The 61,774-nt window shown below is 42.5% G+C and overlaps 2 protein-coding genes across 3 annotated transcripts; one reads left to right on the top strand and one right to left on the bottom strand.

Moving 5' to 3' along the window:
* The first annotated feature begins 1,406 nt into the window (after positions 1-1,406).
* Positions 1,407-12,095, top strand: LOC118564591 (AMME syndrome candidate gene 1 protein homolog). Its single transcript, XM_036143370.1, has 5 exons — positions 1,407-1,552; positions 3,563-3,653; positions 3,757-3,853; positions 11,410-11,435; positions 12,070-12,095. Exons 1-5 carry the CDS (start codon positions 1,466-1,468, stop codon positions 12,078-12,080), a joined length of 312 nt encoding a protein of 103 aa, XP_035999263.1. The 5' UTR covers positions 1,407-1,465; the 3' UTR covers positions 12,081-12,095.
* Positions 12,096-17,253: 5,158 nt separating this feature from the next.
* LOC105932192 (transmembrane protein 164) lies at positions 17,254-40,607 on the bottom strand. 2 transcript variants are annotated; one of them, XM_036143368.1, is made up of 7 exons: positions 40,310-40,607; positions 39,779-40,156; positions 27,987-28,036; positions 22,778-22,844; positions 21,298-21,376; positions 20,282-20,382; positions 17,254-19,384 (listed from the first exon to the last, which is right to left on the bottom strand). In XM_036143368.1, the coding sequence occupies exons 2-7, from the start codon at positions 40,139-40,141 to the stop codon at positions 19,178-19,180; spliced, it is 867 nt and encodes a 288-aa protein (XP_035999261.1). In that variant the 5' UTR covers positions 40,142-40,156; positions 40,310-40,607; the 3' UTR covers positions 17,254-19,177. The 2 variants fall into 2 exon arrangements, with proteins under 2 accessions (XP_035999261.1, XP_012726685.1); XM_012871231.3 differs by having other exon boundaries at positions 39,779-40,607.
* Between the last annotated feature and the right edge of the window lie 21,167 nt (positions 40,608-61,774).

The following is a 61,774-nucleotide window of genomic DNA, read 5'->3' as shown; positions in this document are numbered from 1 at the left end:
GCCGTTCTGCGGAGCCGCACCGCCGAAACGCAGTTAGCGGCGGCCATCTTCAGCACAGTGGATCCTCTGGCAGATGGCGTGGAGCCCCACAGAGACCCCGATCTCAGCTGGAGGAAGTCAGCCTGCCAGTGGATCCACAGAAACCTGAAACCAGCCCATTTAAAGCTAATCAGTCTGTATAGCATTAGCTTTGAATAGGTTCATTCTGTTAAAATGTAGAGGAAAAAACAACAACCCCGAGGTAGGGCTGGGCGGTTAAATCCAATTGTTTGTTTTTTCTCCTCCCTCCTTTTGTTTCAACACAAAGCAAATAAATGGATTTTAAAAACTTGCTTTATGTCAGTATTCATTCTGGGAGTTGACCTGAATTCAAAGTGCAGCTAAAACGCAAGCTGTTGAAACAGGTTTGTGAAACAAGATGGCCGCTCCTGCCCTTTGTAAAGAATGAAAATATGACAAAACGTTGCTGCTAGTGGTTTTACACAACTTCAGTTCATTGAAAAAAAAAAAAAGTAAATGAAAGTGCCTCATATTATGGTAAAAATATATTTGCCTAACCATAAATTTAGCATTGCTGCTAATCTCTTCACGAGGCCCAGCGAGTGTATTGGCAGAACAAAATCCAGATTTTTTATTTATTTTTTTCTTCTAAAAATGAAATCTTAATAAGTTGTAAATTCGAATCAGTCGATTTAATCCATTATCGCCCTTGACCTGCAGTCTTTCACACGCGAAGTCTTCGGACTGTTTCTCTAGTAGCTGGACTCTGGTGATGTTGGGATTAGCGGTCACATGGCTGACTGCGGGTCCCCTCTGCAGACCTGCTGTAGTTCACGCCGCTCCAGAAATCCACACCAGCCGGGATCCGAATGCCGATAATATGGGGAGAAAAGAAAACCACGCAGGCCTTGAATCGTTGATGTCTCTAACCCTTTCCAGGCAGACTCGTGGCGAGCCAGCCCTCCCCACCATGCCCTTCTGTGATCGCGGCGAATCAGTGGAAAACCAGCGAGTAGCAACTGGCTCTCGCTGGTGATCGTCTGAGGTTTCAGGGTTTTTAACATGAACTCAAAATATAATTCAACCTTCCTTTAGTCCCGTTGGACCGCCAGGTCCTCCTAAAACAACCCGCGGCAAAGCCGGAGTCCCCCGAGCAGTTTAATCTGGCAGGAAATAGAGGAAGCCTCTTTTAAAAAGCTGCACTTTATTCCGTTTTAAGCATGTGAAGCACTTTGTTGTCAGTAAATGCCTCCAGGATGTTTATTTTTCTGTCAACCTTTCAAAGGGGCGAGCGCTTTGCGTTGCGTGGTCTGACCTCCTCCTTTTGTTCCCGTCAGCAAGAGTCCGCGAAACAATTAAAAAGCCTCTGAAACGCTGCATTTTTCCTTCCCCGCGCTCCTCTAAGCTCGCTCACCGTTTGTGGTTTCATGTCTGCAGTGCCCTTAAAGACAGTCGCTTCCCCCCTATGACAAGGGATGAGCTGCCTCGCCTCTTCTGCTCAGTGTCTCTTCTCACCAACTTTGAAGACGTCGGTGATTACCTTGACTGGGAGGTGGGTGGTTCGCAAAGCCATTGGTTCACATTTCTTGGGAGCTTTTTCTGAAGCTGCCTTGCTAATTGCTTGAGGTTATTCTGTGGGTAAGTCTTGTGAGATGCCAAATCATACAGTAACATGCATAACCAGTGCCTTGCAAAAAAAAAAAGTGTCCAGACACCTTCGACCAAACGTCGATGCGTTTTCTTGGGATTTTATGACCAGCGGGAAGTAGAGAAGTAGCTGAAAGGTTCAGGCCCCAATGATAAAAGCCAGAACCAATTAGCTTCAGAAGTTACGTGTAGAGTACACTGCAAAAACAGAACTAAAAGTAAGTGAAATTTTCTTGAAATCATTGTAATTTTTCTTGATTAGAGCAGGTAAATAAGACTATTTGCCAATGGAATAAGATTTTTGCACTTAAAATATAAAAATTCCTCTCCATCGTCTTATTTCAAGTGCAGGATGTCTAATTATGTTATTTTAGAGATGAATTGTTCCTGTTATAAGCGCAAAAATCTCATTCTATTAGCTAGTAGTCTTATCTACCTGCTCAAATCAAGGAAAAATACACTCATTTCAAGAAATTTTTACTTATTTTTAGTTCCCTTTTTGCAGTGTAAAAAGAGTCCCCTTGCATGTAATATAATCATGGCTGGACAATACTCAATTAACAATATATGTCGATGATAGACGTATGTCCATGATAGAAAATTTGGCTTAATAAAAAGTTCAGTAGAACAGTTTTCCTTCCTTTTTCACTCTAGCCTATCATGTAGGTTAATACTACAGTAATTACATCCTCTCAACCAATCACAACGCAGATTCAGGAATGCTCTGTCTCCAAGCTCCGACCCTTCAAAGAGTTCAGAGCACGTATTTATTTTTTCTTTTCTAAAAACTTGTAGTTGTGGTAAAAAGTTGGTTGAATAAAGGTTTGAGTTTGAATTCAGTGTTTGTGTGTTCTTTATCTAGATAATAGGTCTCTAAGCAACAGCATAAATAGCCAGGGCTGCATTAAAATCTATGTTTTGAATTTGTTGCTAATTATCGACATCGATCAAAATTTCTATTTTATCTGTATGCTTTTTTTTTTTTTCCTATATCGTCCAGGCCTAAATAGAATTTTTGTATTAATTCAGTGGCGTCGTCATTTCATCCTTTAAACCAGGGAACACACCAGACAGGTTGAGGGGTAGCTTCGGTCAGAAGATTAGCTTTGAGTGAAACATGCTTTCCGGTCGCTTCTTTTCAATCCCTCCCCCAACGCTTGAAAGTTCAGACGTGATGAAAACTGAACCTGTTGACTTCCTGTGTGACAGCGAACGCACCGTCCCTGTGTGACAGCAAACGCACCGTCCCTGCTGCAGGACATGGAGGCGGCAGCATCGTGCTGTGCCGACGCTTTCCTTCAGCCAGGACAGGGAAGCTGGTGGTTAGAGTTGATGGGGAGATGGATGGACCAATAAAAGACCACTGTTGAGGGGAAACTTGTTAGAGGTGGGGGTGGGGAGACTGGAACGGTCTCGGTGCGTTCGTGGCCCAGTCCGAGTCCAGACGTCGATCCGAGTTTCCCGTCCAACCCTCCTGAGGTTGAGCTGGAAGGAAGAACCGTCCGTCGTTTTTCTAGACGCGTAAAGGTGGCGGAGACGTACCTAAGAAGACCTGCAGCTTTAACTATAGGTGGTTCCAGAAAGTGCTGCATGCCACACTTTTCAGATGTTTGAAAAAGAAAAAAAAAACCGTGTATCATTTCCATTCCAGTTCTCTACTTTGCCATGGTCTCTAAAATCCCAATAAAATACATTGAGGTTTGTGGTTGTAACGTGACAAAACGCGCTAAAGTTCATAGGAGCTGTAGAAAAACTTGTATGCTAAAACATTTACTCTGCTGTATGTAATTTCTGCTCATTTAAAAAAAAAGCCTACATTCAGTTGTTCAGTTTATCTCATCACTCTCAAGCTCTGTTTAACCCCGAGTCTGTTGACGCCACTGGGTCTGCGCGCTGTGCCTCTGTCTGCTTCCAGGTGGGTGTCCACGGTATAAGGATAGAGTTTTTCAATGAAAAAGGATCAAAGCGCACCGCCACCTACCTACCAGAGGTTGCAAAGGAGCAAGGTGAGCTCTCTTTGTGCCCTCAACAGAACCGCCTGGCCCGCCTTTAATCAAAACTACTTCTGACTTGTGTTAAAAGACTTCATCCTTTTTTCTATGATTCTAGGTTGGGACCACATTCAAACCATAGATTCCTTACTACGAAAGGGAGGTTACAAAGCTCCCATCACAAATGACTTCAGGAAGACCATTAAGTTAACCAGGTAACGACCATTTAGTCGCATTTCCGCCTAGAAACTGATTGAGATGGAGATTTGTGATTGACGGCTGGCAAAACCAGCATTTTAAAAGAGGGAAAAATCCACTGTTCATAAACAATATACCTAAAAGCAACAGCTTCATTGATTCAAGATGATAAATTCATTACAATCTTTGTAGCGTTCAAACCGCTCTGATCTGTGTGCGTCTATTTAAAGAATCACGGATGAACGCAGCCGAGGGGATAAACGAGTTTTTATAGCACTTTGTTTTTGTTAGCGGGGCCATCAGTTTCCTGCCAGCTTAAAGGAGGACTGCGGGAGATGTGTTGGGTCATTGTAATCTTTATTTGTTCCACCCCCACCCCTCAAAGCACATTTATGTAGATCAGGACGATGCATGTCATGCAAAGAGGGAACTAAGGGTAAGTGAAATTTCCTTGAAATGGGTGCATTTGTCCTTTTAATTTTGAGCAGGCAGGTTTAAATGATCTGCCGATGGAATAAGAATCTTTTCAAGCGCAGTAAATCTACTTATCTTATTTTAAGGGGTCAAAACACTCTTTCCATTGGCAGATAATCTTATATACCTGCTCAAATTAAGGAGAAATACACTCGTTTCCAGAACATTTTACTTTTAGTTCCCTTTTAGCTGTGTTGCTGGGGACCCATTGTCTCGCCTGCTTGACCACCTGGTTCAGCTCGTTCCTGCCTCTGGCGAGGGGGTCCCCATAGCAGGGAGCCGCACTGAGGGAGGAAACACTTTAAATGGCTGCTATAGAGACCATTTACAGCGCGTCTTTACTGGCATTCAAGCCTTTTAGTTTCCCCAGGAAACGTCGAGCCTTTCTTATACACACAGTTGACATTTGGCTGGAAGGTCAGCTCGTCGTCTACGATCGTTCCAGGGTGTTTGGGTTCACCCGTTCCACCGCCGGCCCTCTCATGGGAGCAGGTCTTAGAGACGGCCCCGGTGCCTGCTGCTCCTGGCTGCTCCCCTCAGCCACAACTCCCCGGTTTTACTGACGTTACGGTCCAGGAAGCTGTGGGTGGACCAGCTTTCCACCTGGCCTATGCGCTGAAAGTAGGACGGCCAATCAGCAGGGCCCGGTCTTCAGCGTCCTGGATGAGGGGGAAACCCGTGGCGTTAGAAGGCAGCTCATCAGTGCAGAGGCAGAGACGGAAGTGGCGATGAGACGCGACCCCCGCAGTCAGAACATTAGGCTACGTTCACACTGCAGCCTGAAGTGACCCAATTCTGATTTTTTTTTTTTTTTTTTTTTGCCCATATGCGACCTGTATCTGTTCAGTCTGAACAACACAGATCGGATTTTTTCAAATGTGATCCAGGCCGCTTGAATACGTGGTCCTGAATCCGATACATATCTGATCTTTTCAAATGCGACCTGTGTCTGTACGGCCGGGTCGCATTTATCCGACCTGTACGTCACCGATACTTGACATACGTCATTATTCTGCGTCCTGCTATGCAGAAGCGGAAAGAAAGACGTCACCCATAGCGGACTACAATGAGAAGCAGTCAATGGAGGGAAAGCTCCGGTTAGAAAATAAATCAATGACCGCATAATGCGCGCCATCATTATAATCCATGTTTACTTCCACAAACACTGAGGACGCTTGCGGGACACTTCGGTTGAACGCATTCAGTTCACACAGGAGATCACATACAAGTCGCATATATTTGGAAATGTGAACGGAAACGCAAAAAAATCCGATTTCACAAAAAAAATCGGAATTGAGCATTAAGACCTGCAGTGTGAACGTAGCCTTAGTGAGACTCACTCATCACTTAACTCTGCTTTCTTTACGCGTTCTCGTCTGCAACTCCGTTTAGTGAAATTCCTCATCTAGACTGCATATTTTGATATTTTGCCGGATATGAAGCGTAAAACGCCAGGCAGCGAAGCTATGTTGGTTTTTATCTATGCACAGGGCAGATCTGTGTGCTTTCTGGTTTGCACGTATTGCTACCCGGCTACGGATGTGCGAGTGCAGAAGCGTAACCTCATGCGTTTACTCAGTGGGGAAGCAAGAGGCCATGTTAAGAAGTATTCTGATGAGGCGGCACTGCCCTGCCGACGTTTCGCAAAGTTTCCACTTTATCCAGCGGCGGGCATGAGTTGGCCGTCTTTAGTTTAACGCACATGCAGTTTGTTGCTGAAAACGTATTAGCTTAGGCTAAATCTATGTTTTTCTGCTCCTAAGGTAAGATGACCTTTTGGTTTGAACACCACTAAACAGCCCACAGCGACCCGGCGTCAGGGGCAGAAACCTTTTGCGGTTTTCCGAAGGGCCCTGAACTCCCCGTGATGCATTCCTTCCGACCGGACTGCTTGTGGTTCTGCATCGTGGGCCTTGTAGTTTTTTTTTTTTTCACAGGATAGTTGGACCCAAATAATTTAGTCAGAATCAATGCTGTCAAGGGATATATTTATTTAAATGTGTTTTAAAAACGTCGATGAAAGGACCGGTGTACGGAGTAAGGATGCGACTATACGAAATATCCAGCTTTGTTTGAAAGTTACCGAGGTATGTTTGATTTTCTAAGGCATGCGAGTGAGCTACCGTTTCAAAGCGCCGCCAAAAAACCCTTCAGCGATTCCCCGCCTCCCCAGAAACACATCGCCCCAGTCTGTGCCCCCAAAAATGAAGGCACAGAGCCCAGTGGAAGGCAGAGTAAAGGGGAATGTGGTTCGGATACGTTAGGCCTCAGTCGTAGCTCGTTTACGTTACGCGCCGAGCGCTTCTCCTTGTGCATTGTGGGTAATGTAGTCGGGCAGCACGTTGAGGCCGACCACTGCCCCCTTGTCGGAGGACAGACTCTGAGCGTTCTCTCTCTGTTGTTTCAGGTACCATAGCGAGAAGATGACGATGGGTTATGCAGAGTACATTGCCCACCGCCAGCACCATCACTACCAGAATGGCATCGGGCACCCGGTGCCGTCGTATAACCATTATTCCTGACAGCGAGCCGCATGACCAATCATTGGACCTCTCCGCGGACCTTTTCCCAGGAGAGCCAGCCCCTTCCTGGTCTAGCTATTTCTACTACTGTACCATTTTATGATGATAGTTTCCGTTGCCGTGCTGGCCGTCTCACAGACGTTGACATGGCAACGGGGGGCAACGAAGCATCATTCGATTATGGCAAGAAAACCATGTTTCTTTTGTTTTGTTTGCCTGTGGTTGAGCTTTTGCAGCATATGTATACCTATATCTACGACCCCCCCCACCCTCCCCACCTCGTCCATATTATTTGGGAAATTAACCAATATTAGATTTTTTTTCTTAATATTGCGTCTTTTCAGCAAACCTAATCAGGTGTTTGATTCTGTGGATGGAAGCGAGTCTCCTTGGGTGGATTTAGGCTTTGCTACAATTTAACATTTACTAACACCCTTTTTTTTGTGGTTTTTCTCCCTATTGTTGCTCTTGTTTCTTGAACGTTACAATCCGGACGTATATCATGTAGCAAAGGCGACCGCAGTTTCAAAAGGCTGTATCCTCTCTTCTTTCAGTTCCTCTCAAAAGCCTCGGGCGTCGCGCTAGCCTCGTAAACTGTCGTAGTGTCGTAGTTGGAATATGTATCGGGGACGTGTGTGTACTCCAAAGCGTAGATGGGATCGGGTCGGGGGTGGGGGGGCTTGGGGGGGGCGACCCAGGCTCAGCTTCTTAGCCGACGCGCCGTTTCTCGACCCGGGTCTCAATTGTGTGTGTTCGTGTGTCGCCGTGTGTGGATTATAGGCGCCGCTTTGTCACAAGATGGAAAAGCAGTTGAAGAAATTGGGTTTTAATCTAAAAAAAAATTAGCTTTACAGTGACAAACTTTACAATTTACTTTAAGTTCAAGCAGGGGTGGGGGGGTAGTTTGATAGAAAGGATTTGCAGGGGGGAACGATGTACATGAAGCTTTTTTTTTCTTCTTTTTTTCTTAAAAATGTATGATTTTTGGTTTCCGCGTTAACTGACAGGGAGTCGCTCAACAGGGACGCGCTAAAACAATTTAAAGCCATACTCAATGCTCCACATTTCGCCAGCTACCGGACGTGTTCGGCGCCTCCTCGGCTCAAGTACCAGCGCGGTTCGTTCATTTCTATCGCTGTCTGGCATTTTCCGACTACAGCCACCCGCCGTCGCTCGTCTCGCAGATTAGGACGTATTTAAGGACACAAAGTGGATCTTCTCAACAGCGGTTGTGTCGTTTAGAGGGGCGCTCTTCCCTCGCTCTTCCCCGGTCAGATGCCGTTGATCCGTGTTTTAATCTGGGGTGTGTTTGATCAGGAGGTCACAGGGAGCGTCGCTGGATCCCACCAGACGTCTGTTGTTGAACAAAGAGATCAAAAAGCCAGGGCTGACCTCTAAAGCCGGTTCTTCTCCAAACATCTCCCAGGCGTGAGTTAGATTGCCGCACGCTCTGCTGGTTGGACTCGTTCTACCGAATGTTTGATCCGCGGAGGATCGCCGCGTTGTCGTTCCGCTCGTTTCCGTCGCAAACTGGAATTTTTTTTTTTGTTTCTTTTGAGAGGTTCTTGTTACTTGACCAACATCTTCTGTCGTAACAGCCTTTACTAACTGACAGGTTCTTTTTTTTCCTTTATGCAAAAAAAATGTCAAGGGCTTATGGCAATCCATCCACAGTAACTCCGAAATGATCCACAATCCAGTTGTGTTGCCTTAAATGATTTCTTATTTTTATTTTTTTAAAACGATGGACCAGGAGAAAGAGCCGCTGAGTGTTCCTCTCCTTTCCCAGCTCTACTTGAACGGCACGCTTTGTAGGATCAAGACGTCCTCTCTTGGGAGCGCTCCGGCCGCCGCCTCCCGTCCGCTCATATCCCACCCTCGGATGTCCCGTAATCATCGTCCGTTAAAGCCGGGCGCCGCGGCGTCCACCGTTAAAGCGCTCCGAACGCAGGAGGTGGGCTTCACGCCCGCGGGAGACTCTACCTTACACTACAGGAGGAGGCACAGTCAGGCGTCTGCTTCCCTGGTCCATTAACTACAGCACAACCCCAATTTCTCTGCTGCAAAACCAAATTGACCATGCTCTTTTACATATATGTCTTTGTATACACATGCAATGTATTTAGTTGCATGTATGTATGAGTATGAGACCTATGGTTTTATCCATGATATGCTTGATCTATGGCTTAGCCACTCTTATTAACCATTAAGAGATTTAAAAAGACAAATATGGTGCTATCGGACCTCATATTGGGGTGGTCACATCTCGTGACTGGTCATGCGGACTCATTGATCATATCATATATATACTTAAAGATGCGACATGTAAGATTTTCTCTCATGTACATTGCTGTGAACCGAGCGGCGAGGCCGCCGTACTGAAGGATCGCTCTCACTGAATGCCAACAGCAGCCCTGGAAATCTGCTTTATTTTGTTGTTTATGTTGTTAAAGGTGGAGCGAGGGGCGATTCGGGGATCAATTCCCTAGCGGGAAGCTACGACATTCTCACTCGTAACGAGGAAAGGCTCCCACCAGGGCTCTGGAATGTACCGCTAATGGTCGCTAGAGCAGCTTAACAGTGATATGTAAAAAAAAGGAGAAAATCCTACATGTTAAACTTTTACAATCCTTGATATATGCAGATCTGTTCAACAGGTGTTTTTTTTTGTTTTTCTCGTTTTGTTTTTCTTACCAGTGCAAGTCAACACTGTGCAGGTTTGAAAGGACAAGAAGTCACACATTTACCTCCCGCCCCCCCCTCCCTGATCACTCCCTTCACTGTGGCCCAGCCTCATGGCCTAGTTGGTCAAGATGTGCGTGTCGTTCAGTGGCTCGTGGCAGGAAGAGCAGAGGTTCCCGTCAGGGCGGTTCAGTTTTCTTAACGTCTTCAGTGTTTAGCTGCCGAATCGACTCACCTCTCAAAGGGCAACGTTTTATTGGTTGGCTAGTATAAGGTCCCGTCGCTGAGGCATCTTCAGCCTCTCTTTTCAACCACATTGAAGGTCAGCATCGTCTCTGCAGAGACACCAGAGATGACGTGTTGTTTTTGATTTTGTTTTTGTTTGAAAACAGGGAATATAGCCCCTGTTTCCGTACTGATCAACAGTTGGAAGCATTGATACCTCAAGGAATCGTAAGGAACGACATTGGCAGACCGTTGTAGCAGACCGTGTGTGTGTTTTGGTTCCATAGCGGGGGTTTGGAGTTCAGCCTCAGCATTCCTGGTGCGGGCCGTCGTGGTCGTGGCGCCGCGCCGCGCCGCGCGGAACGCTCAAGCTCCTGTTACCTTCGTATGTTCGAGCGAACCAAAGATGCCAGCGGCCATGCCCAAATGCTGCTTTGTTGTTTTTTTTTTTTGTTTTTTTTTTCCAGGCCTGGCTTCCTGTCCTTCCAAAAACAAGCCCTGCTCTTGACTAAATGTTTAGTTTATTTTAATTTTTCTTTTCGTGCGATTTCAGACTTGCTAAAGCAGCCCAGTATTTTCAATGAATTTTCATTGATTCTGTCTCTGAAGCCGTTCATGGCATCAAGATGGTGAAAATGGGTGCAAATTGTTGTTACTTGTTTTGTTATTAGTATTATTATTATTGCTATGATTTTTCAAAGAAAAAAAAAAAAGAAAATCCCATGGTGTGCCTCCTAGCTTTATGGGTTTCTAAATGTTTTCCCCCTAAAGACCAGCAGTTATACTTTGTATAAAAGATGGATTTTTTTTCCTTATTTTTTATGCCATTAAAGATGAAAGCCTGTTTTCTTTACTCGACCCAGTAGCTGCACTGGTATACAATCGCACTGATAGAAGAATAAAATAATAATAATAAAAAAAAAAAAGAATAAGTGAATCAATAATAATAATGATAATGACAAATAAGAACTACAATAAACTTGTGTTTGAAGCTTTTATTATAAAAAATTAAAAACAAAAGACAATAAAAAAAGAAAATGACTGTTTTTGTACATCAAAATAAATTTTTTTCAAAGGAATATTTTGGATCTAGTTTCAAAATTATTTTAGTGGTTTTCTATGTTCTGAACTTTTCGAGACACTCACTTCTGAGACGTGTCGCTGTTTAAAAAAAAAAAAAAAAGACTTTCTTTTGCAGTGGCCTGATGGGCTGGGAGGGTTACCTGGTGTAACTCCTCATACCAACGTTTATTTCCTTTGTCCATTTTTGGATCCTCTTCTTTTCTCTCTCTCTCTCTGCTTTAGTACTCTGGAAAAAAAAAATGTTGTTGGAAAAATCTGAACTGGGAACTTGAATCCCATCCCTGTAGAGCTAGACCCCCCCCCCCCCCCCCCCTCCTTCTTTCCAACTGAATTGCTGTTAGTGTGACGGGACTTCAAAGTGGGCATTTATGATGGTATTATTCCAAAAGAAAATAAAAAAAGGAAATCATACAAAAAAAAAAACTTGTGAAGAAGGCTAAGAGAAAATATATATACATCGATGGGTTATCTGTAAGCAATGGCTGTGAAGATAATGTAGTTTTAAACATTGTTACCTTTTAAGATCATTTATTCAATAAAAAAAACCTCCAAATCAGCTAAAAACGTGTCCTCCTCTTGTCTTACAGCACATCTGCCGATGGGATGGGGTCAGGTACGTTTGCTTTGATACAAAACAAATCACCACTTTTTGTCTTTAGTAGTTGGATTTCTTTGCACTGACGAAAGGCTTAAGCCACGGCGACGCGGGGAGGATGAGAGATAGAGGGACCGGAAGGTTGAGCTCCATCTAGGGAGGAGAGGGAGGTTCTGTCTCAGGGGGTGAATGGAGGAGGGGGATGTAATGACTTCCTGTTCAAGTCAATTTTATATTTGACAGGCTGAGTTTGAAACGAGAGCTTACTATGGCGTGCCTCTGTTAACAAGAAAACAAATTAAAATGGACCTCAAAGACTTAGAAGTTGGACACTATGTATAGTGTATAGTATAGCACTGTATATATGCATTTTTTTTAAATAAAAAGAGACTCTTGAAGAGAGATGAATGGGGTTTAAAGGGGTTGGAGGAGCAGTACAGATGAATAAGGAATCAGGAAACTAGGATAAAAGGTGGTTGTACATTGGCCTGAGGAGGATGGGTGGAATGAAAAGGGGTCAGAAAGAAGGACGAGGGGCTACATGTTGAAATGTCATTTCCAGTATTTCAGTATGCATCAACATAACTGTCTTAATTTTCTTATTCCTGTTAAATTGGACCTCTTCTTATTTTATTCTTTACATCATTTAAAGATGCCAGCTGAGGAGTTTTGACCAGGCACGAGATAAATGTATAGCCAGATTGGCAAAATAAAAGAAAAAGAAATCTTGAAACTTAATAAAGGGGAAGGATGGGGCGGAGAACACCAGACAAAGTTCTGCATGTGTGGAGCAGCTGTTAGTGGGCCAGCCCCATGATTGGCCTTAAAGGTCCGACCATGCCGACCACTAAAGTCCTCTTAATCCTCACAGAAGTAGAAGTTTGAAGCTTTCCATGTGGAAGAAGACGGAGGTTTGGTGACTTTGGATTACCTTCATCTGACAAAGTGGTCAATATTATTTGCCTTGCTGAGACAAATGTCTCTAGAGCTCTTATATATCTGAAACCAGAGTCTTTATTACCCTATTAAAAAGGTAGAGTAATAACTAGTAGCTTTTCTTGAACCCGTCCATGTGACATTATCACTCCATATTAGCTTATATAGAAAGTCTAAATATTAGCAGGGTATTGCTAATGCATTAGCATTAAGCTACTTTTTTCCACACAGAAGGTTCCACAAAGTGGGCCAAAATCATATATTGTGAATCCAAAGTATTTTCTTTTTTACATTTGAAAATCTTCCTGATCTTTTTGTGCATTCGTAATAAAAAGACAATCTTCTGCAGCCATGTGGAGCAGTGGGCCTGGTCGGCCTGGCGCTCGGCACCCGTTAAGGAGACGGAGTGGGAACGTGTGCCAGGAAGTCATTTTCTGCTTTCTCCATGGTCTCGGATAAGGGCATGAAAATGAGTTTACTGCGGTAGGAACAATGAACTGAAAACTGACCTGTAACCGGGTCTGTTTCTTCCCTCTTCATCCTCAGCGTGTCCACAGGCCTCTAACTGTGTACATTATATTAATGACTCCATGGATGGAAAAATAGGAAATGTCCCAAATTTGACTACCTTTTGCTCCACCAGAGAATTCAGATTTAACATCATGCGTACTATAATCAACGCGCTCCATTCTACAGCGTAAATAAGATGTTTGCCATATTTGAACATCTTTCCACCTTGAGACCACTTTGCAACCACAAACCTGTTTTGAAAACTGCTTTATCAATTGCATATTTCTACGTTTTTTTTTAGATGGCTGTGAGGCTGGAGAGGATCTTGTGTCAAAGTGATGAAAATCATTGAATCTAAATATTTGTAAAAGCATCAATTTTGTGCTCATTCAGGCCCTTTTTCCATGGGAATAAAACAAATGTGAGTTTTTCTTGATTCAGCATTACATCCTTATAGGTACAAAAAAAAAAGCCCCAAAAATGTCTGAATTATTTGAATTTAACTAAAGAGCAAACACTCAATGAATAATTACGTATATTCAAGTGTTTGTTTATTCTAGTCAAGCTAAGTGGAACTCATTATGTAGAATCATTACACAGAATGATATATTTCCAGCATTGTCTTCTGTTCATTTTACAAAACAATGCAAAAAAAAATTTTCTTAGTACAGGAATGTGATGTAAGCCACTAAAGGCTACTGCTGAAGAAGCTGGCCTGTCACAGAGTGCTCTATATTAGCCTAATAACTGATGTTTTCATCAGGGACAGACCAGAATAAAACATCAAACTTGTGAAATTCAAGGAGAGATCGATTGCCATCTGCTGGATTTCACCTATCCCTGAGCAGGTAGTTATAACAGGAAAAAAATCAATGAAAAACTAACGCATTCTCATATGTTCTAAAACACACAGAGCAGCCCTGGTTTTACGTTTAAACTGGGAAGCTGAGTGGAAGAAAAGGGTGCTCAAGCACAGGGATAGCCACAGCCTTGAGAGGGAGATAAAGAAAAAGGCCTAACAGTGGGTCTCTGACCAGATTATTTCCCCATTCGCCTGAGTTAACTCTTACAGGAGTCTTCAAAGGTGGTGAAAAAAAAAACCCACCATGTCAAACATCTAATGACCTGAAGACCAACCTGGAGCAGTTTGGTCTTAATTAGCTCAAGAAGCACCACACGGCGCACACTAAAAGCGGAGCATGATGGGCAGAGGCCAAGGAAGACCCCATTGCTGAAGAAAATGCATAAAAAAGAACGATTGATCTTCATGAAAGCCTCAAGCCTCCTGGGACAATGTTTTACCAAAAGGAGCTTTTTGGTAATGCACTCAAACAGCATGTTTACAGACGGCGCAATAAAGCCTTTAAGGTAAAGAACACCATACCAACAGTCAAGCATGGTGGAGGAGCCATAATGCTGTGGGGCTGCTTCTGGTAGTGGAGGCCTTGACCGTATCACAGGCATCATGAAATCAGAAGATTATCAAGCAATTCTAGAGCGAAATGTCTTGCCCAGTGTAAGGAAACTTGGTTTGAGGCAAAGATCATGGGTCCTCCAGCAAGATAAAGACCCAAAGCACACAGGAATGGTTGAAAAGGAAAAATAAATGGACTTTTAAAATGGCCAGCAATGAGTCCTGATCTCAATGCAATTAAAAATATTTGGGGGGAGCTGCAATTTGAGAAAGGAACCCTGCAAATGTTCAAGAGCTTAAGCACATTGGAAAGGAAGTGTGGGAGAAAATACCACCCGAGAAGTGCAACAAGCTTTAAGAAATGCTTGGAGACTGTCGTCGCTGCCAAAGTGTGCAACCAAATATTAAGGAGGGGTGTCAATATTAATGCACATGCTGGTTATCTGTTTTTTCCTTTGGAATTACAATATGTTGAAATAACAATTGTCTTTGTTAAATGACTTTGGACCTCCAATTGAACGATCCTCCTGATATAAATTTGGTACATTTCCAAAATTATTTCTGAAGAAATTCACTCAGTTATGCAAAACACGAAGGGGTGCCAGTAACTATGAGCAGAACTGTAGGACTTCTGCATTCTTACCTTTGAAACTCAGTTCTTCCTTCTCTGTGCAGCACCTTTTTGAAAATGCAATAAGAATGAAATAACATTTTCAATATTCCAGGAAGTAGTGACCATTTAAGAGTTTGGGATGATTCACGGGACATTAGGCGGCAGCAGGAGAATCTCTAGAACCCCAAATGCTGGCTAGCTATAGAAATGACAATTAGGCTATCCAGCCAAACCTAGAACCCGTCCACATTTCTAAAGGTACTCATTTCTGCTTTAAAGCTGCAGTAGGGAGTTCTGAGAAAACTAGGGACCTGGCCTGAAAATGTGAACAAGCAAACTTTACAGGTTCCTCCACAGCTCCTCCCCTACAGAGGAGCCTAATTGGAACTTTTCCTGGAAAGCAAGTTGTTGCTTCACCATTTCTCCACACAGCTGCAGCCCACCACCGGCGACCTTCAGCTTGAATGATGGCAGCACTGTGTGGGGGAGGGGTATGAGTGAATGACACTAACAGCCAATCAGAGCCAGACATTCCTCCTGGCTCTGATTGGTTGCTTCATACAGGGAACGGTGTATTTCTGCAAATGGCAGTAGGACCACTGGGAAGAGCCACAGCTTTATTTTACATAGTGACAGTTTTAACAAATATGTAAAAAAAAAAAAAGTTTTTGTATTTTCTCTGCCAATGGCACAGTGAGATGTGGAGCCGTTGCTAAGCAGCAGCTCCTCCAGCGCGTGCACGACAAGGTATGTACAGAACACCATGGCATGTACATTTATACAAGAAAATATTTACCCGAGACGTAGGCATTTATGTCAGAAAAACAAAGAAACGTATCTCGATGAAGCCTTGTTTCCGTGTTCCATGTCGAGGGTTTCTCATGGGTTAAAAAAAAAAAAACAGTTGGGGGCGGGCCTTAGAGTTCAAACTAAACTGTTCTCCTCACTCACGGTTCGAATTTGTGCAGGATCAGGTATAGTTCCTTTGTCCATGGTGTTACTGGGGTTGATGAGCCAGCAAACTGGCCGGACCTGAACCCCACAGTGGATCTGTGGAGTATTGTCAAGAGAGGAAGATGAGAGACACCAGAACCAGCAATGCAGATGACCTTTAAGGCTGCTATTGAAGCAACCTGGGCTTCCACCAGACCTCAGCAGAACCACAGGCTGATCGCCTCCATGCCACGGTGCACTGATGCAGTAATTCCTGTATAAAAAGGCTTGATCAAGCATAGTGCACTATGCTTGATCACGTGTATACTATACACTATGTATGCTGTACAGTGTATACACCACACAGTGTATACTATACACTATGTATGCTATACAGCATATACACCACACAGTGTATACTATACACTATGTATGCTATACACTGTATACACCACACAGTGTAAACTATACACTATATGTATGCTATACAGTGTATACACCACAGTGTAAACTATACACTATATGTATGCTATACAGTGTATACACCACACAGTGTATACTATACACTATGTATGCTATACAGCGTATACACCACATAGTGTATACTATACACTATGTATGCTATACACTGTATACACCACACAGTGTAAACTATACACTATATGTATGCTATACAGTGTATACACCACACAGTGTATACTATACACTATGTATGCTATACAGCGTATACACCACACAGTGTATACTATACACTATGTATGCTATACAGTGCATACACCACTAAGCGTATACTATACACTGTATAGTATACTATAGTGTACACTATGTATAGTATACTATATATAGTGCACACTATGTATAGTATACTATATATAGTATACACTATGTATAGTATACTATATATAGTATACACTATACTTGGTCAAGCTTACGTACACTATACACTAGCACTGTATATATACAGTGTATACTATACATATACTATACACTATAGTATATACTATACATAGTGTCTACTATACAGCACATTATCACATTTCTGTATTAAAATTATTTTATTGGTCTAATCTGTATTTTGGAGAAACTAAACTTTTTTTCAGCTGTAAGCAATGAACTTTATAGAAATAAATGCTTGAAATACATCAGTCTTTGTGTCATGAATCTCTACGATAAGTTTTTAAAATGAGAAAAAGATACATCAATAATAGTTTTTATCGTTTATTCTTTCTCTGAACTCTATACATTAGCTGCATGATAAACTGGAGTAACATGGAGGATTTCCAGCACCAAACCTAGTTTCACTGTCAGACAGTCTACTTTACAACACAATGAATGTTCAGAGGGAAACGTGCTTTCTGTGCTCAGTTTATGGGCCTGTAGTCGTTGCAGAGTTTAAACGCAGAAAAAAAAAATACACACAGAAAACTTCAGCCACTGGAAATCCCTTTTATTGGTGCCACAACACATATTTGAACTGACAGAGGTACAAAAGTTTCTCTTCTCCCTTCTTGATACTGAAATAAAGAAAAATGCTACAGTAACATACGTCCCTCCTACTTGAAATGAAATATAGGCTCCCTACGAGTGACCCTTTTCCTACGATAAATAAGTGACCCACAGGGGGCGCCAGCTCCTTCCTTGTACACATTTTCTGCATGAACTGTTGAGGTTGGAGTGAGTGCAGGACGTTTTGAAAGCATACTTAACGGTCAAGCAACGGATCCTTTCAAGTGTCTCGATACGTTCAGGGCCTGGCAAAACTATTCACACCTCTTGCAATTGTTCACGTATTTTGGCATGTTACAACCACAAACCGGCGCAGAACATACAAAGATATGGACGTTCAACTTTTAATGTAGTTTTAACCGTCTAATTTAGCTGCATCTGTCTCACTGTGAGCGGGAGGGAACCCACGTCTGATCTCCAGCTGGCGAGCTGCCACCGCTGTGCGTGTGCTGGTTCCCATGGAGAATCGTGCATCCACATAAAAATAAGCACCAATCACTGCGCGCAGCATCTAACTTTACATAAAATAATGTCCATACACCGAAGCGGTGGTCAGCAATTTTTCTCCTCCTTAACATTAAGCGGAGCAAAGAGCTGCCACAGGAGTCGTGACTCGGATTGTTAACTTTGGCCGGTTTAAAAGTTTTGAGACTTGTGCAATCGTCGTGTCATTTCTATCATGTAAATGGAGGAAGAAAAAGCAATATCAGCTTCAAGAACCTACCCTCCCCTGAAAATAAATAAAAATCAGCCGCACAAATTCAGGTATCGTTCAGACTGATGTGAAAATAATCTGTATCGGCATCGGCCTTAAAAAACCTAGATCAGTCTATCTCTATTCAGAACTGATTAACAAAGCATTTGTATGCAGTTGGTTCCATGAGATTTTACTCAGGGCATTAGAATAAAGGAGTCCTAGTCAGGTCTGAACAACAAAACGAAACGAAATTCTCACAATTATACACAGCTTTCTGCTGGTCCATAACTTTAAATCCCAATAAAATCTATTAAGGTTTGAAGGTTGTAACGTACCAAGAAGGGACGAGAGGATCCGCAGGTATGAATGCTTTTGCAAGGCGCCTTAGTTCCACCTACAACACTCATTTTTGTCAGCATCTGCCCCATATTGGCAATCATTCTTTATCTTAATGTCCTAGAGGTTAAAACGTGAAGAATTTGGTCAAACAACACAATAAAAACGACACAGACAGGACCAAACTACAAACCCTATCATTCCTTATAGATTGCTTTAGCTTCCAGCGAATAATACTTCCTCAAGCCTCCCGTTTATCTGGAATGGGACTGAAAGCCACTTACAAAAAGTTATTTCCTATCCTGAACATGACACCAACCCCCCCATTTGTAAAAACATTAAGAGAACATTCACATCCTTACGCTAAAAACAAGCAGTAGCTTTTAAAAACAGCTCGCATTTGCGACCTGCCTCAAAGCTCGTCGAGACGAATAAAACCAGCTTTACGCGCTAAAACAGGAGCGTCCACTAAAACGGCCGAGAGCTGAAAGCAACTCCTCACAGACAGGTGGCGACATTCAGGCGCGCGCTTCCAATTTTTCAGTCCTTAAAAAAACGTTTGCATTTACAAAAAAAGGCAGCCGGGTGAAAACGGTTTCCCGGCAAACGCGGCGTGTCCAGCTTCGCAACAAGCAGCTCTGAAATGCAAAAAATTGTGCATGCGGGCGTGGAGACGACAAGAATGGCAGCTGGCTTTACAGGCCCCCCCGGCTGCCCCCTTGTCTCAACAGAGCAGACGTCAACATCCTAAAAGAGCCTTTAAAAACGGGGATTTAAAAGGAAACCTCCGCGCTGAGAGCAAAGGGCCCGGACGTCTAGTCGACTTTCTTGCCGCGCAGTCGGAGCGTGTCCAGCAGGCTCCTGCAGGCGGAGCCGCTGTGCTGCGTCAGGAGCGTGACCAGCTTTCCGTGGAGGAGCGACAGCAGGTTCTGGTGGCCCGTGGCCCACACCCGGTACCAGGGCCCGTAAAAGGGATCGGACACGGCCGGACACAGCATGTTGTTCAGGTTGACCTCCGTCGCCTGGAAGGAGAGCGGGGGGGGATGGGGGGGGCAGATTAGTTGGGCGTGAGAGGCTAATTTTCATGCTAATGGCGACTTGAAAAGTATTATCCACTTGGATGAAGTTCTGGCGAATGTCATGGTCGACTTAACTGTGCATATCTTTATGAATCATTAATTTCCTCTGGATTTCTGCTCCAAAAATCCTTGCCGCAAATGGAATGAGTGATGAGTTCACTGCCTGGAAGTTTCTCTGTAACTTATCATTAGACTGCAGAAACTCATTTGGGTGCCAAATGATTTCACATCTTGTTAGCGCTGCAGATTTCGCTCAGTTCCTCCCCCCCCCCCTTATTGCTCAGTTGGCTTCATAGCTTAAGAGAGAAGAAGAGGATAGATGGAACTGCTCAGTCATTTTCCCTCTATTTTCATTCATTTTCCTTCCTTTTTTCTCATTTCATTTGATTTAAAATGTATTTTTACTTTCTTAAAGTGTTGGCGGGCATCATTCTGCAACCGTCCTCCATAATGTGGCTTTGCTGAACAAAAGCCAAAAGGTTTCCCCTTCCAGATCCTTTCAGGTCGGTCGTTGATCTTTTTTTATTTCTGTTCCGCTGACTGGTTGTGAGCAGAAGTCTGATGTGTGTCTGTTTATTACGGACAACCAGCTTTGTTCCTCTCCTTCTCTCCTCATCTTTATCATTCTAGTACAGATCCAACTGGATTAAACCAGCAAACATCTCAAAACGAATTTCTCTTTCTATGATTACTTATGACCAAATTCCTTTTAGGACCCGCCTCCAAATCTGCTTTTGGATTGCCGCTATTTGCTGCATCTGGTTGCCCCGCTGAAATGAATCCCCTGCAGACGTGCGGGCCGCCATGGCGGCCGACGGCCTGCAGGGGGCGCCGTCTTACCAGGCCGAGGACCTGCAGGAAGATGAAGTGGTAGAGGAACAGGATGCCGGTGGCCAGCAGCGCCCACCACATGTCCCCCAGAGGCTCGGGCCGGTACACACCTGCAGACAGACAGAAGCGCTTCGGTGAAAAATCTCACGCAGTTTGCGGGTTAAACAGAGAGCAGGTGCATGAAATGCGTCTTGATCAGCGACCCTGGCCCCCCCCGGTGAACGAGCCTCTGCACCAGCGTGGCTGTCTCAAACCAGTTTGTCCCGTTTTCTCTCGGGTAGCGGCTCTCTGCTCTTAGTCTGTCAGCGTTGTGGGCGAAACAACCACTTCCTAAATTACTTCCTGGCCTAAAGAGCTTTCATTAGTGTACTACAAACCAGATCATGTTCTCCAGACTTCCCCCTGCTACTACCACCACAAACACTTGATATATAATGACTCCACTGGGTTTTATCTGTTTTTTTTTAAGAGATCAACACAAATAATTGTGAATCTAGGTGGGTTTAATGTGAGAACGCATAGAGACGTAAGGGTGTGAATACTTCTGCCAGGCACCGCGTGTCGTCCGGCCACGTCTTCTACCGTTTCAGCTGCAGAGCTGGAAGGAGTGTTGGGGCGCGTCTAGAAGTTGAAAACACAAGGCCGTTCCTGATGCGTCGCCCGCGAACAGCACAGGCTCTGCATCCTGTTGCTATAACAACCGGGTAAACGAAAGCCTCCAGTTGTCACGGATAAGAGCAATAAGAAACATAGAGAAGGCTCTCGTCTTCCACAGACTGTAGAGACGGCGGATACGGCGCGAAGGGTCCGCGACCCGTGATCGGGGGGCTTGTTTACGATAAAAACGACAGTGACGCGAGCTGAAACCTGTGAACACAAAACAACAACAGAGCACCCCGCAGCATCATCTAGAGGCACTGACAAAAAGATGACAGATTAGATAAAAAGGACCCATGGTGTGGTGTTATCCTGACTCCACTTGGAGAACGTCGCTTCGCATCAGAGAGCACCCGAATAACACGTACCTCCTTTCCTCAGAAGGTAAACGGGCACCAGGTACATCATGGAGTGTTGGATGTAGTAGATCTCCTTCTCAAAGGGGAGCTGAGGAACAAACAGAGACACCAGTCTTAAATTAGGCCAACACCTCTCTGTCACGCTAATGGCGGGCTTGTCAGATTACAGCTACACTTCTTATTGAAAAGAAGAAGAAAAAACCTGCATCATAAGCCACGTAGCTGCTTCACCGAAGCTCCCGAAGCGCTGACAGGATCAGATACGATCACGGCTTTTATGGTTAAACCAAATGCAGAAGAAGTCGTACTTCCTTGTTTGGGAGTCTGATCGCGAACCTGCAGCTAAAACGACACGTTTGAAGCAGCGGCTTTAGCGTCGCACGTGTCAAAGCTCGGAGCTGTCGAAGCTTAGCTTAACCAAAGGCGATCGGCCCCCCATTAGCTGAAGCGACGGGACCTGAAAGAAAGCTCGGGCTGCTGCTGCACGTCGGATCCCATCTGAGCTTTAGTTCTCCTTGAATATTGATCAACGCACTTATGGATTTGATGTTTCTTCATGTGCTCCACTCTCCCTGGCTCAGACGCACTAAAATGAATGGCTAGCTCTTATTTTATTCCAACGAATTTTGATCACTCATCGTAGTTTTTAGGACTTTTTTTTTTTATAGATCATTTTTCTGACAGTAGATATGAGGCAGGCAGCCGTGGTCCTGTAGTCACTCCCTGACTCCTGGAGTTCCACACCTCCAGGCCTTCATCTGGTATGTGCTCAGGTTATTCCCATTTTGAAGGGTAGCTAAAAGAAACAAGGCTTTCTTTTGGGTTGCATTTAGAAACCGGGGAAACAGGAACAACAAAAGCTTTAAACAGTAATTAAATGTAAATGAACATTACAGACGTAAGAGGTGACAATAAGACGGGTATCAGTGAAAGTTGACATGCTTAACCCAGGCATATATTCACATGAAAAAAAAAGAAATTTCCCTAAAAAAATACAGCGTGAGACACCAAACAACAATCTGATGCCAGTCTGTGTTCATGACTCCGATTGTTGTTTTTAGAAACCCATCAACCCCCCAGAACAACAAACCAAGACTAGTTTCTATGCCTCGGGCCTCGCCTTCACTTGTTTTTGTTGACAACACAAAGCGATGACTCAAATGTTCTCCTCTGTTGGTGCAAACAGCAGCGTGGCATTTTATCATCTCGCTCTCCTTTTACATGCACACCTGCATTTTACCATGACGTACATCTGATTTGTCACCCCCCGCCCCCTCCCAAGATGCTGCTTCTTAATTAAAACCACCCGGAAGTCCAATTGTGCGAGGAATTAAGGAACTCTTTCTTCTTCTCAAACCACGTCCTGACTTTCTGCTAATCAGTGGCTGGTATTTGTGATTTTGACGGACACTACAGCTCCTACAGTGATTAAACCCATTTGTACGTCTGCATGGCAGGAAGCAACGTTCAGGAGCGGGGGGTTACTTACCAGCCGGGTGTTGACCACAGGGAACATTAAGGCCAGCAACGCTCCGTTTAACATGTGGATGTGCAGTCTGAAAAAGAAGCAGAGTAAAATGTGAATGAAGGGACGCTAATCTCACTGGATTATTGTCCGTCAGGCTCACATTTACGTTTAGAACCGATGAACTGGGAGCGGAGAGTGAAATGAGGCGGGTTGTTTTTTTTTTCCCCGAACAGATTTATCCTGCGTGAAGCCCGGGATTTCAGACAAACTTTTAGAAATTGGCCAGAGTCGCAGGTGTACCGGAGCCACGAAGCGTCGCTAACTTCTCCGCTTAGTGTGCCGGTATTTCAGCCTTTGGAGAGAGCGCCGATTCTTCTGAGAAAGGTTTCCCTGAACTACGTTTCATGTCGGCGCTGGCCTGAACGGCCTTGAAGGCCAGAAGGTTGTGTCGAATCCTAGGGGCCCCCCCGACACTTGGACACACAAACTGCTCTTTTTGTCCAATGAGCCAAACTAACTGTTGTGACAGCGAAGGTCATTGGGAAAACAGAAGCGTGGCAGGACTGTCACTTGTAATGCAGCCGGCTGTCACTCTCAGTAGCCTCCGGACCTCTCTTTTTTTTTGGGAGGGGGTGGATGGGGGGGTGTTAATTTTTTTTTAAAGTAACACTTCACTTCATTCTAGCTTAAATACACCATCTTCTTCCACTGAAGAACTGCAGAAAGAATAACTGCGGATTTGTGACAGAAGCGAAACTCTGAAAATGTGTTCCTGAACAAAAACCTCTCTGGCTTTTATTCTGTTACGACGAGCGAATAAATCCACGTTTATACGGTGCTATGTAGCTTTGCGCAGCACTTACAGCCTATTGAAACTGTAACCGAGGCGCTGCATGTACAAATATTCACTGCGGTGCACAAAGGGCCCAAATCATCGGCCCTCCAACACCGTGCCGAAAAGGTTGAGGTCATTGCCCAATGACGCTGCTGGCAAACATTTTATCTCAGAGCAGGTATGGACGATGGGTGGAATAGAACAGCCTAGCAAATATCGCATCTGAGCTATCCTTGGTGACTCTGACACGGCGTACACCGACACTGTGGGGACTATGGTTCCCTAAGAGATGCTCGTCCAGGCCTGAACGTGTCCTGGCCGGTTGGGAACAACCAAACTTGTTTTTTGTTCAGTGATCAGATCCGATCGCTACCGGCTCACAATAACACTAAAACGCTTTCTTATTAGCACTTTTAGCTAACTTGTTAGGGACTCGTTATTTTACTGTACGGTGTGTGTGTGTGTGGGCGTGTTTGAATGTACTGCTAGCTGCACAAATATTTGCCTCCACAGATAAAACATTCAAAGAGTAAAACAATCTTCAGTGTGGAAGATGTTGCTGCAGGAAAAAGGGTCAACGTCAGGAGCTGTTAAGTTATTTAAAAGGGAAACATAAATATCAAATTATCAGCAGGTCAAGGCTACAACGGGCCACTAATGCATCACTAGACTCATTATACTGTGCAAATCCTTCCCGTCGTGAACTCGAGGGAGATTCTTTAACTTTATTTCACTTGTTCCATTCCTAAAGAAATGAAACCGAACAGGTGAATGCGAAATCTCTGAGAACATACAGGACTGTCTCAGAAAATTTTAATATTGTGATAAAGTTCTTTATTTTCTGTAATGCAATTAAAAAACATGAAATGTCATACATTCTGGATTCATTACAAATCAACTGAAATATCGCAAGTCTTTTATTGTTTTAATATCGCTGAATATGGCTTACAGCTTAAGAAACCCAAATATCCTATCTCAAAATATTAGAATATCGTGAAAAAGTATACTAGTAGGCTATTCAACTAATCACTTGAATCGTCTAATTAACTCGAAACACTGCAGGGTTTCCTAAGCCTTGAAAAACACTCAGCTTGGTTCAGTAAACTAAATCACAAGTATGGTAGTGGTTAAGAGACGACATGAGATTCTCACAGTAACTGGTGTACTGACCATGGCATTATTGTTCTTGATTGGCCTGCCAATTCCCCTGACCTGAACCCCATAGAGAATTTGTGGGGTATTGTGAAGAAGAAGCTGAAAGACACCAGAGCCAACAATGCAAATGAGCTAAAGGCCGCTATTGAAGCATCCTGGGCATCCATAACACCTCAGCAATGCCACAGGCTGATTGCCTCCATGCCACGCCGCATTGATGCAGTAATCTGTGCAAAAGGATTCCCAACCAAGTACTGAGTGCATTAATGGACATTTTCAAATGTTTGATTTTGTTTTGCTGTTATAATTTTTTTTTTACTTGGTCTGAGGAAATATTGTAATATTTTGAGATAGGATTTTTGAGTTTTCTTTAGCTGTACGCCATAATCAGTGATATTAAAACAGTAAAAGGCTTGCGATATTTCAGTTGATTTGTAATGAATCCAGAATGTATAACATTTCATGTTTTTTAATTGCATTACAGAAAATAAAGAACTTTATCACAATATTATAATTTTCTGAGACAGTCCTGTATAGTGATGGCTGTGAAGGGGGCCCAGGGCATTACACCGACTGCTCTGTGACATGGCATTTGCTCCTTGCTTAGAATAAGGGCAGGGACCGAGCTGTGCATGTAAATGCAGCCGTTGCCTGAAACGATCCTGGGAGACAGATGTCGCCCCGGAGAGGTACAGTAGTTTGCCAAGTCAACCTCTTTGGGTATTCGAAGATCGATGGTTTAAATCCCAAGGGGACGCAGTCCGACACGCCAACAATGTAGCCCTTTATTCACAGGTATGCCATCAATCTGCTTCCTCCGCACGCCGCATCTATACGAATGCAGGAGCCATTCTTTTCTCTGCGGAAGCCGTTCTTTGCACAGCGCCTTGCAAAGCAACTCTAATTCTTTCACTTCAAGTTTATTTTAAAGGATGTTATGTGATAAAAAAACAACAACACTACGCAGCAAAAGTGTGCTGTAGATTTGTACGCAACCCCATTTAATCTGCTACCCCTAAATCTGCTCCGTAGGTGAAGGCATATATTACCTTCACCTAATTAGTAAATAGCATCCCTTCACGTGTGTAATGTAATAAATCCGCTTGTTCAAGTGCAAAACTACCAACTAAACAAATAAACAGAGGCCAAGCAAGAGCAGCATCAACCAAAGATTCAGCAAAGGGGCCCAAAGGGACTCTGGAGGAGCTGTAGAGATTCACAGCTCGGATGGGAGAATATGTTGTCATGGCAACCATTAGTCGTGGACTCAACAAATCCGGCCTTTATGGGAGACGCTGCGTTTAGGGCTCTGAGATCTGCACGAGTCAGGGTGGTGCGGTCTAACCCGAGGTTTACACTGGCTATGACGGTGTAAACCAGTTTGCCGTAAACCAGTTTGCCTTACCACCCCCCATGGAAACAGCGCTGGCATGAAGAGAAGTTCATGAGGTTCTTTCTGTTGCTATCCCTCATAAATTGGTTTGAATTTTTTTAGGTGTTATCCCAATTCATCCCCCAAACGCCCCTCTGCTTCCCCGTGTTTCTGTGTCGACGTTTAGTTTACACAAGTCAAGTTAGCGCAAGTTGGTGTGGCGATTCACCGGACCTTTAACCTGTCTAGCGGCGGAAGCTTCCTGTTTGGCTCGTGAAATTCAGCCGCTCGATCCGGGGACCGCTGCGGCGTCCGGTCAAACTTCCTTCTTGTGGAACTTTTTGCAGCGTTGCACAGCCTCGGTAACCGGACCCGCTACTGCGCGTGGCTGATGTGAGGGGACACATTGATTATTAATGATCTGGGGTTCTTGCGGCGCAGCAGCCGTATCTGCGACGTATTCAGTGTGAGCCCGGGGAGAGTCCGAACCTAAACCCTGTTAGGAATCAGTGGCGAGAAAAACCGATGCAGTATAATTGAGCTTGAGCTATTTTGAAGAGAATGAGCGAAACCTTCTGTCTCCTGACGTGTAAAGCTGGTAGAGACAAAGCCAGGAAAGTTGCGGTAGGTGAGGGTCTTTTGAATGCCATCTATAATTATACCCCACAATTTGGCACTCGTGTGTTTGTTTAAGTGCATAAAATCCTCTAAAACAGGGGTCACCACCCTTTTTAAAACTGAGATCTACTTCATTTCATCAGTACTTTGTCATACAAAGGGCTACCTGTACTGACCTTTGAGCAAGAGTCCAACATCACCATAACTTTACGTAATATGAATATATTTTTAATGCTTTTGTCATTTTTAATCTATGTAAATACAAGTATGATTAAAAGAAAGAGCAACTGAATAAAATAGCATTTTAAATGCATCTCACTGGAGGGTTGTGCCATTTTTTTAACAGGCTTGAGGGTCCCACATATGGTCCTTGGGGGGCTACCTGGTGCCTGCAGGCATCATGTTGGTGACCCCTGTTCTAAAGGGGAATTGAATCCCTCTGTTAGTTGTAGGACATTCTGTACATTTCAGTACTACATGCATAACAAACATGCCACTATAGATGAAAACATTAGTTTTAGCCAACAGGCTAAAACTAATGTTTTCATTAGTTCAACTCATCCTGACATATTTCATCTAACCACGACGATTCCTTACATTAGCACTGTTGCAGAGACCTCCATGCCAGTTCTGCAAAGCTAAGCCTTCAAAGTGTTCAGCTGCGTTTTACGATGAAGCAGTTGTTCAAAATGAGGCACACTGAACATAAAGAACAGCTCAGACACAAAAGCTTGCCCCGTGTTTACAGCGGAGGGGCCGCTGTCACCGGTCCGCCTCGTCTTCAACAACCTTTATGGAAAGGAAATAAAATCTCCACATCTATTTTTTCAGCACCTGAGATTTTTTATGGGGCAATATCCCCCATGTGAAGTGGACATAGTCACATTGGCTTGCAGTCCCTTCTAACCACTCACCGTGCTGAGTAACAGAGTGACCCTGCTAGGATTTATTTAGAAGTAAATTCTACGCCGTCTTCCCGCCGGCGAAACCTTCCCATGAATAATTAACCTCCCTGACTAGAGGAGGTTTAGAGGAGAGACTACAACCAAAGGAAAGCATTACAATAAATCTCTGAAGGGATCCAAAACACTCCAGCAACGCCTTTGGCTCATAACAATCAGGGATAACGAAGATGGCTAGAGGTCCCCCGTTAATGGCGCAAGTGGGATGACACGACGCAAGAAACTTTGGCACAGACTGGGATGATTGCTGCCCTGCGGACCGGAAGGAAGAGGGTAAAATCCACTCACCTAAATACAACCATCGCTGTTTTACACGGTGGGCAGGCCAGCAGGAAGATCTGTGGGAGAAACCACAATGTGAGATGACAACCACACGATGTTACATTAAACTCAGATGGTCATTGGGAACGGCTCGAATGCGTTAAGAGCTTCCTGTTCACGAGGCTGACAGTAAAAAGCGTTTGCACACATTTAGTAGGAGCCAAGATGTTGAAGAGGTCATTGCCTTGGGGATCAGCCTCGCATCAATTAAAAAACAAAAAACCCTGAAACAGAGATAAGAAGTGCAAAACTTTACACTGGCTGTTAGTGAAGGGCTACTACTGTATGTCTTTATCTGCAAGGTAAAACAACCTGGAATCTATTTTACACGCTGATCACGGCAACAGCAGCTGGTAGATGGCATTCTGTTTAAAGCCAGCTTCTCACATCTAGTCCCCTTTTCTATTTTATGAAGCACCTTAAAGCATAGACCAGCAGGAAAGGTGTCACTTAAAGAATTAAGAATTAAGTGCGTGACATGGATCAGCCTCCATCACTTCCCTTACTCTGATTGCATTTTAAAATCCTTCCCTAAACATTTAACTTGGCGACCGGCGTGTAGACGAAGGCTGGGGTCTTGGTGCAAAGCAGCTGAAGAGCGGCCCGGTTAGTGACAATATTTGCAGTCTCGCAGCAGCGTTCCTGTGTGTTTTGCGTGCCGGGTCTATTAAAACAAGTCTGCAGCTACTGCTTTGTGGATCCTGGCTTCAGCCCTGCCAATGAGATAATGACTGCCGCCGCTGCTTTACACCTTCCACTCCTGGGAAAGCTGAATGAGAGATTCCACGAGACGTTAAAGAAATGACTGAGAACAGCTGCCGTCTCGTTTCCAGTGATGCATCAGCAACCTGTTACTGTAGTGCAAAGAGATGTGGAATATTTACCAATAAAATGGCGCACACTGATGGCAATTATTGATGTTCTACGGGCGATCTAATGACCTACTTTGATGCTAGCTGCCTTAGGTTTGTGTGGCTGTAGCCGCTGGGGTGTAATTAGGTCAGTTCACCCCCTTCTTCAATTTAGACCCCATTTGGAACCCGCGCGTTACAGTTTTTCTAATTCTGACCTGCAAATGAATCATTTGCCACCCTGAAAAACATGATTGAATATAAAATATATTTAAAAACATGAATAAATCCAATCATTATGTGTTTTACTTTTCGTGGCACAGCTCCACTACTTAATGTTATTGGCATACGCCGTAACTATATGAAGTTACGGCGTATGAAAATAGGTACCACTTCTTTTTCAGCATCATTTCTGTGTGTGTGTGTGTATGTGTGTGTGTGTGTGTGTGTGTGTGTGTGTGTGAGAATAACAGTAACAGATCTGGCCAAAAAGACTGTGATATGGTCCAGCTCGTCTATCCTTATGAGAAAATATCCCCATGGTCACCCCTGAGGTTTCTGATCTTGGTTCCAAAGATCTATATACGGTGAAAGTTTGTCCAAGCAGTCAATAAAATGATTAGCAAGTTCTAGTGCGCTGATTAACTGATTAATTCCTATTTAATGTATTGCAGAATTCAGTTTAAACGTTTCAGATTTGATTTTACATGCCATTTCTATTGATTGTTTTTCTGCAGTTTGTTGATGCTTACCAAATATGACAGATTATGTCATAATAACTGTAAGTGACCCATTTCCTGTTAGACAATAAAAGACAAATATTCACTCCCACTAGAAAGTGAAACAAAAACAGATTGTCGCTTACAAAAGAAGGTACGAAAAGATCCTCGAAGTGGGTTCAGGGATGTTTCAGGGAATTGACAAATAACTAGTATGAAAAGTAATGTAAAAGGTCGTCTCCATTTCACATGGGAAGAAATCTGTCTGCAAAAACGAGCAAAACTGAAGAGAAAAAAGAACGGCAAAGGAAGGAAAAGTCTAAGATGTAGACTAACACATGCCCAGGACTGGTGTACATAGCTGTAAACATCAGAAGCCCTAATAAAAGTAACAGTAAGAGGGTTTGACATGATGCGTCTTGTGTAATACCTTAAATTTATTCCAGTATTTGGTCATGCAAAAGCAAAAAAAAGTGAATGTGTTTCGAAAATGATCCCAGAGCTTGCTGCATCATGGATGAAAGTAAGGGGTTAACGACTCATCTTGCACAAAGGGGTGGACCCATCTCTGTTATGTACTGAATTGGCCTGTAAGTTGAGGAACACTTTATAGTCACCTTTCACCCCGTTAAAGCTAGTTTTACACTTGAAACAGCCACGTGTAAAAAAAAAAAAAAAAAAAAAAAAAAAAAAAAAAAAAGGTACAACATAAAGAGGACCACTTTGTGGTACCGCCGTCTCTCGACTGGGTCTGGATGCGACGACGTCTGCACGCGTGTTCTAAGCTCAGCGTCAAAGGGAAGACGACGTCACACAGGCAGGTTTTAGTGAAGCTTGAAGAACCTGTAAACTCTGTGTTTCCATGACAACAGTCTGAATCTAAAGGTGTTCTTTGGAGATAGATAAAAAAAAAAAGAACAACCTGAAAGCACCATGTGACGCCTTGTTAGGCTGATCCCAAAGGAGAAAATACAAGGTTTGTAACTATTCGATACTTTTTGGTAGAAGCAGCATCTAGTTAGTTTGGACGAGAGGCAGGCTAAATTGGTTAATTTGGTTCTAGCAACTGAGTTTTTAGGTCCTAGAAAGGAAGGAAGTGTTTAACTTATGTAAGATCTCATCAACTGAAAAACAAAAACAAAAAAAAAAAAAAACACATGCAGCTGCATGTAATAAACTGCATATTTGCACAATCCTTGCCCTAGCAGTGGCAAGGCCTTCTCTGTCCTAGCATGCAGGTAAACCCAAATAGATTTTCATGTCAATCACAGAGGGAGTTGCATACACCAACAGGCACTACGCCAATTAGTGCAGTGTTTTGGTGAAAAGTAAAACCTAAAGAATTCATGGGTTACTGGTTACAAAATAATAAGCTGTAATCGACATGTTTAGAAGTTTGCGAAACGCTAAACCCGAGAATTAAAACCAGAATAGAGCCTGACAATGTGCAACTAACTCTCTAGAAAGATCTTGAACAGCATCAATTGTATTTTAGGAAACATTTACGGGGAAAGGATTGTCATGCCTCACAGCCACGAGATAAATATGAATGTTCAATGCATGACACACAATTACAGCCCTTTCTTTCACAGCGTAGGGCTAACTCATTTGTAGGACCACCCTGGTGAGGAGCATCACAGTGGGAGGTTTGGCAGGAGTAAGGAAAGTTAGTTTGAGATGAAACTATTTGGGTAATGATATTTCTCATGTGTTTTTACTGTGTTCTGAGGCCAAAATGAAGCTAGTGGTAACTAGTCTTATCCTCTTTTGAGCTAGATGCTAATTTGTTTTTGGGTTGTTTTTAAAAAACAAAAACAAAAAAAAAAACTTTAGTTCCTTGAGGGTTTAAACACTGCAGGACCTTAACGTTTGTGTTTCCCGATCCACTCGTTACACCAAAAATGTGAAACTACAAGTAACTATGATTCCGTTTAAATGAGCTCCCTGATGCTCCGTTAGCCGCTAACGCTACTAGCTTGCTACCACTAACCGCTAGTCATTAACCTGACTCCGCCAGATGGATTTGCTCCGTATATCCATCTGGAAACCTTCCATTGAAGTAATTTTGGGAAGGGGCGAAAATACTGGTTAGCTGATTAGCCTATGTTGGTGATAGACGGGCCAAATAAACCAATCAGATCAACGAAGCATATGACGTACTAACAGCGACGACGAAAACACAACCACAAGCTCTTGCCGAAACCAGTCGGGAGAAGAGCAAAAACACCTTTTCCTCTGAGAAAAGCCTCCAGAGCAGCGTTTTGCTCTTCTTTCAGTGAAGAAATACTCTGTAATTCCGATAAAACTTGCTCGATAGCCACGCTAACGCTAGTTTTATCGGCTGAAGCCGCCATGTTCTTTAGACAGAACTGTCGCGCTTCTCGTTGCGTCACACCTCAACCTGCCTCAAAGCCAACGCTGATTGGACGTTCGTTTGATGAACTGCTCCAAATTTTCTTTAACGGAAAGTAGCCAGACTGATCTGCGAGTGAAACCATGAAAGCTCGCCAGATCAGGATGGTCTCACAAGGCTAGCTAGTCATAGTTGTTTTAACAAGTTGTTGTTTCGTTCGCTCTGCAACTGCCAGATAAGACAAAGCAGTAGTGTTTGTATAACATTATATAGTAATATCAATACTGATTAATAGTATTTGTCGTTTTTTTTTTTTAATCTAATGAAAAAAAGTTTTGAAATAATACGCATCTGATCACGCCTGTACAGTAATCTAAAACGGAGGCTGCATGGTTCTCTTTTAAGACTGGGGAAAACAGGGATCAGAAAAAGATCTCCAGTGAGAGGAAATGAGCACAGGACACAAGAGCTCTCATCCCCATCTCAACCAGCTTGCTCATCCCCTGCAGCAATAATATATAATAAGGCTCTGAGAAGACATTAAGTTGCACGAATCCATTTATGATAGTCGAATCAAGCAGCAGGCTGCGGCTGCACTGTTGAAAACAAACAAGGTTTTTTTTTTTTTTCTTCTTCCTTCTGAAACTAAAATGCAATCTCATCTGAAGGTGCAGCAGACTGAAACACAACACCGCCATCCGCCCTTTTTTTTTCTTGCTGCTCGCCATCTGAGTCGTGACCCGAATTAAAGTGAAAACCACTGCGTAGAAGTTCCAAGTAAGAACGAGCTGCAATGAGACTAACACACTCTCTCGGAGTACTTAAAGGTGACCTGAGCTGCAGTATTTCTCAGCATAGTTGACTTTTTGCCGATTTCTTTATGCTACCTTTGCTGTAGCAACTCCTTTGCTGCCAAATATCAATTCAAAGGGGGGGGGGGGGAACACTTATTCTTTCCCCCTGCTGCTAGGCAGTGGAGTGTAATGTTGTTTACCAGTGATTATCAGTTTATAGATTGGCGTATCGAAATGTTGATAAGTGCTTTTTCTTTCTTCCTTTCTGCAAGCAGAGTCATAAAGCGAGGCCCATCTAGCGTTATCTGAACTAGTGAGTCAACAATCCATTCAGATAGCTGCTAACGCTCCGGCTGATACCGTAAACATGGCTGGATTTAACAGGGGGGCTGACAGCTGATAGAGAATACTTGCTGCACACAACTTGGTGACGTTTTTACTCAGATTGGCAAGCCTTTAATTTAAACGCACGCCCTTTAAAGCCTTTTTCTAAACTCAGATATATATGCAGAGACGCGGCCATCGCGCATTTCCTGGCCAACACCGATTTTCTGTTGTCTATGAGGTGTTTGAATTCAATAGAAAATGAAGGAATTACTATATTCCAATTTCTGCATCAGGACACATGTTGCCAAACCTAATCTTATCAATTTGTTTTTCTAAATTAAACTCAGAAGTGTCTATCACACTATATCCAGTTGGGTTGATGTGTTTATGGGTTTTTACATTTTGAATCAATTCATGAACAGGAATCAAAAACGGATGTGATTGGAACACCCGATTTCCATTATATGGATGTGTACTTTTGCCAATAAAGTGTATTTCCCAGCAGCTGACATGGATTCTGTCGGGCTCACCCAGGAAACGCTGTGATCTTCATGGAGCGGACGTGTAATGCACAACACCATGCAAAAGTAATTCAAGTTAGCTAGAGAACACACACCTCTTTAACCTTTACACCTGAACGGGTTGATAGCCGCCGGCAATTCAACCTATGAAAGAGCCACCTGTGAACGTGGCATCTCAAACTCTCCGCGCATAACAGGTGGGAATGGAGAGAAGGGCCGACTTTCACGCTGCACTGCAAAATTTGACACTTAGCTCACAGTCAAAAACCCAACATGCCTCATTAGGCGCCTGATCCTAACGCCTAGGTTTAGGAAGCTCCGCCCACATCAAGTGCACTTCAGTGAAAATGTGTGACAGTTCACTGATAAGCCGGCATGTGATCTCAGAGTGACTGCTAATGTGCCATCTGACGAAGCACATACCAGACGTCAATGTTACGGATCCGCGTGTCATTTATTGGACGGTGAGCTCACCCTGGTGGGTGGCATGGGGGGGGGAGGGGGAGGGGGCCTCTCACCTCTCACCACCTCATATCTGAGATATGCTCGCTCGCCTGTTCTTGCTGCAGTGGATCCGTGCTACAGCTGACGCAGGCACTCAGTAAACAACAAACTTTGGTCAAATCTAGTCATTAGAAATAGAGTCCACTGGTTTAAACCCAGCTGATTGTGAAGGATTCAGCGCCCAATGAGCACCAGGCTGATCAGGGATGAAGTTGTGAGAAACGACTTCCCAAGCTTTGAGCATATCACAGAGCTCCGTTCAATTCGTCACCTGAAAAGGGAACGACTGCAAATCTGGCCACAACATGGCCGGCCGCCTAAACGTCCAGGACGGGAGGATGCAGAAGCTGCCAAGAGGCACATGGTGACTCTGGAGGAGCTGGAAAGATCCACAGCTTTGGTGGAACAATCTGATGACAGGACAGCTATTAGCCAGGCACGCTACAAAGCTGAACTTTATGGAAGAGTAGCAAGAAAGCTGTTGAAGCCCTGAAACCATGTCATGGCGCGCAGGAAGAACGCGCTACGGTCAGATGAGACCGAACTTTTACTTTGGTGTTCATGCAAAAATCTGTGTGCGCACATTGCCCCAAATATACAACCCCGACTGTCAAATATGGTAGCGGCAGAAACATTCTGCGGGGAGGCATTTCTTCAGCAGGGACATGGAAACTGGTCAGAGTAGATAATAGATAATAGGCTGACGGCTCAAGACTCGACAATTGTGCGGCACCTCGCAAAAGACTTGAGACTGGGTCAGAGGTTTAAACTCGCAGCAGAGCAGCAACCCAGAACATACAACCAGAGCTTCAGCTGAACGGCCGGACACCCCCATTCTACGGTAGAGCGCGTCATGCGTTACGGTTGTTTGATGATTGACGCACGAACACGCCACGCGGAGATCCAACGTGCGGACACCACGTCTGCAGCATTTACGCTCTGTGTGGCTATTCCTCCGAAGTAGCAATGTTCTCCTATACTCTAGGGGGCAGCGTTGCGCTCCTACACCAAGCGTACTACACCCCGCTACACATAGATGTAGAAAACACAGTTGTTTCCAACATTTAAACCTCTTACATTCATCAAAAAGGGACCGCGATTTCTGTCTCGGATTTGTTAAAAACTTGTTGATCACTGTGATCTTTTTTGGGCCAAATTATAAAGATGTCTATATTTACAAACCTCCGCCAGAAGGAGTGCTTGCTCATCCACCCTCCAAGGTGCGCGGAGTGGAAACTTTTGGCAGCGAACCTTGCGGATGCATCAAGCATAAACCAGGCTTTAGATCGGTCACATCAAAGTCCAGACGTACATCCAACTGAATCTGTGGCAGGACCTGAAACTTGATGTTCACAGATGTCCTCCATCCGATCTGACCGATCTTGAGCCGTTATGCAAAGAAGATAGAGGGGGAAGAAGTTCCAGCCTCCAGATATGCAAAGCTGCTAGAGACATACCCAAAAAGACTTTCCAAGCTGCAGCCAAGTATTGGCCCAGGGGGAGCTTATTACAATCGCACCAATTTTATTTTATTTTTTTATCTTACTTCCCTTATGAATAATGCAATACTTTACCTCTGTTTCACAACAAAAATCTTAATTTAGAAATAAAAAGGTAAATGTTTGTTGTTGTGAAGTGCCAAAATGCATCAAAAGTTCAAGGTGCACGAATACTACTGCCAGGCATTGTAGGACAACTTTAGCCATTTATGTCTTCTATTTAGCTCTTAAGGACTGCAAAACTCAGTTCACAGAGCTCTTAAAACTCTACACTTTGCAAACCTTCCCAAACGTGACAAGAAACGGCATTTCTGAGTGTATCAAATATCTTCTCAAACACTCAACATTCAAGACTCACTACCACCCTCAGCCCAGAGGACACAGGAGGAGCTGAACAAGTTAGGAGATGTTTTCATTTGTGACGGGAAAAGATCAGACAGGGCTTTAAGTGGACCAGCCACACCCATAAGGAGCTGAGGATCGTATGGGGGGGAAACAACTCAAGGAACCGATACTAGCCAGTCTAGAGGTAAGAAACAAAAGAAAAAGTCCACCAGAGAAGTGCCACAGCACATCCTGTTAAAGATTTTTTCACGTTTGATCTCCCTCCTCTTGTCCTTTTCTGAAGACCACCAACCTATGCGCTGCCAAATCTACCAATAACCCCCACCCAGCCCCCCAGGCAAAGAGTTACACAGATCCTCCTCCACCCATTTCTCCGATAACAAGCTCCAGCAAGTCTCTGTTCTTACTGCCGGTTATAAATTAAAACCTGGAGCCGGTCCTCCCACAGCAACAGCTCTGTGTGGACCGGTTTCAAATGTGAAACACAACTCAACCCTACTGTCCGCTACCCAGACCCAGCTGTACAAACAAATTAAAGGGGGTGGGGGTCATTTCATTTTATTAGGGGGGAGGGGCACTTTTTCAAGAAACATTTTATAAGCTTTAGGCTGAACAGTGGCTCTGTGACAACTCCTAAAGTGCTGAACAAAAACTAAATCTCAATAAAATCCAAAAGTAAAAAAAAAAAAAAATCATAATAGTATAGTCAGTGCTGCCAGATTGGGCGGGTTTCCACACAATTGAGCTTTTTTAAAAACACATCGAGCTGAAAGAATTAGCTTATGAGAGGGTTGTAAAAATTCAGCGGGCTTTTAGAAATAATTAATAACATATATAAAAAATAGTTGTCATTGTGTGGCAGAAAACTAAAAACTTCCACAACTTAATAAAACTCCATTGTACTAGTTAATTTATTTTTGAAATGAGAAGAATCTGTTGGATCTGGTAACATCAATGAATATTGTCTCTGGTTAATCAAGTGCCACTATGAAATTATATTGGTCAATGTTATAAACGCCCCAAATGAGGGTGAGTTCTACTGATTCACACGCTGCCATGAAACAATTTTAAGTTAAAGAAAAATGTTAGATTGATCTATAGGAATTTTATAGTTAGATTTAAAAAAACTCATGTTGGGAGGCTTCTGATAAAAAAAAAAAAAAAAACTTTCTGGTTGCTAAAGGTGATTGTTAAAGTGATCTTGTGTGTTATTTGGTTGCCTGATTGCCACATTTTGTGGGGACGCTTTTTCTTCTTCTTTGCTTCAGTGCGGTCGTGTGCTAATGGCGTGTACTTTATTATGTGTTTAATAGTTCTACACTTTCAACACGAGTCCAAAAGAGGTTGAGATTTGGACAGTTTTTGCTTTTTAGTTGGGCAAGTTTTACGTTGTGTTTCAGCTGGAAACTACCTGTGAGATCTGGCAACCCGTAGCGTAGTGCTGCGTCCATTTAATCAACTCAAAGCATAAGCTCTGATAAACAAGTACTGATGTCAGGCTTGAATCTGACTGAAGTAAAAATTCATACTAGGAGAGGTAACTACAGCAGCTAAGGGGCACAAGGATCAGAACAAAGCAGTGCTCCCTTTTGCCTGCAGGTAACAAGTTTCTTCCACTTGGCTCAGTCTCTGCTCGGTTCTGCTCCTACACTGCAAAAATTGAAGTAAAAACAAGTCAAATTTTCTTGAAATGAGTGTGTTTGTCCTGGATTTGAGCAGGTAAATAAGATGATCTGCCAATGGAATGAGTATTTTGACCCCTAAAATAAGATAATGAGATATTCTGCCCTCTAAATAAGATGATGGACATGAGTTGTTCCTATTTTAAGTGCAAAAATCTCACTCCATTGGCAAATCATCTTATTTACGTGCTCAAATCAAGGACAAATACAGTCATTTCAAGAAAATTTGACTTATTTTTACTTCCATTTTTGCAGTGTAGCTACCATAGCTAACACTATGGTGTTAGCTATGGTAGTGTTGATGTTCCAAACAGAAATGAATGCCGCTGCTTCCTGCTCGCTCTCATTTGCTTCGTTATCACTTCTTGCATTTGTTTGGAAATGAGTCATAATATCTGTAGCCTACGAATGTACTACTCTGTAAACCGCCCCTCTCTAGCTGCAATTGGCCAGCACGCTGCCTTGAGTCATTGATTTGATTGGTTGAATTGTACGATTGACAAATCAAAGATAGGAAGCACAGAAAGTCAGCCACTCCGGAGGTAAAAAAACAAACATAACCCGGCTTCCAGTGCAGGGCGGGCATGTCTGGCTCTGAGGGTGGGCTCTGAGGGTGGGCTCTGAGGGTGGGCACTAAACCCCCCCCCCCCCCCATGATCGCCCATGCCGCTACCCTATAACCCCGTGCATCATTCACTGGTGGCGCTTTTCCACCAAGTGTCAATTTTCCATCACATACTCTGTAAATCATCAGCGGGCTCCGCTTACTGCACTGCCACCACACACACACAGCATTACTCATCCCTCTCTGCTGTGACCTCTTGCCAAGACCTGCAACATGTGATCAGGATACATGAGAGAAAAAAAAAAAAACAGGATGTGGAGAGGAAAAAGAAAAGCGCAACAACTGAACAGACCTACACTAATCAAAGCTGCGGAAAAAATGACTCCTTCCTGCACCGCTTCTCAGAGGATGTCCGTATGCCTGTAATAAATGCCTTCTTGGTAATAACATTGGTTTCAAGCTGATCGCGCCCGGTTCTGGTTGGACCTGTCAAGGGCTTGAGTCGTCACGGCATCCCAGCATTCAGAGCACGGGGCTGGAAGGAAGAACCCACGCATGGGCAGGGAGAATGTGAAAACTTTGTGCTGAAAGATCCCAGGATTCAACCCTGAGATACAAACCAAAGACCTTCTTGGCACGCACCTGGAGCAACAGTACAACTAAAATGTTTTAGACGTTTACAGGTCGGGGGGGTGTCTGACTCCTTGTATCCAAAAGAAGTGACTGGGTAGTTCCGGATTGCAAAAGCCTTAAAACACGGACTTATAAGCCACTTCTTATCATAAAAGCACCGATCACGCCTTCCCTGGTTGGTACCGACCAACAATCAAGAATCCTTTATTGTCACCATGTGTCACCATGGTGACAATAACCTTTGAGGAAGACGCCGGCTTAGGATGTACAGAAAAGAAAGAAAAAAGTAACAGGACACGCAAGCACTACACACTTATTATTTACAGTTTTTTTTTGTTGTAATCATAGACTGTGATGTATATGGAAATAATGGAACTGTCATTTCACCTTTATTGAATAAACTTATACCTACATACACGTTCATCTTTATATGCCAGTAGAGTTTTATGTAAAAAGGATGGAGAACGCTAATTCAAGCGGAAATGCCCAGATCAGGGTTTCTCCGGCCCGGTAAGCGATTTGAAGTTTTCTCTGGAGGTCTGACCTGCCCTTTCCCCATTCATTCCCAAGGATGATGGCGCGTAAAAGAGAAAGAAACCGGGCTGCGGATCCTGCCGTGGAGGCCCGATCGAATAGAGAAAAGTTGGATCTGATCACTGACAGATGAATAAATACATACATACATACATACATACAAGAATAGGTAAGGAAGTATAGCAGAGACAAAGTCATGCAATATAACAACAACAACAAAAAAAATCCACTGCTGGATGCTTGAGTTTCAAGTTATGTAATTGCTCAAATGGACTGGACGTTTTGAGGAACCTCTCTATCCAGGAAGTAATTAAACCTGATCCTGCTCAGCTAGGGCTATACCGACAGTTCAATGACTCTTCCTTTTAAAATGAACCTATAAGCCACCTAAAAATGTAACAGCCTTCACCGACGTTCTCAGCTCACGCCTACCTGAATCATGGTGACCACATGGCAGGGGTTCAGCAGATAGATCACGGTCTTGGTGGCGAACTTGAACCCGACCTCCACTCCAAAAGTCATGCAAAGCGCCACCAGCAACAGGTTCTTGACCAGACTGTCCTCCTTCGCCCTGGCGCCGTCCCTGCCCACCGCCCGGAACTCCCGGGACACGTTGATCCTCCTCAGGGCGACGCCGACCTCCAGCAGGGAGAGGAGGATGATGGCCAGGCTCTCGGCGGCGCGCTGCTGGGGGGCGAGGAAGGCGGCGCACTCGGGCCCCCCGTTGCCCTCAAACTTCGGGTCCACGCCGCCGTAGATCCAGTCCAGCAGGCTGTAGATGTTGTACCGGGACATATTCCTCTTCTCGGGCTGGAAAAGATACGAACACGATGGGATAAAAGACGTCACACCGACTTCTTGGCGAAACATGTACAGCGGGATTTCCTGGCGGTTCACTCCGGTGGTAGACGTGCACCCCACCGCCGAGGTGGATTTTAGAGACAGCACAACCCGCTGCACTACCTCATCCGCTGGCGGAGGAGGAACTTGGGTCGGCGACAGGAGGAAGCTGTTGTCAAGACTACCCGCAGCTCGCGTTGAGTGAGGGGCAAGCCTCTCTCTCTCTCTCGTTTCTCGCGCCGCTCCAAACAGCCTCACGCGCCGGGCTAACGTCGAGCCAGAGGAAGCACTAGTCCGCCAGCCGCTGGCAGGTCAATCATGTCTGTGGCAGTTTACGGGAGGCTGTGTGTTAGCAACGCGTACGCAGCAGCGACCTCGCGCAGGTAGATAGCCTAGCTAGAGCCTCGCGGAGCGGCTGTTCGTTCACGAGCCCCGTTTTTAGTCTTGCAGGCTGCAGTCAAATTTCAGTGGAAAAGGAGTTCACAGCTCATATTCACGAAAGTAATCAGCGGAGTTTTTGAACGTGTTATTAACAACTGTGGAATAACAGCAATGTTTATGCTCCGCAAGGTAAACCACAGTCATTTGGGGTTTCAAAGCTGTCTGCAAGTCAACGTCGAGGACATAGGCATACCACCAACACCGTTCTGTGATGTATGTGGTGTGTTCAATGACAGTTAGGACATTTCTCTTTTCCTCTGTCGATTAGCACAAATTAATTTATCAAATAAATACACATTTATTCTGAACCTCAGAGACGTTTCAAGGTTGTATGGGACCCTAATGAGAATTTGATTCAAGGGTATCCCAACTACCATCAAATAGAATTGCTTAATTTCTTCATGTCGTCCACGTTCAAATAAACCTCTTTTTCTTTCTTTCTTTCTTTCTTTCTTTCTTTCTTTCTTTCTTTCTTTCTTTCTTTCTTTCTTTCTTTCTTTCTTCTATTTTTTATTTTTTTTTGCAATCACATTATTCGTTTAACACAGGGGTGTCCAAAACCTTTAGTCACGTGGGCCAAAATTGTCAAGTAAAAATTGCTGTAGGGCCATATATTTTTTCTTTTGAGCTCTATTTGAAAACAAACTAAAAGGAATAAAAATAAAAAAAAGCTTTTGACTATACTCAACAGTTTAGTCAACCTTTCTTTAAAAACGCTTGATGTTTGCCGAAGATTTTTGTGCATCAAAGTCTGCATTTCAGTAAAACGCATTGGATACATGTGTCATTTAATGTCAGTCGAATGCCAGCTGGGTTCCTTTGAAATTAAAGAGAATCTAAAGAATATTGGTTATTAAAAGAAGGATTTGTTGTGTTGAACCTAACATTTCTAATTATAAAAAGATTTGAAGTTGTCTTTAATAATTTTAGAATAATTTAATAATTAAAGATAAATAAGGTCTCCATCTGCATCAACCACCTGTGCGAGTTGGCTAAATCATTCTTGAGTTGCAGTTGGGGATCAGTCGCAAATGGCCCCTGGACTGATTTTTCGTATATTTGGCGGTTAATATACTGTATTAACCACCAAATATACAATATAAGTACAATTCTTTAAGTTCAAATGTGTTTAGCCTTTTTGGGAAAGCCAGTTATTTTCCTGACACTAACATGTAAAACCATGTTTGCCTTGTGACAGCTTCATTCTGTATTTGCTTTTTTGTCACACCTAAGTCTCTTTGCATGATCAAAAAAATTTTGATATCAAAGATAACCAGAGTAAATACAAAACGCAGGTTTGAGTTGATTTCTGTTATTAAGGGGTGAAAAAAAAACAACAACCTGGCTTTACATCTAAAACCGACTGCCCCTAAAACTAATAACTGCTTGTGGCTCTCCTGTCAGTAAGCGGCCCTTGGAATTGTCTCAACTTTTCCCCCTATAAGATGCCCCCCCGTGGGCCAATGAGTCTTTCGCATTGATGTGGAGGAAATTTGATGGCTTTTGCTTTTTAAAGAAATACTTCAATTAAGCCAATCTGTGCCACTTCAATACGTGCTTCTAATTTGGAGACGTATCAGATTTTTTTTCAAAGTGTCCACAGTCTTAACAGTTATGTCACTTTTTTTTTTAATCTCTCTTGGCTCTCACGGCAAATCCACACACAGCAGTAGCAGTTAGCGCTCCATAAAAGACAGTTATTAATAGCTGTGCTGCTTTCTTCCTACCTTACTTCATCTTGCCGTATGATGTGGTCTTAATATTATCATTTCCTATTCCTCAACAGCTTTCTAAGAATAACAAGGAGAGATGTCGGCCAGTATCCGCGTATTTTATTATTTTTGACTCTTATAACAAAAATGTATTGAACACTTCCATTAACAATTCATCAATACTTCCATAAATAGCACGCTATTGTGTGACATCTCCTCCTGTTATCCGTGCATGCGGGACACTTTGAGGTCCTGAAACATTCAGACAGCAGAACGATGACGGTGGAATTCAACAGTAGTACGAACGGCCACCTCAAAAAAATAAAAAATAAAAAATCTGATTTCAGCAAAGAATCAGAATTAAGCATCAAGACCTGCAGTGTGAACGTAGCCTGAATAGGCAAGGGGACGGGGCAAGAGGACAAGGAACTGGCAGGGGCAGGAGGAGACCAGAATCTAACAGGGACACATGATGAATGACCAGACATGAAAGAATAACCTAAGGGAACTAAACTGAGGACAGGCCAGCAGGAAAATTGGGAAAAGACAGAAACACAAATAAACTACTAACATCATAATGAACAGAAAACTAACTAGTGACAGAAATAAGAATCTACAGGTAATAAACAATACTAAAGGGTGCAAACCTGAGCAGAACTGCTGGATCCCCAGGAACCTAACACTACATAATCAAAGTCCTGACAGATGTAGGCTAACAGGATGTGCACTTAAAAAAAAGGGTCCAGTTTTGTCTTGTCAGTCCACAAAATATTTTCTTACAAGTCTTGGAGATCATTACAATGCCTTTTGGCAAATGCGAGATAGATGGGCCTTTGCTTTCTTTTAGATCACTTGTATTCAGCTTGGCAATCTCCAATGCCTGCAGTTTCAGCCCAGTTTTGTTGTTGTCCTTAAATCATTAACACAAACATTACCTGAGGCAATGGAGGCCTTGGGTGTTTTGTGGTTATTTTGTGTTCACTTGGATATGCTACTGAAGTCATTTTGGTCAGCGGGACACCCCTGGACCGATACACCACTGTTCTATACTTTCTCCATTTGTTTCACTGTCCAAAACCATTAGAAATGTTTTTTAACCCTTTCCACAGTGATGGATTTTGATGACCTGATTGCTCATCCGCTCATTTCTTCAGATCAGGGCATGATGCATTGCTTTTTTAATTATTTTTGGCTTACTTCATGTTGTCATAAAGCTTCAGTTTAAGTGACTTTTTTTTTAATTCTACGTGTAATGAACCAGACAGAGGACCTGGAATTTCAGCCACACACAGAGGATGTTTTAAAAGTTTTTATTCTTTCAATTACAAAACTGTTAGGAGTCAGATAACCTCTGCAGGAGCACACCTGAAATTCTCACCATGTAAAGCGATCTGTAACTACGCAAACTGAGCGAAAGTCTGGTTGCCTTTGGTTTCAGCCTGTTGTAGTTATAACATGTGAGTTGTCTAGACATATAATTTATCCTCCAACAATGGCAGCCAAGACAATGTTAATCTTTTAAATGCCAGAGACAAAAGGGAGAGGAAAAGAGAGAAACTGTTAATTTTGGTATTGGTAAATCTTTGCTGGATTTAAAAGTAGTGACTATTGGACAAACCTTACTTAAGTATTACTGAAACAATCAGCTTTTTGTTTGTTTAAAAATAAGCAAGAAAAAAGTAATTCCTTTGCTGTTCTATAAGATGTCAAAAAATAACTTACATTTATCTTGTCTGAAAGGTACTGATTAAAGTAGTATCTTCCTTTTAGATTTTAGGAGGTTAAATAGAACCTTGGAGGCTAGAAGCACCTACTGCAAACCTTAAAGGCCAAACATGAAGAGAAGTGGGCATAAAAATCTGTGAGATTTCTTGGTTGACAATATCTGACCAACAGTGATTGTTCATTCTCCATGATAACCAGCTTTTATACTGGCACAGTGATGGTAGTCCCTGATTTTTCTGTTACTGAATTGAGTTTTAGCTCCACAGCATCAGGATATAGGTTTTGCTTTGTTCATTCATACAAAGGAAGCTAGTGATTAGCTCACTAGTGCACCAACCTGGATTTATAGCCATTGCTTTGGAGATGGTCAAAAACAAAGCATTATTTTCCTTAAATGTGATTGCTGCGTTCATATTTGTATATAATCCATCCTGTTATCCAAGGACAAACATTAGCCGTTCTCTGGCTAGCAACACAGCTGTTAAACCCATGTCTCTAAGCCAGGGGTCAGCTACCTTTACAACCCGCAGAGCCATTTTGCCCTTGGTCCAGCTGAACAAATTTTGTTTAGTTACACAAAAGTTACACATCTCTTTGAAACAAGAGCTTGTTCTTATGGTATACCATAGGAAAATTGTTAAAAAAAAATTAAATTAAAGGTCAACGGTTTTTTATTTAACCAACAGTATTTTTATGTTTAGGTTTAATTAATTTTCTTCAATTGAACATTTGATTTCTATAGCAAATGGCATCAAAATGATGAAAAAGCAAGTCGTTTGCAACCTATTGACAAAAAGATACTTAATTTAGCTATAGTAAAATATTATATACACCATTAGTTTCTTTCTTTCTTGAAATGTTATGCATATATTGCAGAATTAAGTGCATCCTAAAGCTAGCAATTTTAAATTACCTTTACATTTAGAAACATTGACCAAGTTTTTCCCCCGCATTTTTTGGTCTAAGTTTTTAAGAGCCAAAGCTGAAGGTGCAAAGAGCCACATGCGGCCCTGGAGCCACAGGTTGCGGACCCCTGCTATAAGCGCACCAAATTCCATGCATCCTAACATGGACAGCTCGGTCACCTGACCTGCTTCCTTAGCGGTTCCTCCATAACAATCTACCCATTGTGTTTTATACAACACCAGAGGTCATTTTTATCTTTATGCAAAACAAATGCAAAAACATAAGCTTTCCCTGGAGCAAGACTACTGGGAATGTGTGTGCACTCATTCTCTTACAGTTCTTCAGCCACCTTCCAAGACTTTGTTTACCCCAAACAAGAATAAAAGTCATTAGGATCCACGTCACAGGCATTTCACAGCGGGATGCCTGTCTAAAAGAAGAAATCTCCGTGTCTGGTAGATGTTAAAGCAGTGGGATATCCTCAGCGCCTTTTGGCTGAAGGCGACCATCACCATGGCTACCGGCAGACTCATGACTCATTCTTTTCAGGCAAAGCAAAACAGACACACTGACAAAAGTGAACAAATACCAAATTGTAAAACCGGTAAGTCATCCATTTGGATCAACGTCAGATTTTGTTTCTTTTTAAACCAGTTTGTTCATTTCTGGGGAAAAGCAGCAAGTTTTCGGATCTAAGCGAGGTAGAAAGTGTCCCGGCCCAAAGAGAGCTTTGCAAGCTGGTGTCCTTCGACTATACTTGGCAGTGCGTTTATTTCCTAGTGGTGAGTAATGCTCAACAGTCATTAGGTTGGAATGCACTTCAAGACAACAAATGTTCTCAAGCATGTAAGGGGAGATGGACCTTACCAGACAATGGTACGGGGACTGAACTGACATGAGCTCATGGGGAAAGAGATAAGGGAAGTGAAAAAACATTTTTGCATCCAAATAATATTCCTCAATAAGTTCTGACTTTGGCACGCCAGTGCTTTGTTTTTGAAATAACCACAAACCGACTATTGTCTCGTTAAATGCAGGGCGTGTACACGTGGCACAGGGTTTGAAAGCAGGTTCAGCACTCAGGGTGTGAACGTCTGTGCTGACATTTTTACCATGAATGCAGTGACAAAAATAAATAAATAAATTAACAAAAAAAATAAAAAAAGACTGTTAGAGCTTAGACAGTAATAGAATAGGATAGCATCAGGGTTTGGTTTGTACTGTGACAAATATGACATTTGTGTGTTTTACCCCAACTTGCCTCCCAAAGTTCAAGAATTTTTAAGAAGAGTTTAACAGCAAAAGGTAATTACATTCTTAGATAATTCAGTGAATGTGCTCAGAGTGGCCTCGTGGGGGAAGAGTTAAAACAAATGCAGGTATGCATGAGTTGTAATTGAATAGCAACAGCTGTATAACTACACGGTTGATAAGGAATTGTTATTTCCTTTCCCATAAGGGGGAACATCCTTTCAGTTTTTAAAATGAATGAGACTTCTTTTTTTCCAGCTTGTAAATTCAAACTGAATTTACAGCTTATTTTTTGATATGATGGTTTTCTGTGTTTGACAGGTAGGACAATGTGCATCATGTAAGTTTGGGTCTGTTTTTTCTGAATAGACATATGTCAGCTCTATTCTTAAAAAAAAACTGAAAATACAGTCGGAATGGAAGATTCTCTGTAGTTCGTTCTGCCTCTGGTCAGAAAGTAAAGGCTTTTAATAAATTTAAAACATCTTTTGAAACCCTCATGCCACATTCTCATACCGCTGCCCAGGAAGTTACAGTTTCTGGCAAAAACATTCACATCTCTGAAACACATCTCTTTCCCACATTTTGTCATATTACAACAACAAACTCTTATATATTTTGTTGGGATTTTATGTGAAAGATAGGACAAAAAGTAGCTCATTACTGTGAAACGGAAGGGAAATGAGGCATGGTTATGAACATTTCCTAAAAATAAATATCTGAAAGTTGTGCTCAATACCTTGTGGAATTAACATTGCGATGCAATTGCAGCTGTGGGTCTTTTACTTCACCGTTTTCCTTACATCGTGTCCATATACTGCATAAGATCCCAATAAAAATGAGGGGTGAATACCTTTGCAAAGTGCTGGATTGCAAAGTGGTAAACACAGTGTAACATTCAGCTTTGAAAAGATTGGAAGCACTTTTCCCTCCCATGAGGGAAATTACTCTGGCTATCATTACACATACCAAAGTCCAGGCACCAGCTCAGGATCTGAAGAAGAATAAAGTTAGAACAAAAGATCAATTTGGCTTTGTAGAATGTAATCCTGAGGGATAAAGAATGAGCTGGTCTTTATACAAGAGAAGAACTGATAGGAGCAACTTTGGGAAATCAAGACCTGCTTGGTCTGGTTGAAAGAGGCCAAATAAATAGATGCAATTAAAGAGAGGTGAGAATGTTTTTAAGACATTTGAGACCTTGTGATATATATATATATATATATATATATATATATATATATATATATATATATATATATATATATATATATATATATATATATATATGTCTGTGATAGACTGGCGATCTGTGCAGGGTGTACCTGCCTCTCGCCCATTAAAAAGTATTAAAATCACACGGAAATATATTAGCATTACTATGAGTTTTACATTTTAATATTTTATAACCACTGTTTGTGAACCTAACACAAGTCTTTTAAATGGACTAACCAGTTTAAGGGATCGTGATGTGCCACCAGGGGGCGGTGTTACCATTTTCCCAAGACATTTGTGTTTCAAAATTGTCTGGGCTGAAAAGCTGTACTGCACTGTAAATCCCAGTATCCTGCAGAAAAAAAAGTTGTCTTTGTGGTTCTCACTCATTGGATGTTCAGTTAATATTCAAAATCAATTTATTTTACTGTGCTTGGTTTTATATTGTATTAATTCATCTTTTTAATTCCGACTTAATGTTTTGTATGACTCACCGACTTGCAACGTGAGCTCTTAAATACAAACAGGTGAAATGATTTAAATGCGGTTTTGCATGGTTTTGCAAGATGCTCAGTTGAGCTAGCGCATACAACAGTAAAAGGAGCTGTGTGTGCTAACCAAATATGTGGACGGCTGGACCTGAGGCTGCAGCACCTACTTGGGCTACGAATAAAGGTATTTGCTGCACTTGCGTTTATGTTTTGTCAGAACAGTGTGAAAATCAATCAACTCCTGCGGGGGCGGCTTGGTTTCCTTCACTGCTGAGCAGAAGTCAGTCGAGGATATTAATCTAAACATCAGTCATGCATGGGGAACACCCCACAAGGAGAATAAGCTTGCTCATCCATGCATCTCCTGGGGGAGGTATGAAGCCTCAGATGGGGGGGGGGGGCAGGGAGCTGTCCTGGTAAGTGTGTTGGGGTATCGTCTCGGGAGACATGATGAGCTCTGACTTCAGGTCCAGAGACAATAAAGCCCTGAACAGAAAAGGCTGGCACCATCAGATCCTGAAATTTGAGCATGGCCCACTGGACCACGTTATAATCCTGGCTGGAAGAACGTTGGAAGGAGCTGACAGCACCGCGGTCCAGACGGTGACCCAGAAAGGAACAACATGTGTCCCCCTCCATGTGGGAACAGAGGAATGCTGTATTTCTGAGTCATTTTTTTTCTTTTAATGTAATTCATCTCATTGCCATCTAGTCCTCCGGCCATTCCAGTGAACCAGACAAATAACATCACATAATATAGTATAATTCCGGACCAGTCCATTATTCATTTCCTGCATCACGTTGTATTAAATTGTCTCTGGGCAACATTAGAAATCATCTTGTCTGCCTCCCTGCTCCGCTTGCTCGAACTGGGTTATGTTCCCAAGGACAAGCCGTGCTCTCGGGTTGATTTCTCCAGGAGGATACCCCATACCGACTATAGGCTCTTAGCTTTCCACTCCACAGATAACGTAATGTGCCACGACTGTCCGGTGTCCTAGCAGCTACAAAAACCGGTCAGCAGTCAATTTTAACCTACACATCAAAGCTTTAAAAACCAAGCTGAAAACCACGGAGGGAGTTTACCTTAAAACACCAACAGACAAGGAAAGTTAAGGGATGACAGCTTTTTTTTTTATAGGTTTCATCTTCCTCCAATGTAAAAAACAAAACAAAAAACGGAGCCATACTTAAACAAATACAGTGCCTTTCAAAATGATCCATTTAGAAGGATGCGGCTCTGTCGATCTATCATCTGAAGATGGAAAGAGTAAACATATCAATATGTGACTGCATTAAGGCTGGGCATGGAGGGCATTAATCAGAGAAGCCACCGAAAGCCCGCAGTAACTCTGGTGGAGCTGCAGAGATGCCGCTCAGGTGGAACAATATGTTGACATAACTATTAGTCATGCACTTCACGCTATAAAAGAAAAATCTTGTTTGAATTTTGCCACAAGCCATGTAGGGGAAGACACAACGAGCATGGGGAAGAAGATATTCTGGTTGGATGAGACCAGGGGTTAAAAGCTAATCCTGCACATCAACCTAAATATACCCATCTTCTTTACAGAAAAACTTGGCGGTGGCAGCATCCTGCTCTTTTTTTTTTTCCAGCAGGAACAGGGAAGGTGGTGGTGTTAAAAGGAAGCTAGATGGAGCTAAACCTGTTAGAGGCTGCAACAGACTCTAGACTGGGATGAAGGTTGATCTTTGAGCAGGACAACAATGCTAATCGTCAGGCAAGAGCTACAATGGAATAGTTCAGATAAAAACATATGAATCTATCACAATCGCCCGGTCAAAATCAAGACCCACATCTAATTCACAATCAGTGGCAAGACTAGACGAATGCTCTCCAACGACTTAGCATTTTTCTCAGGAGGCCTGAATACGAAAGCTCGCCACCGTTTCATGTATTTCTTTGTCAAAAGAAAATCGTGCATCCTTTGATGAAATGCTGTAAAACCCCTTAAAGACACATATGCATATGTCTACAGCTCCCCCCCCCCCCACATTAAGGACAAGTGAAGATGCAAGTCAGCTTTCCTCCAAGTCAAGTTTTCTTCAGGTCATAACATATTTATTTCCAAAGCCATTTGTTAGTCATCCATGTTCTGAAGCCGTTGGGACTTTGCTCACTCCCGCAGCAGCAGAGTGCAGTCAGAACTCAAAGGCAGATGAACACCCTCGTCCAAATGCTCACACCAGTGACTCTGCGTGCGTATGCTTAAGAGATCCGCAGGGATTAGGAGGCAAATCAGGAGTCACTTCTTTTGTCACTGCCCATCGCTTTTACGGATCAAAGAGGGGTTACTCATGTAAAAAAAACAACAACAACAAAAAAAACCCAATCATAACCGTCAATGCTTACATAACATTTTTCCTTTTCATTTTTTTGATTTAAATAGAGCCTATAGAGAGACCCCATACATGCATGCAACATATCATCTCAGCTCATTTAATGCATGAACACTGAATATCTGAGGCGTCTCATAATGCCCTTAGTGGGATATTTCAACATGAGCAAATAAGTCCCGAGCATAAACGAGTGATTAATTTATCAAGTTCCATCCACTTTGTGACAGATTAAACAATTACAACTAAATTATAGACAAAGTTAAAGTGGTGAAAAAGCTTCTTAGAGATGCTGCACACGGGACCATTTTGCGGCTTGATCTCAAGACATAATGTGTTCACTGTACACGGTGTAGTCGTTGCCGCGCCAGCCCCGGGCTTGAACTTGCTGCCTCCCGGGACTTGGCTGACGCATTTTGCCTCTTGAGCATACAAAAATGCTCTCCTTCATAAATTCCTTTCATGCGTTCACTTAAAACATATTAATGTTGCACTGTAAGATTTACCTGTTTAACCTAAAATGATTCTTAGCATTTGTGCGAAAATAACAGGGCATCTTTGATTATATTTTACAAAACCAGCAAAGCTTTGCATTTTACATATAAATATTGGCTGCTAACTAAATATTTCAATAAATGTGGGCCTGACTTCATTCCTCTGGCTTTTCCTTGAATCAGTTGGAACCTGACCTCCAAATAAACTCAGCACAAAAACTGAGGACATTTGTCCACGGTCATTTATTTCTTTGCTCTAACAATACTTCTTGGACATATTTTGTATTTTTTTGTTGGAAAACCTGATTATTTCCTATACTATGGCCATATTTGAAATGAAAATGCATTTAAAGGATGAGCAGTAGAGTTTAGTATGTGGGTTTCCCTTTTTGGCAACTGAGCAATTTGTTAACTTAACAAACAGTCGCCTATTAACATGTACAGAGCCACAACAGCCTTGTGTGTCCTCCTCATACTTGTTGCCAGATTGGTGCCACACTGCAGGGGAACAGCATCCCATTATTAGAGCACCATTTGTTGCAAATCAGTGTAAAGTGCCAAATTCATACCAGAACCTGATAGGAGCAATAGTCCATGACACATAATAGACTATGGCAATAATTTAATGCCATACTTGTGGTCTTCTTAGTTGCTCCTGCTGAGTTTTGGGCGTGAATTTGACGCCATGCAACTGGAAACCAGCTGAATACATGGAACAGAACGCAGAGCAGCAGGGGGAGGATCAAAGCCTGGAACTGAGGGAAGGTGACTAATTAGCACAAACGATATCAAACTGAGAGGAAGAACCTAACAGAAATTATTTCCAATGTACCAAGAACAGAACACAAGAATAAAATAATAAACTAAACAAGGGAGAAAATAAATATGGAAACACTTTACAAACATCAAGGAAGACAGAGAAATTAACTAAATAAGGCAAGACCTAGAACATGACAGCATGGAAATGATCCAACACAAGACAAATTCTAAACACTAGAGTCGTAAAATAAGACTTAGGGAGTTCTGTGAGGTCCCCATGCTCCTTGGACATAAATACAAAATAGAGGCAACTGTTTCCAAGAGGCCCAGTCCAAAAAGCCTCCTCCTATCCTCCCTGCCAAGGCTGGTATCACTGCTATGTCTGCTTCATGGCTTTTCTTGTTCTAGTTTTGGTGTCTGTCTGTCTAAGGGTGGATGCGGTATGGGCATCCATTAGGGACAATAACCAGAATCAGCTTCCATACACACATATCAAATTAAACTCTTTCAAATACCAAAAACTTTGCACAAACACCTGGGAAAAACTCTAAAATACTGAAAACTGTTCATATAACCTGGTGAAAAGCTCTACCAGTGTGCAAACTAGTGAGAACCTTACACACAAACTAGTCAAATATTTTCTGAGATCAGTTGAAAAGGAAGGTGTTTAAGTGGAACAGGAAGGAGCTTAGACTGGATTTCTAGTTTAGACAGAAGTTGTTCTGGTTGGCTTCTTCTGTACCTTGTATCATCAATCTGCGGCTGATATTTTCCCAGTCCAAACATTGATATTAGCTCAGGCACCTGCTGAATGCCTGACAGAAGCAACGTAGTGTAAGGTCTTATTAAACGCCTTACTGTTTAGCTAAAACACTTTCCCGTTAAAATGAAACACCTTCCTTTTCAACTGAACTCAGAAAATATTTGACTAGTATACGTATACAAAAGGTTTTCACTTGTTTGTATAAAAGGTTCTCACTAGTTGTATGAAAGGTAGAGCTTTTCATCAGTTTATAAACAGCTTTCACTACTTTGTATGAGAGCTTTTCACTAGTGTTTATGCAAGGTTTTCAGAATAGTATGTGGAAGAGTTTAATTTTATATGTGTATTTGGAAGATGATTCTGATTAATGTCCCTAGTGGCACCCCATAGAGGGCCTCCACTACATCTTCTCCTCTAAGAGACTCCATGCTCAATGAGCTGCTTCTTGATTGATGGTGAATTAGGTTTTTGTCAGTTAGAAACTACAAAACGTGCAACTAAAACCTACACCCTGATACAAACAGGGACTTTTAAAAAATGTCAATAGCGTGAAAAGCACAAATATTTTTTCTCTGGTTTCAGAAAGTAAACTTATAAATAGCATAGCTTCATTACACATAGAGTGAAATATTCCAAGCCTTTATATCGTTGTTTTGATTATTATGGCTTACAGAAAATGAAACCCCAAATTTCAGTGTCTCAGATAATTAGGATATTACATAAGAAAAAAAAAAAGGAATTTTAAACTGAAGTGTCATGCATTGCATGGAAGCAATCAGCCAATGGTGGTGCTTAGGAAGCCCAGATTGCTTTGATAGCAACTTCAGGTCATTTGCCTTGTTAGATCTTGTGTCTCATTTTCCTCTTGACAACAGCCCACAGATTTTCTATGAGGTTCGGGTCAGGGGTGTTTGCTAGCCAATCAAGAACAGGAACACCATGGTCATTGAACCAGCTTTTGGTATCTTTGACAGGCTGGGTAGGTGCCATGCCCTACCTCTCCATACAGCTTGTCTGCCGAGGGAAGCTCCAGGATTTCCTGCGCTCTAGTGCTCTAGAATTTCCTGCTAGATGGCTGAGTTAACTGGGGATTTCAGAAAACCCAATGGACTGACACCAGCAGATGACATGGCAACCCAAATCATCACTAACTGTGGAAATTTCACGCTGAACTTCAAGCAGCTTGGATTGGGTGCCTCTCCACTGTTCCTCCAGACACAGGGACCTTGATTTCCAAATGAAATACAGAATTTACTTTCATCTGAAAAGAAGGACTCAGGACCACTGACCACTACCTGTGGAAAGAGTGGTTATCTTGAAGGTTGTGGGTTCAATTTCATCTTCCCCTTAAACATATAGCACTGCCCCTGGGCAAGGCACTTAACCTCAAGTTTCCTACCGATCTGTGCGTAGGCGTCTGAATGTATGTGCGTTGTGAGTGCAACTGGGGGGAATATGGGAATTGTGTAAAGCACACACAAATACACAAATTTAATGCATTTAACAGTTCATTTTGTTTGTAGTTCAGGAATAGCTTGCCACAGCAAATGCAACTTTTGTAGCCCATGTGGATGATTCGTTTGTGTGCAGTGGCTATTAATGCGCTGATTCCAGCCCAAATGTGAAGCTCTTCCAAATTATTAAATGGATTTAGCTTCACAATCCTTCTGGGGAAGTTTTTTTCCTTCCACTCGACTTTCTATTAATATATTTAGATACGCATTCACAGTGAACAACCAGCTTCTATAGCAATGACCTCTGGTGGCTTAACCTCCTTATGGAGCGAGTGGGTTTTCATTATCTGTAAGCCATAACCACAAAAATGACAAGAAATAAAGGTTTAAATATTTCACTTAATGTGTAATGAATCTATTCAACATGTATTTCACTTTCTGAAACAAGTAACACCAAATATTGACCTCTGCTGCTTCACCCAAAAATATGTTTTCCTTTCAAATGTGGGAAATAAACAGACTATCCAGTGGTATAAGGTTTATTGCCAGTAAGCAGGAAAAAAAAAAGAATCGACTGAACACACACTTCTGTGCTTTTTTTTGCTTAGTTTACAGAACATTTTTCTCAACACCATAGTCAGAACACTGTAGCAGAAACTAGATTCAAACTGAGATGTGTTTTCCCCCCCCCCCACTTGTGCAATGAACAAGCCCGCGAGTTACCAACAAACCTTACCTGCCAAAAACCCTTCAGGCAAAGTTCATGCCTGCCGGCTTGATAATCGCTAAGAAGCAATGGAGTCCAAGAACTTTCCTCTTCTCTGGAAACTGACAAGCTGTGCTCAAGTTTTGAAACCAAGGCAAATTTGGCAATCGATCAACAAAACAGAAGAAGTAATCAAAAGCTGAAAAACAGCTTTGAGGATGTTGGGATCACTTTTCCACCTGGTTTTAGTACCAGTGATGTTCTCATTAAAAGAGAACTGACAGACTTTGATTATTTACATGAAGTACTGTGTTGCGGTATATCTGTTTCCTTTCTCCAAATGGCTAAAGTTTCTCTATAAAGTCATGGTGGGTCTTTTAGAGGAGACTACATTCAGAAGTTCTGATATCGAAGCAATTAGAGGAAAAGATTGCCTGAATTGCTGAAGCTGAGCCGACCTCGCACTCTCCGGCTGTATAACACAGAGAGGATACCCAAAAGAAACAAAGCCACAGGGCTTCAATTTGGCAAGGCGGTGCAACTTGCTTTTGACTATTAAAAATAATAACGCTGTCTCCAAACATACATGTCAGAGACATCGATGTAAATAGAGGTCAGGCTTTTAGCAGCAGAGGGGTGGTGAAACAGAGACTCATTAAATGCCAGTCCACATTGATATAATACCTGCGGTGTCTTCTCACACACCCACATGCATGTCGGAAGCATCTCAGAATCCGCCGACTATCGTGACAACTTTTGTCTCATTAAAAGGTTTTCAAATGGATGAGTTGGTCTTCCCACAAAAAAAAAGTTGTATTTGTTGTTCAGGGTTACGGGCAGTAGGATGTGCCCATTTAGGCCTCTAGCTTCTTTTTTAGCCTTTATTTGAAGGGTATGGGAGGGTTCTCATTTACAGCCTTTTGCAAAAGCATTCATACAACCTGACATTGTTCGCTTTTGTCCTGTTTCAACCACAAACATGCATTTCATTTATTGGAATTTTACCTGATCAAATACCAATACAAAGTGAATAAATGGATAACGATTCAGGTCTTGCTGAGTATAACCCTAGAAGGATATGGCAGGGGATAAATCACTTAAACCACGGAAGCAGTAACCAGGTGACAGCTAGGACTGATGCCTTGCTGGCAGAGGATCTGAACCGCTTCTTTGCCCACTTTGAGTCGGTCACGCCCTCAGCCTTCACATCACTTCCTGGGCGGGCGGTGTGCTAAGGACAGTACTGACCTTAGTACTGTCCTTAGCACGCGTGTGCTAAGGACAGTGTACCCCAGGAAGGCGGCCTGACGGAGCGACTGGCCACCATCCCGCCCTGCCTCATAACCGCCACCATCATCCCCTTTACTAATAAGAAAGCAGGAGACTACCCCAAAGACTACAGGCCTGATGCACTCCTCCTGTAGTCATGAAGTGCTTTGAGAAATTGGTCTCTCAGCACATCAGCACATTTCTGCCTCCCACGCAGAACCCCCACAGGTTTGCCTATAAGGCAAACCGATCCGCAGAGGATGCTGTCACCATAGCGCCCCAAACTGCGCTGAGTCATCTGGAGCACCTGGGGAGCTACTTGAGAATGCTCTACCTGGACTTCAGCTCTGCATTTAATCACATCATACCGGAGATCCTGGTCCAGAAACTGTCTCACCTAGATCTATCCACCCCCATCTGCCTATGGATCAAAGACTTCCTGACAAATCGGCCACAGTCCATCAGACACGGCCCCTACCTGTCCAGCACCATCACACTCAGTACAGTACAAGGATGTGTTCTGAGTCCCTTCCTGTTTACGCTCTGAGATCAGTCCGTGGTGGGACGGATCTCAGGGTGATCAGTTGGATCACAGAGATGAGGTAAACAGATTGACTGTGTGGTGTTCAGTAAACAACCTTCTTCAAAAATAAAGCCCTCTTCAGTCAACACTTTAAAGAACTCCCTTTCTCTAGAGGCTTTGCACAACTATTAGAGTCTCAATGTTTTTACCCATTCTTCTACGCAAAGTAGCTTGATATCAGAAATAAGGTCTGTGCTTTGACTGGGCCAGTCTAGCACGTGAATAGTTCAATTTCAACCACTTCATTGTAACACTGCCTGTTTTTTTTAGGGTAATTGTCCTGCTGGAAGCTCAGTACCAAGCCTTTTTGATCCTCTAACAAGTTCTCTTTACATTTGCTGCATCCCCTATATCACTTGTCACCAAATTTTAACTTGGGCTTTCATTGTTTGCTTGTAATGTTTGGTTTCCTTCTCTACGCGTTTGGCACAGATCTGTGGAGCGAAACGATTGTCCTGTTGATAGATGTGGATCTCTGTCGCTCCCCCGGAGATATCACTGGCCTCTTGGCTGCTTCCCTGATTAATGCTCTCCTCCTCTGGTCTGTCCGTTCTTGATAAGCTTCCAGTTGTGCCATGCTCTGAATTTTAAGATGATGGATTGAACAGGGCTCTGTAAGAAGCTCAAAGATGTTCCAAACCCTCTTTTAAACTTTACCACAAGTTTCTCCCTGTGTTCTTGGGTCTGCATGAGGATGTTTGTTGTTCTCTAACAAGCCCCTGTGACCCTCACAGTGCAGCTGTATTTAAATTGAGATGAAATCACTCACAGATTGATACTACTTACTAGCTAGGTGACTTTTGAAAGCAATTGATTGCATTGGATTTTATTTAGGGATGTGAAATGATGTCTTCCACCTATCAGGTTTAAACTATTTTGCGTTGATCTCCCTCATAAAATCCGTGAGAAATACATTGAGACAACCTAACAGATTATAGACTAATTTAATAGGTTTGGTGTACCTTGACCATGCATGTGGTGATCTAAGAAAGATTTCAACACACAATGCCATAATGCCAACTATTGCAACCAGATACAGATATCCAATGACGATTTAATAAAATCATGCAACAGTTAAATTTACATTTCTGCCCCAGTTTTCTCAACTTAAGGAGAAAGACTGCTGGAAGTTCACACTGGATGTCGAATGAAATTGCCACAAGTTACTCTTGAAATATTGATTGTTTTCATATGCATGATTGCCTGACTGTAATCTGTGTTTTTCATAACTTGTATAAAAACGGCAATTAAATCTTTTTTTAAATAAAGTTGCTACCAAAATACCCAGTAGTCTGTCCCAACCAAAGTTGGTACCAACAGGAAATCAATGACGTCATATTAAATCCCGATTCAAGTTTAGGATTTAATAGGATTTAGGTTTAGGTTTCCTTACCTTTCTCTCGGTCTCCGAATATTATAATGTCCAAAACTTCTGGTGGTAACTTCTGGCATTGATTGTAAAAATAGTGGCAACCTGTGCCTACAGTATAGGGTGCCTCTCAAAATTAGGGGCACATGTGTAAGAATGGACACAGATAAAATTAATAAAAGTCGAACAGAGTCTCATTAGATTACTGTTATTAGAAACACCGGCACTTTTGCTCACTTTGTAAGACCAATGAGAGATGGTAACCTTTGTAACCACATTAATGTTATCCACATCCGCAAAGCCAGTGTTTTCTCTCTCTGTTAGGTTTTATTTAAGAAAAAACTAAGTATGCCTACTTACACCCCTAACACTGGCTATAATATTTAAACAAATGGTACAGACTACTATGTATTATGGAAATTATTTCATGATTCCTGTAGTTGCCTCTTAATTTTCAAATGTAACCACCAACACTGGGGATTTATCTTGAATTCACATTTTAAAATGAATAGAAGATTGTTGAAAGTTTTTTTTTTTGTATAATCTTTTGTTAATATAAAAAGAATAATATGCAGCCTTGAGTTCCGCTCGAGCCAGATTTTTCTTGGGGTCGTTTCTTTTAAACCAAAAAGTCCTGAATGTGCAGCAAAATATGATTTTTCACACATACATAAACTCTTTGAATTATTTTAAGAATTATAAAAACAGTTTTTAAACTGTAAAAAAGAAAAAAAAGAAACAAATTCTAAAACGTTATTACTGAACAAACCCAATAGCATCCCAAAACAATTGTACCTAGTGTTTTCGTTGTGTTTCTTTTAAAGATAGGATTATATATACACCTTTAGAAAAGAATATAAAAAACTCAGTTGTTTTCAACAATAACTGCAAATAATGAAGAATACACTCGTGTCCCGTATTGCAAAAATAATGATTAACAGGAAATTAAAGATTGTTTATAGTGTCTGCACGTGTCGTATAATTTAAATTGCGCAATCATTGACAGTCCACAAGTGTCTTCAAGGGACCGAAACTCTGAACTGAGTTTGACTCAATGTAATTCACACAGTACAAGCCAGACAAATTACACAGCAGGCAAAGCAATACGAAGACTTGCCAACAACCTCACTGTTAGCAGGCTTCACTAAACGAGCAGGAGGACTTTGGCTATATACCTATTCAGGTAGGGTAGCTGTGGTGTAGGTTAACAAAGCACTATAATTTGGTTTTCCTCTTAAAATCACAAGGCAGCCTAGCCTCTAACAATATACTACCCTCAAATGTCTTATCTCATTTGAAATTAAGTAAAAAAAAAAACATTAGCATGTTTACGGAAGAACAAATCAAATGTAGGGTCATTTTCTTAAAGAGGAAACGTGTTTTTCATCTTGTTTGGGCAGGTTACACGCACCACTGAACATATCAGAGGCCACATTGGGACCAGCATCAAGCTCAAGGACACTTTGTAGGCATAGGATCAAATGACCAATTCTCTTATTGGAAGAGGGCCACTCCTCTGCTGAGCTAGTGTTTCACCACATTGACTTCATTTATCAGGGTAGATACCACATCCATGTTTTTTTTTCTCATTGATTAAATCTCTAGTAGCTACTATTAACAAGAAGTCCTGCCACAGCACCGTCCTTGTTAGTATATATGAGTAATGATAGCAGAGGTTTTAGAATGATAGCCAGCCTGAAAGGAGTATTCTTGGCCTGATAGTTCATGGTCACACTGAGATCTGAGCGTTCTAGCCGATTAGCTCGGTTTTGATTGAGCTACTCGTGGACCCTCCTCTTGGGAACCTCTCACATCAATTCTTTGACATTTAGTCAGGTAGTCTTTTATTCAGACATGCAAGTTATATTTAGTTTTGTCCATTTTATGTACTGTCATGATTTGTTTACCAAAGAAATCAGGAAGCGCACACGGGACTAAAGCTTAAGAGTTTTTATTTTAAGGAAGTGTGCTGGATGGCAGATGAAGACCGGAGGTTCAGGTCTGCAGAAGGTCAGGGATGTAGGTGATGGCAGGAGCTGACGGCCCGGAGCGAGAGTCCACAATAATCTAAGTGGCCAGGAAGCTCAGTGCTACTTAGTTAGCAGATTGCAGGAGACACCAGGGCATTGAGCAGAGCTTTCTCAGAGCGGCTAGTCAGGTTAGCAGATCTCTGGAGACATCGTGGCACAGAGCAGAGCTTCTCCAGGGCGGCTGGTTAGGTTAGCAGTTCTCTGGAGACACTGAGGCACTGGGCTGAGCTTCTCCAGGGCGGCTAGTCAGGTTAGCAGTTCTCTGGAGACACTGAGGCACTGGGCTGAGCTTCTCCAGGGCGGCTAGTCAGGTTAGCAGATCTCTGGAGACACTGTGGCACAGAGCTGGGCTTCACCAGAGCAGCTTGACAGGTTAGCAGTTCTCAGGAGACACCAGGATACAGAGCAGGGCTTCACCAGAGCAGCTTGACAGGTTAGCAGTTCTCAGGAGACACCAGGATACAGAGCAGGGCTTCACCAGAGCAGCTTGTCAGGTTAGCAATTCACTGAAGACACCTGGACAAAGAGCAGAGCTTCTCCAGGAACGGACAGTAGAACACAAAGACTTACAGAGGGACTGGCATGGAGTGGTGGATAGCAGATGACAGCCCAGTGCTGAACTGAAGACAGAGGGAGGTTTAAATAGAGCACTAACAGGTAAAACAAGGGTCTGGCTAATTACCAAGCAAATGATTATCAGGTGTGACTGACTGCTGAGGAGGTGAAGTGAAAATTGACAGAAAATAACTGATGACTGAAAACAATAAATAAAATTAAACCTAACTCAAAAGAGATGAAAAAATGAAAATAACAGAAAAACAAAGCCAAACCAAAACTCAACCATGACATGTACTATTTTGAATTGTCAGAAAATGTTAACAATTCTTGACGAATAAGCTTGGGTGTGCTTGGAGCTAAATTTAGGATGATTTTCTCTTGAAAGACAAGAAAAAAAAGGCCATGTATATTTTTAGTGTCTGGGGTTTAAAGATGTTGACGGGACAGTTTTGCGTGAAGTTAATTAGCATAACAGTTAATCGCTTTTCATCCAAAGGGTTTTGTGATTGCGACACACAAACTGGGTCATCGCATCACTTTTCACTCAAAACGTCAAGTTAGCTCAGCCTGAGGGAAATCCCTCATTTTAAATTATTAAAGTAATGCCACTTTCTCCTTTTGTTTTTCTATCATAATTGAAGCATTGAGCATTGTATAATTCATACCAGTGCTGCACTCTGAACGGCTGAAGTTTCTCTCAACTTGTCAAACCTACTTTCTGGTCATTTGCCACACAACTAGGGTATAACCGCTGCAGTGTCAGGATGGATTACTTGCTAATTACCTATGCCACAAAGCGAGAGCCACAGATTTGCTGTCGCCGCATATCAGCTGGATTGTTAAAGTATAACAGAAAATGTTTTCCCCCTGCTTTCAGATACCTTTTTTTTTCTGTATGAGAATTAATGAGCTGTAACTCCAACACCCGTCTTTCAGCATACAGTCCTATTCAATAAATGAGAATATTGCTGAAAACTTAATTTATTTTAGCAACTCAATTCACTAAGGGGAGCACATTATATAGATTAACTCGGACTGATAATGTTATAAAGCCTTTATTTCTGTTAATTATGACCCCCCCTACAACCCCAGCTAATAAAAACACAGCATTTAAGATTATACTGTTGAATCAGACCAATAGGAAAGCAGCAGTTTCCATGCTGAAATGGGGGGCTTAATGAAAAGTAGGTTTAATATGACCAACAAGCCTCTTAGAAATGCATATTCTAATTTACTGAATATGACTGCAATATTGCTTTTGCTTGCTTGTTATTATTGTCTTGAGCATCCGATAGCAAAGATGTTGGAATTTCCAATATTTATTATTACTGTTACTCATCGTGATTATCATGGTCATGACACGAGGGGCTTTTATGGGGGCAGTCCAGCCTTCATTGCAATCTGCTCTGTGCTAGTCATACGAACAGAGGTTGATCGTGGTGAAATAACTTTTTCCTCTGCTACATCTGAGTGTTTTGATAGCCTTTGTCATCATTCCCAGACC

The sequence above is a fragment of the Fundulus heteroclitus genome, chromosome 11 (genome assembly GCF_011125445.2).
Source record: "Fundulus heteroclitus isolate FHET01 chromosome 11, MU-UCD_Fhet_4.1, whole genome shotgun sequence".
NCBI lineage: Eukaryota > Metazoa > Chordata > Actinopteri > Cyprinodontiformes > Fundulidae > Fundulus > Fundulus heteroclitus.
The sequence above is the reverse complement of the archived record's forward strand: the minus strand, read 5'-3'. Positions and strand labels throughout refer to the sequence as shown.

Bases quoted from the DNA above. Each gene is read 5' to 3' on its own strand.
- LOC118564591 (XM_036143370.1), top strand. From the start codon at position 1,466: ATGACAAGGGATGAGCTGCCTCGCCTCTTCTGCTCAGTGTCTCTTCTC. The intron at 1,553-3,562 runs GTGGGTGGTTCG...GTCTGCTTCCAG, and splicing joins GTGATTACCTTGACTGGGAG to GTGGGTGTCCACGGTATAAG. The intron at 3,654-3,756 runs GTGAGCTCTCTT...CTATGATTCTAG, and splicing joins AGAGGTTGCAAAGGAGCAAG to GTTGGGACCACATTCAAACC.
- LOC105932192 (XM_012871231.3), bottom strand. From the start codon at position 40,216: ATGTTTCGCCAAGAAGTCGGTGTGACGTCTTTTATCCCATCGTGTTCG. The intron at 21,377-22,777 runs GTAAGTAACCCC...TTTGTTCCTCAG, and splicing joins CTGTGGTCAACACCCGGCTG to CTCCCCTTTGAGAAGGAGAT. The intron at 19,385-20,281 runs GTAAGACGGCGC...CTCTCCTTCCAG, and splicing joins TCCTGCAGGTCCTCGGCCTG to GCGACGGAGGTCAACCTGAA.